Here is a 60,948-nt window from a genome sequence, read left to right on the forward strand (position 1 = left end):
CACACACACACACACACACACACACACACACACACACACACACACACACACACACACACACACACACACACACGACTGTCTCAGAAAATTAGAATATTGTGATAAAGTCCTTTATCACAATCTTTCTGTATTCATTACAAATCAACCAAAATATTGCAAGCCTTTTATTATTTTTATATTGCTGATCATGGCTTACAACTTACGAAAAACTCAAATATCCTATCTAAAAAAAATTGAATATCCTGGGAATCTTAATCTTAAACTGTAAACCATAATCAGCAATATTAAAATAATAAAAGGCTTGCAATATTTCAGTTGATTTGTAATTAATCCAGAATGTATGACATTTTTGTTTTTTTAAATTGCATTACAGAAAATAAAGAACTTTATCACAATATTCTAATTTTCTGAGACAGTCCTGTAGCTTGTATCTGTCAGTTGGCTGGAGTCTCGGGTCGCTGTTAAGCCTGATTTATGGTTCCGCGTTAAATCGACGGCGTAAGGTGCGCGTGGCCGCGTACCCTACGCCGTAGGCTCTACGTTGATATAACGCGGAACCATAAATCAGCCTTTACCCGCAGTCCGGTGGAGGACGGATGATGTCAATGTGCGGCATCCCACGGAAACAGCAGCAGCAACCCCCACTTACCTGCTGTACAAGTAACTCAGACAATGGAAATTATTTATTCATGTTATCTGGTTATGTGATAGCAAACCGCAGGCTTTTCTCTGTGTGATTGACGTGAAAAGCAATGAAAAGCATCAGACATGTCTAGGAAAGCCCAGCTCCAGCTGCTGTAACCGCGGTCCAGGAGGAAAGACAGCAACATCTCACTTACCAGCAGATGACTAAAGAGGACGGAAAAGCAGCCTTCGTGGGTCAACAATGCCGGCTTTTCTGTCTCGTCGTCATTAGCAGATACGGTACATGCTGGCGGGCGTGAATAAAGCGGTCATTAGAGCTAGTTTGGTGCTGAACTCCGCTACAGGACGGTGAGAGGAGCGGAACTGCGTCGAGCTTGTTCTGCAGCGAGCAGGCGCAGCATCTTCTGGTTTCCTGCCTGTCGGCGGATCGTTACCGGCTAAAGCCGGTATTTCAATGAGGGGAGGCGCCTGCGCCTGCGCAGACAGGCAGTGTGTGTGTGTGTGTGTGTGTGTGTGTGTGTGTGTGTGTGTGTGTGTGTGTGTGTGTGTGTGTGTGTGTGTGTGTGTGTGTGTGTGTGTGTGTGTGTGTGTGTGTGTGTGTGTGTGTGTGTGTGTGTGTGTGTGTGTGTGTGTTGGTGACACGAACTGGGCGTTGCAGCCTTTTTGCAGCGCGCCTGATGGAGATGCGTTCACTGACATCCGGAAATAAAATCTGGACTTTTTGTTTTCAAGGTTGTTTTTTTTTTACGCCCCGGTCTGACCTCACCCCTGATTGCAATATATAAATTACCAATTCTAATTTTAATAATTATTCTTGGCATTATCATGATATATTGTTTCATAGTGTATTATTATATTAAGTTATGAAATAATCTCATGGGATGTTAAACTATAGTATTATTTTATTGATATATATTATGTATGTGGTGATATCATTTTGTTTTATGTTAATATAATATAATATTATATATAATATATATAATATTATAAAAATGATTATGTTACATTAGGATATTATTATATTATTATGCTATTATAGTATTACATATATTTATATTATATCGTGCGTGCTATATTACATCACTCTATATGATAATTATTTATCTGTTTATTTATTTTCAAATGAATATTCTTAATCTATCTACTTTCATTATATTATTTACACACACACACACCTAGATACATATCATTGTAACTGATGTCTTTTGTCGCTGTTTGTACTGTATGTTAATAAAATATAATGTCGCTGACAAAAAAAAAGGGGGGGGTTTATTGAAACATAAGCTGCGTCCGAAATTCAACAAAAATGCAACCAAGCAACTAACAAAAATGGAGGATAACGTTACTGGTACCAAGCAAAGCTGCAGCAGTACCATCACGCTACAATAAAATGTGAGTAATTAGGTGTGATTTCGCTTTGGTTTCCATAAGATATTAACCAGATGAGTTCATCATTTATCACATTATTGTGTGGGTAGATTTCTCGTTAGAAGTTGAAAAGGTAAGAATAAAACCACACAGCGCAGGAGAAATGTCATCTTGTTTGGGCTCTTGTTTAAAAAGAGCGGAGCGGTGCTGCTACTGTTGCTGTGACAGGAGTCGTTACCATGGTAACAACTCCCCCTCCCAATGGCAGGAAGTGCCATGTGGGTCTGACTAGTACGTCCCAATTAATGCACACTACTGATATTTACTCAAAAGTGTGCCGAACTTAAATATACTTTTTGAGTATATACTGTTTACTATGGCATTTCGGACGCACCGATAGATACAAACAATCAAGGCACATAATAGGGCTTGGTCGTCTTGACGTCATCACTTGGCGGAGCCGCCATGTTGGGAGCTACCTTAGCTGCTCTTTGGACCACTGTGTACAGGCGTGCTCCCTCTTCATTGATCTTCGGTCCCTGGCTTCCTTGTTTAAGGTATCCCGGTAAATTCCAGTTCCTTTCCAGCATTTTTAATTTTTTTTTGCGTTCCATCTGTTCACTTGGTGCTACCACACTGCTACTAGACTGCTGTTTGTTTACACTCACGAGGCTGCCAACATGGCCGCCGCGTCCCAGAATGCAACTTGGCGACCAAGCCCTATAGTCGTATCAGAATTACAAACTTTTGCCTTGGGTTGAGCAACATAAAAATAAAATTAAAAAAAATAATAACTCACAAGGGCCATCTCATATTAAATTATGTCTTTTAAGTAAAGAAAACAGTTTAAGGGCTTTCTTTTCTTTAACAAGACTCAAGGACTTACTCAAGAGCTTTAGCTCATTTCTCCAATGGGTCAAACACGGTTTGGTCTTAAAATATCTACATTTGTGAATCAAGAACTTTCCCAATAACACCAAATTATTAAGGACAAAGTCCAAATTCTTGTCTTCAACAAAAACACCAAATATAACTGTCTTCACTGTTAAATGTAGCTCAATGTCCTTGGACTGTAGCAGCTCTGCATCTCACTCCAGAAATATTGCACTGAATCACAATGAAAGAAAAGAAAATTTGTTGCAAAGTTTCAATTTCCCTTTCACAAAAAACACAATTATTCAATTCAAAAGTTAATGAAAGGTTTGTGTGGTCCCTGGACGAGCACAGAGCCTTTTAAAATACACAAACAATACAGGATTATTTATGTAAACTGGCATGACTTAACGTGTGTAATATCATTTAAAAAGGTCATGTGATGTTGTCACTCATAAATCCTTTTGTGTTTGTAAAGGTTTGTAGCCTTCTGTTTATGTTTCTTTCTTTTCCTTTCATTATTTTAAATGGTAATTGATTTCATATAGCCCACACAACGTTTCACAAATGTAATTTTGTTTACATTTTATTATCAAATGTTTCTTTTTTTCATGCTTTTTCGTTTTTTTAATGATGGACGCGAACTCCGCAGCCACCGTGTCCTTGCACGCGCAGCAGCAACAGGCCGTGCGTCTCGAACTGGTCCCGATCCGGTCCCGGTCCTGCGTGTGTGCATGTCTGTTATTTCAAACAGAATGGCAAGTGGATGTTACTGGATGTTAGAAAAATAATAGAAAAAAACATAAACAAAAAAACAGTGTAACAAGGCATCTGTACCCAGACACAAGGGGCATGATTTACTAAAGGTTTGCGTGTGTTAAAACGTGTGCAAACTTGACAGCACCCGCAAACCAAAGTGCCAGCTGATCTACTAACAGCGTGCAAAGAGGACTGCGCCTCTTAAATGCGCAAAATAGCACACGCTGTTCATTTAGTACTTTTGCCCTGATGAATAATCAATATGGGGCGTACCCGCCAGAAAGCGCTAAATACTGGGAGGGGAAAATGCAAATTGGTCCATTTACTACACACAATGAGATTTACCAAGCCTGAAAGTTTTTGCGGGGATTGTGATTGCGTCTGTATTTAATACGTTCGAAAGGAAGGTGCTAATCTGCCCAGCATTACGCAGGGATGCTTGTTGGTGCCTCTCCACATGCAAAAGGAGAAATATTTTATTTGAATGTTAAATCGAGTATTATTCAGCAAAAGGAGGCACATTCATTTTTTTTATTTGTGATAATAAATAAATCACGTGTTTTCATGGAGAAAAAAGTGTTTCTTATTGTGCGCCTATACTTGTTCTGCAGTCTTCATACCCCGGTGTTGTGCAGTATTCAGCACCCCTGCCGTGAAAAGCACCCCCCCGTCTGACAAAAATGATATTCTCATTCCGTGTCACGTTCTGTTTAGCGTCCAGTTTTGTGTTAATGATTCATGTTTAAATGCGCTCATGGATTCCACAATAGTCATACTTTCCCACAGTCACAGATAACAAAAATCGGGTAAATGGTTATTGATGTCATTAATTAATAGCCTGCTTACTGTGTTGTCTTCAATAATATTTGTAAATATATATAATATAAACTCCTAAGTATGTGTTTGTGTGAGTGTGTATACATAAATATATTGAAGTGTCAGTGTGTTGTTTTTTTTCTTGGTCTACTTATCATTGAATATACGAGGGGGTGCTTTTCACGGCAGGGGTGCTGAATACGGCACAACTTGCCTCGTCCACTAATATCTCTAACTCCAACTCGTCAAATTTCATTTTGCGCTTGCGACTATATCCTGCTTTCCATCCACTCTCCATGGCGCAAAGTTTGCGCCGCAAACCGTAAGACACGCAACACCTCATTTAAATACTGAGGTTTGCACCTGTTATCAATTGCGCACGCAATCTTAGTTGATCACCCGCAAAACACACAACAACAGCACGTGCAAACTTTTTCAGTGCACACGCAATTTAGTACTCTTTATTTAGGATCTTAGTAAATTGGGCCCAAGGTTGGCAAATTGAAATACTTTCTTAACTTCTTAAGATTAGATTATTGCAATGCACTTTTTGCAGGACTAACAAAGCAAGTGTTACATAAACTCCAGCTTATTCAAAATGCTGCAGACAGAATTCTAACCAAAACCAGGAGGTGTGAACACATCACTCCTGTTTTATCCTCTCTTCACTGGCTCCCTGTTAAACAAAGAGTAGATTTTAAAGTACTTCTTATTGTTTTTAAAACTATGAATGGCTTAGCTCCCTCCTCGCTCTCCTTGTTTGTCGTTTCCAGCCATCTCTTCTCCTCAGCTCTCTCCGCTGAGATCACCTGGTGGTTACAATCAAAAACTTCCACATTCATTTGAGATTCCAAAGGGAACCAATGAGGGGCTCCAAAGTGGAAGTGTATGTTCACTTTTGATCCCCAGTATGGAGAAGCAATAACTCAACAAAACCGGAACAACATGATTCGAGTTGCTCAAGTGTCTCAGATGATGTAACTTTACAGAACCAGAAAGCTGATGTGAGAACGTGTACGCCATAAATCTGTTGGGCTGGTGGACTTTAGAGCGGTAGAAACCCTGATGAAAGGATAAGAGGGAAAAGGGTGCTGTAAAAATCTGGAAAGTGTTCATAATCAAGGACGAGCAGGCGTGGGACAAGGTCCACCTCATAAAACCCCAGGTCTACATCCATACGAGCAGCAGGACACATCTGAGATGCTGAATAAGAGTTGACCTTTGACCCTGCGACACAGCAACGGCGGCCGTCTGCGCCGCTTTCAAGGACTCGGTTCATCAGAGGATAAAAGACTAGGCCTCATGTGGGTCCAGACGTGAACCCTGCAGGTGCTGCCCAAGCAGAAACTTTTCAGTTCGTTGTGGATACGTAATTCTTGTCAGTTGTGTGAAATAAGACCTGGAAACAGGCATTGTGGCATAGAATTGTCAAATTGGTTTAATTCACCGTACGAATAATACTGTATTTGACCTGGGTCCTCATTTATAAAAGAGTGTGTAGGATTCATATTAAAAGTGCACGTAAAGCCAAAAGCTGAAAATGGCGGGCCCAAAAAAAATCCGGATTTATAAAACCCTCTGCACCACACTTGCACGCACACTTGCACGCACATCTGCACGCAATGTTCGCTTTATAAATCAGTCCAGCTGGAAGGTTGGGCACGTGAATTCGCCTCATACCCCGCCCTCTACACACCCACATAAATGGACAATGCAAAGTAGTATTTGCATATGAATGAGCCTGCTGAGCATGCGCAGCGGCTTCCTGCAGCCTGTTTGGGCGTCAGGATGAATGAGACGTGTCGAGGCACCGTGGCACTAAATTTCACGGAGACTGAGATGGAGATGTTGTGGATGAGATGGAGGACAGGAAAACCACATTATTTGGTGGTCACAGTAAAAGTAGAAAAAGTATATAAATAGTATAAAATAAAGCGAGTGAGTGGCAGCACACCGTTGCTGCCCGTGAGTGCCACGACGCAATTTCCACTGGGGACAGGGGGGACATGTCCCCCCCACTTTTCAAAATCATGTTTTTGTCCCCTCCACTTTTTACAGTTTAAAAACTAACGGTAGGCTCAGCCTGTAATTGCAAATCATCAAGACACTCTGTGCGAAGACGTTGCGAAGACGGCCCGGCAGCCCCGCTCCCCCTCCTCCCTCCCCCTCCTCCCTCCCCTCTCACCTCAGAGCTGCTCAAGGCTGATTTATGGTTCCGCGTCACACCAATGCAGAGCCTACGGCGTAGGTGTGCGTCGGCGTGTAACCTACGGCGTAGGGTCTGCTTTGTTTTAACGCGTAACCATAATTTAGGCTTACGCCAGCGCGTAAAGGTTTCTCGCGCGCGTAAAACTCATTATTTATATTTATATTTATATTATATATATATATATATATATATATATATATATATATATATATATATATATATATTTATATATATATATATATATATATATATATATAAATCAGTGTCCCTTTAGGGGCTCCGTAGAGCCCCTAAAGGCTCTACGGAGCCCCTCATTTGTTCTGTCCTCAGTCACTCTACGGTTGTCGCGGTGGGTCCTACGGTGAGCTTCACACACAGAGGGACACGATCAGCACTATTATATTATAAGTCTGATATGTGATGACATTATTAAGAGTATGACATGAATATGGCTTCATTTCACCACCTCACCGCCTGCGTGGCCAGTTCCCCAGATCTTAAGTAAGTTCCTACGGGAGGGTCAGGGTTGCCGTAGGGATACGCACATTTTTCGGTTAGTTTTTTCTTTTTAAATCCCAACCTTTGCGTAGAAGGTGCTTGCACATCTTTCAAGCCCTGTTTTGTGCGCAAGCAAGCTTTATAAATGAGGCCCTTGGTCTTTGTACGTTTTGACCGTATAGAAACGTAATTCTTGCCATTGTAAGAGAGATATGTGTACTAGTGCCAGAGGTGTCAAGTAACAAAGTACAAATACTTTGTTACCTTACTTAAGTAGAAATTTTGGTTATCTATACTTCACTGGAGTAATTATTTTTCAGACAACTTTTTACTTTTTCTCCTTACATTTTCACACAATTATCTGTACTTTTTACTCCTTACATTTTAAAAACAGTCTCGTTACTCTATTTCATTTCGGCTTTTAAATAAAAACTATCCAGTTAAATTGCTCCATCCGGATAGAGTGAATTTGGTTGTGGTTGTTTCAGATGTTCTTGTCCAGTTTTGTTCTTACATCCGTTCCCTCAGATTCCTGCAACTAAACTTGGATGTACATTCCAATAAAGGTTAGGATAAATGATAACATGAACATGAAGTTTGACTTTTTGCACCATTACAATACTTTCATTTTCAATGGCTTTTGTCCTTAATGGCTTTTTTCCCCCTTACATTACTTTGACTTTAATACTTTAAGTAGTTTTGAAACCAGTACTTTTATACTTTTACTTGAGTAAAAAACTTGAGTTGATACTTCAACTTCTACAGGAGTATTTTTAAACTCTAGTATCTATACTTCTACCTGAGTAATGAATGTGAATACTGAAGACACCTCTGACTAGGGCTGGGACGATACGGTAACTCACGATTCAATACTGTGGCGATATGTGGCCCACGATAACGATAATATCACGATATCTATCTACGATATCACTCAGTCTTTCTGACACTCAGTGGGCGTAACCCGCTGTGAAGTCTCATCTGTGACGTCATGTAGATTCCCTCTATAGTCCCCCCCCCGGCTCCTCAGGCCGGCATAAAGCTTTCATGGATGTGAAATCTGGCCAAAACTATGTTTTGTACCAGTATCAAATCAAATCAATCTTTATTTACATAGCACTTTTCATGCATATATAAAAATGCAACACAAAGTGCTTTACATAAAACGTTAAACAAACATAAAACTTAGTAGATCTAGAAAGCAAGACCTGCTAAAACAAACATAAGAAAAACTTAATCCATAAAACAATAAAACCTGGGTTAAAACAACAAGAACAGCTAGTTAAAACAAGGGGATACAAGAAAGACTCAAATGAATCAGCTAAAAGCCAAATTAAAAAGGTGAGTCTTGAGCTTTTAAAAGCATCAACAGTCTCTGAACCCTGAGGTTCTCCGGCAGGCTGTTCCTCAGACGAGGGCCGTGGTAATGAAATGATTCCTCTCCGTGGGTTATGGTTCTGACTCTGGGAATGAACGACCTCAGGGTCCGCCAGGGTTTATAGGGTAAAAGCAGATCAGACAGATAAGAAGGCCCGAGACCGTTAAGAGATTTAAAAACTAATAACAGAACCTTAAAATCGATCCTGAAGCGCATGGGGAGCCAGTGTTTTTGATATGAGGAATAAAATTCAGCTCAGAGTCAAAAATAAGACCCAGATTCTTTACACAATGTGATGGTTGATGTTGTGCATCTTGTCGTTTTGGTAAAAGTTTCTCTCTCTTGGCTTCAGGACCAATAATTAAAACTTCTGTTTTGTCCTGGTTGAGCTGTAGAAAGTTCTGTGCCATCCATGACTTTATATCTAAAATACAGTTAAGAAGGGTATCAATTGGTTTTGTGTCTTCAGGAGACACGGCGATATACAGTTGTGTATCGTCAGCATAACTATGAAAATTGATGCCGTGCCTCCTGATGACGTCCCCAAGCGGAAGCATATAGAAATTAAAAAGTATTGGGCCTAAAGTCGAACCTTGGGGTACCCCGCGCTTGATTTCATAGGTTCTTGAGGAACATGTATCCATACTTACTAAATGCATATATGCAGTACGCATATTTCTGCTTAAACGTGGGCGTCAACGATGTCTGAGGCACTTTAGATCCTTCCTGGAACATTCTTGGAACTGCATGCTTCCATACTTCCAGTTTAGCAAAAACTGGATGATGGCAGCTAAACGTTGGCGGACCAGTCCCGGAAACTCCGCACATTTGGACTTTGAAAGTCAACAACGCTGTTTATCAAATCAGAGAATAAAATACAGAAAACAGGACAAATTCTTTTGCTTTGCATAGGTTCAGTCTTACTCTGTTTTACGGGTTTATTCTTTTAGTTTCTTTCATTTGTTTTGGTCTTGTGCATTTAGTAAAATACATTGTCAAAGTTACACATAATATCAAGCGCAAACATACAGTACGTAACCACCTCTGCAATGCCTCCAGGACGCATACACAGACTCTGAATACACGTCAATGCAGTCAAATACCATACACAATAAAAACAAACAATATGTTAATTAAAATCTTATTATTATTATTATCAAGAAAAATAAAGATGTTGCTACAATAATGCAACTCATAGAATATCTTTCAAGTAATGATGCTTTAAAACTTGTGGTTATATTTCTTCTTTCAGCATGCATCTCATATGTCCAGAAAAGCCTTTTATAAAGACGAACGTCCTGATTTACAGCATCCGATCCATCCAACTGCATCACTCGCTTCCTCAAAATGTCCCAGTTGACGTTTGGAAACTTCGGAGAAGTTCCCGACGTTGGTGCGAAGACAAAAACAGAAATGTACCTTGAACTCGGCCGTTCTCTCTGAAACCATCACACTTGAATGGTCGTCGTTTTCTCTCTACTGTAAATGAACAAAATGACTTGGCACCAATGCAACACGTTTATTCTGTTCATCTCCGATCCTGCCTGTCCATCTGTGCTTCTACCCTCTCAGGAGTGCCTCTCCCGGCCACCTCCAGTCCCGTCACGGCACGCATTAATCTACCAAAACACATGAACACAGCCATTAGTTTGTCTACAGGATCCGGGAGATGCAGCTCGCTCATCTCCTACAACCCTGTATTTGTTTGAAATGGAAACATTTTATGATCGTGAAACATAAAAGAGCAGGTTTTGTCACTTTTTGCCGACGGGAGAAGCCGCAGTAGCGCTAAAGCAGCTGCAGGAAGCAGGAACACAAAGCCTCGTCGGGTCAGTCTGGCTGAGAAGCTGCAGCCGTTTCTCCAACTGAAGTTGCCTGTTGTGCAAATCTTAGTTGCAACTTCACTCAAACAGAAAATTTTGGGTCAATAACGGCTGCAATGAAGCATGAAAACAACGCTTTTTTGGCAGAAGATGACAAAAGCTGCGACAGTATGGAGAAAAAAATCATGTTTGGGAGCATTTGTTTCTGTAATAATTGCTCGGGGGGTCATGTTGTGGTCTCTGGAAAACATCTGGAGACAACTTGTATTGTAATAAACGCTATAGAAATCAAACTGAATTGAACTTAACAGAAATACTGATTCTTCTGGAGTGGGTTTTTAAGTACTTGGGTCTGCTATCTAGAGACAGTAGAGGCTCGTAACAGCTAAGAGCCTTAGTGGAGCTAATCTTTACCACACAATTTAGTAGCAGAGGCCTGTTTGGTCTTAGGTTTATTAATATGATAGCTGTATTTGACTGAATGAGTATAACAACAGCTCTGCAGCAACTCTAACAGCTGCAGATGTGTTACTAACAACTGAGCTGCTGAGGGCCATAGACAAACCGGTTTTCATCATCTAGTAAGTCAGTAAGTAAATAAGTACCGTATTTTCTGCACTATAAGCCGCACCTAAAAGCCTTTAATTTTCTCAAAAACCGGCAGTGCGCCTTATATATGATCATTACGGTAATTTCTGTTACTGTAGTCAGGGGGATTGTGGGTAATGTAGTTGGTGTCGCTGAAGTAATGGCGCTAAAAACGTCAGGAATCGTCACAGATGTTCAAGACAACAGCAGCAACGCTGACTCACATAATGGAGACTTTGACGAGACGGAGCAAAGCTGGTTTTTATTTTGTTAATAAAGTTTGACATACGGTACTTTTCTTCTTCTTGTTTTTTTTTTTTTTTTTTTGCATTTGCTGTAGGATTTTGTAGCATTTCCTGTAGCGCAGCTCCATCAGGTAGATACGTAACTCAACCCCAGCCACTATAATACGGTATTTTACCATATGTTTAGTGCGCCTTATAATGCGGAAAGGCGCAGTTTATTTTTTTAAGTTTATTTCTTTATATCTAAAGCAGCTCAAACCGTAGAAACTGAAAGGCAGTCCTTTTCTGGATGGATTTATAGAACTATGTCAGCCACAGACAGCTGATCACTTTGTCACTATATCATCTTTATCCCAGAACGTGACTGGAGCGAGTCTGTAGCCGCGTGGCTGTTGCTTAAGTACTGCTCATCAGTACTTAAGACCACTTCCCTTCAAACAAACTCAGATGTCCCTTTAAACCCTGAAAACCATTTCAGAAGAAGGAGAAAGTAAAATGAGGAACCTGTAAAGCAGCAGGATCTGGGCACTTTAAACTGTAAATAAGGCTGCCTGTGAATGCTGCGCGAGATCTGTGCTCTTCTAACGAGGGCGTGGCGAGGCTTACGGCTGCAGGGATCACAGTATTCCTGGTCTGACGCGTTTTAACGCGTTTAATGTTTCTTCTGTGCAGGTTGCAGTTTGTGCTGCAGGTTCACTTTGTAGAAAAAGGAGAGAAATCTGATGGATCCGATGTTAAGTTTGCTCTTGTGAGTGTCGTTTCTGGCAGTATTTATGTGGCGACGCATGAACGTGAAGTGTTGCATGTCAGGAATGGTACGAGGAGGGAGGGGGGTTGAACAAGATGAGATAAGAAAAAGCACTTTTTGTTTCTTCCTTTCTTTAACAGTTTGTTCCACACTTATCATATCTGTTGTTTCAGTCAACAACTTTGAACATTAAGCACGTAGACTTCATATCAGTATGACCCTTTTAGAGTAAAATCAATCAGTAACATAATCCAACAATCCAAATTATAAAGATTATTCAACACTTCTTTCAAAGAGTACTATTAAAATTTGTCATGATAATAAAGATTACTGATCTTGGTGAATGTAACACCATGAATTGGGAATAAATCCTATTGCTAAGGTGAATTTTATTGTAAATGCAAATGTTGTGATTTAAAGTCATGTGTAGAACATCCAGACCAGTACGGATGCTGGAGGTAAGGATGACCGTTATCAGGAACAGTTAAACTGTGTGAATGGGTTGACATGACGATGAGTTACAGCTGCTGCAGCTGTCTATGGGTGACATTTAGCACTCTGGATGCTCACAGGAGGAAACTCGTTCTCGTCGTCCAGACACACGGGCCCAGTGGCGAACTCGTGCTCAGGTATGACTTCGCCTTTTTTAGCTCCGCCGTCTTCAGAGTAGCCTGGAAAGAAGAACATGAAATCAGCTCTGGATCACCGGGTCACACTTAGGGCTGAACGATTAATTGCATTTGCGATAATATCGCGATGTGATAAAACAAGATTTTCTAACCGCAAAGGCTGGAGCTGCGTGCGCCGGCGGACAGTGAAGCCTGATTTATGGTTCTGCGTTAAATCGACGCAGAGCCTACGCCGTAGGGTAAGGCGTAGGGCGGGCGTGCTTCGCCGCGTTCCTTACGCCGTAGGCTCTGCGTTGGTGTAACATGGAACCATAAATCAGCCTTGAGCCACACCAGCTCGTCAGCTCATCAGGAGGTTAAAGAGCGGGGCTGCCAGTTGTTCATTCCTGGTTGGTTTTGTTAACTCTGTGAGCTTTGTTAGTTTGTTTGTTAGTTTGCTGGTGGTTTTTTTTTCTCCCTTTGATTTTTGAGTTATTTGTGAAGAAGTTCTGAGTTCCCTGTGGGAGTTTTTCTGTGTTTTTCTATTAAACTACGCCTCGTTTTGGCTAAAGTTTAACCCGGTTTGGTGTCGTGTGATTGGGTTCAGAGAACGACCCATAACACTCGTGTGTACAGACGTGTGTAGACGTGTTAAAGAGGTAAAGCCACAGATTTGTTTTCTTTATTGTTGTAATCTGTGCTTTAAATAAATATGACATTGTTTATTATAAAACAGACTGATTTATTGCTTGTGTATTTGAAAAATACATGAGAACAGGACCTTGAAAAAATTATTGCATATTAAATCGCAATCGCAATATTGAGGAAAAAAAATCGCAATTAGATTATTTTCAAAAATCGTTCAGCCCTAGTCACACTCACTGTTAGCATGTGGCTGTAGAGGATTTCAGATGTGGGAATGTCCGGTTGTGACGGTGTCGCCTTAAAACAACTCTTATCTACGTGAAACTGTCTGGTTTCAGTGATGAGCAAAAAACTCAGAGAAGAGGAAAGAACCGCTGCTGATTGATCTTCAATCAGTGAAGAAAAGCTTCCAGCCAAAACCCCCACAGCCCCCAACGAGCAGCTACCAGAAGATCCAGGCTAAATCGGCATGGCAACAGGCGCATTATATACGGCAAATGTCACAGGAATCTAGCCAGACAGATAAACATCCTGAATGAGGTGAACCCTTAGTGGGTCAAGCCTCTCAAAAATGGGACATTTTAAATGGAAAAGAAGAACAATGATTTAATTGTTGACCCATTTCATTGTACACCCAACAAAGTGCCTGATGTGATTATGACTGTCCGATTACTGTGACTACCAACCAGTGAGAGTGGCAGTGACCGGACCGGAGGCGGGTAAAGCAGCAGTTTCAGCATAAGATGGCAGAGTTATGGCTGTCTCGGTGACCTGTGAGCCCACTGGTACTGATCCAACCTCGTCACTTTCATCAGCTCCAAACAGCCTAACAAAGATGGAGAAAGAAGGAAGCAGTGACACAGGAGAAGAAGCAGGAAGACCAAGTTACACTTGACTTGCTAAGTGCTCTGATTCACTGTGAGCAGGAAAAATAATGCTTTTACAGAAGAACAAAGGATGCTGAATAACAAAAAACTTCTCAGGCAGAATGTATACGTATGATTAATACCTTAATTTAGGCTACTCTATGTAGCAATACCTCATCTGACCACACAGAGGCGTATAGACCTGCTGCGTTGGCAAAAGAGCCATGGATAATGTGCTCATGAGTGGCGACAGTCCACCCCGATTTCTAAAACCACCGTTTTCCTTCACTTTGTTGTGTCTGATGCTACAGGTGGACACGTGAACCTTCTTGTAATATTCTGCCCCCATGTGGTCACAAGTAGTTCTGCCACACTTTAAAAATGTGTGCGTAGCTTTACTCTTCTTAGTGAGGGCGTTCAGCTACGTTTGGAGCTCCTCCCGTCTCACCTGTGTTTGTACGCCAACTCGCACTCGCCCCCCTCCTGGGGATCCACATTATAGATGAAGAGCTGCCCGTTGGCAGTCGCCACCAGCAGCCGTGGAAGTTTCTGGATCCTGAAACAACACAGTCAGTTTCCCCTTCAGCTGCGTGGGAGCGAACGCCGAAATTTAGACTTTTTTCGCGACATTTCGACTTTTTTCTTGACATTTAGACTTTTTTCTCAACATTTTGACTCCTTTCTCGAGATTGTACTTCATTATTAATCTCGACATTTCGACTTTGTTCTCGAAAATTTGACCTTTTTCTTTAACATTTTTCATGAAATTTTGACTATTTCCTCGACATTTCGACTTCTTTCTCAACATTTCGACTTCTTTCTCGAGATTGTACTTCATTATCAATCCCGACATTTCGTCTTTGTTCTCAAAATTTTGACTTTTTTCTCGACATTTCGACTTTTTTCTCAAGATTGTTCTTCAACATTAATCTTGACATTTCGACTTTTTTCTCGAAATTTTGACTTTTTTCTTGACATTTCGACTTTTTTCTCAAAGTGCATAATGAAAAAAAAATCTTCCCCCAGTTATAACTAATATAGAAACATGCAGCATGTGTTGTCTTCATTCTAAGGCTGATACAAGACTTTTCATGTTTTGCGGCTCCAGACATATTCGTTTTTTGTGTTTTTGGTCCAATATGGATCTTTCAACATTTTGGGTTGCCGATTCCTGAGTTAGCCATTTTGTCTGCGTCTCTCCTTTCTCTGTTCTTCATTCTCTCCGTCTGTTCTCTCTTTTCCTGCTCTGCCCAGCTGGTCCCCTCTTATGATCCTGGTCCTGCTCAAGGTTTCTTCCTCCTAAAGGGGAGTTTTTCTTGCCACTGTTTGGCTTAAGGTTTTTCTCCCACTAGGGGAGTTTTTACCTGCCATTGTTTATGTAATAATTGCTCGGTTGTAATAGACGCTATATAAATAAAATTGAATTGAAGTGAATAATGTTACCTGCACTTTTTGTAGGTTTAAATCTTCTGCAACGTCTGAAGATACAGTATTTATATATAAACTAACAGCATGATATTTTTAAAAGTGAGATGCTCACGTGACTAAAGTGGAGACGCTCCTCTGGCCGTATGAGAGGAGGTGAACGGTGGCGAAAGCCCGGTCCTGGCTCATCATGCCCGACACCTGAGCAGGGAGGTAGCTGCTGGCCGCCGACAGCATCTTCCCCATGTAGGCCGTCCAGGTGGCAGCCTCGTCCTCCCCACTGCACAAGAGAGAAGCAGCTCCGTTCAGCATCCAACCCCACTCTTCCAGATTTGACATCATCATTTGACATTATTCAAAAATAAAATCCAGAACGAAATAAAAAGGGAAGAAAAGTGTATTCTGGTATCAGGCAAACGTAAAAATATACTGTATTTTTGTGACCATTAGGGGCATGTAAATGTCTTATTAAAAAAAAAAATTTATTGCACGCCCGATGATGCAATGCGCCCATTGTATTGTTGTAAGGCGGACGTAATTGAGGCCACCATGAGAAGTTAAAGGGGGAAGGGGGGCGGGTGAATTGCCCGTGATTGCCCGGCGGCGGCTACGTGGCGGGGCTCCTGGGGCGGACGGGGAGACTCGGACTCACTACCGAGAAGGAGATGCGGCTCCCATAATACAGTAATACAGCAATACAGCATTCTTCAACTACAAACCATCATCAGTCACTTAATTTGGTAGAACTCACAGGTGCTTTTACTTCAGTGTGTGTGTGTGTGTGTGTGTGTGTGTGTGTGTGTGTGTGTGTGTGTGTGTGTGTATATATATATATATATATATATATATATATATATATATATATATATATATATATATATATATGTGTGTGTGTGTGTGTGTGTGTGTGTGTGTGTGTGTGTGTGTGTGTGTGTGTGTGTGTGTGTGTGTGTGTGTGTGTACCTTGGTCCCAGTAGTTCCAGTTTGAAGACATGGACCGTCTCCGTGTTGCTGGACACACAGAGGAACTGGCCGTCGGGGCTGAAGGATAATGAGCTTATACTGACATACCTGCAGACAAAAGCACACACACACACCGGCTTCAGGAATTTAAAGTGGACCATTGACTTCTCAGTTACTGAGTTAGTCTGTTGGCTGAGGACTCAAAACATCCAGAGTTCTTTGTGAAACGACAGTAGGATCTAAACTTTGTATGTCCACAACTCTCACAGGACTCCCTGCATCTCATCTAACTGTTGCAAATGTATTAACCAAATCTATTAATCCAAGGATGTACTCTGACTGATAAAAAGTGTGGTAACAAGCCTAAAGTTAAAGAAGTACATTTTAAAATAATGAATAAGGTCTATCCTGTGGCAGAACTTCTAAAAAAAAGATTTAAATTTGAGGTAAATCAATGTTCCTTCTGCAAAAAGGATGAAGAAACACTGGATCTTTTGTTTTATCAATGTCCTTTGTCTCATTGTTTCTGGACAGATATACACAATTGGATATTTCTTAAAATTAATAATGTTCCCCCTTTTGAATGAAGCCATATTATTTTCTTCATGGATGATTTGGAATTTTCTGTTTCTGATATATAATATAATTTTGTTACTGGGTAAGTACCATATTAATTGCGCCAAATGGAGAAATTGTAAACCCTCCTTCCTTCCGGGGTTTTATTAACGATTTTAAGATTTTTTTCACATGTCTCAAAAGAGTAGAAAACAAAAATGCAAGTAAAATAAGTCTAAACATTGCTCGTTATTGATTATTTTAATCTAATAATTCCTCTCCTTTTCTATGCTCCATTATATTATTATTATGTGAAATTAAATGCTTAATTAGGGCCTTCGCAAGCCAGGTCTGGTGATAAATGTGATATTTAATGGTTTTCATTAATGGTCTAATGGCTCAACAGCGCCCCCTAGAAAACTTTGTGCCTCAAGCCCCACAATACGGTTTGACGTACATGCACGAAAATCGGTACACACCTGTATCATGTCACAACTTAAAGAAAAGTCTCTTGGCGTCATGGCCGAAACCCAACAGGAAGTCGGCCATTTTGAATTAATCGTGTAATTTTGGCGCAATTTATGCCATTTCTTCGGCCGCTTCTTTGCCTGAACCGTAACGTGCACGCAGATGTGTTATACATCAAAATATGCACCTTTTAGTTCTTAGAACGCCTTGTTTTTTGTATTCCTTACAAGAATCCACTTTTTTTTCCCTTTCTTTTCATATTGCATTTAAATTGATATTTGTCCATTATCCTCTTTGAGAGTGTATTTTCAATAAAGTTTTGTTTAAAAAAAAAAATAATTAAACTGTTGCATTTCCTCGTGCTGATCAGCAGACAGACCGTCCTCCAACTCAGATCTTTGATCATTTCTACTCACTGGCTTTTAATTTGAGCTCAACTTTGACATTTCTGCACCTTATTTGTACGATATTGTTTCCTTTTTGCCAGTAAAGCATTTTGGTGAACCCTGATAGTTTTAAATGTGCTTTATAAATAAATCTGACCTTGACTATATCAGATTACAGGACTGTCTCAGAAAATTTGAATATTGTGATAAAGTTCTTTATTTTCTGTAATGCAATTCAAAAAACAAAAATGTCATACATTCTGGATTAATTACAAATCAACTGAAATATTGCAAGCCTTTTATTATTTTAATATTGCTGATTATGGCTTACAGTTTAAGATTAAGATTCCCAGAATATTCAAATTTTTTGAGATAGGATATTTGAGTTTTCCTTAAGATAAGATTAAAATAATAAAAGGCTTGCAATATTTCAGTTGATTTGTAATGAATCCAGAATGTATGACATTTTTGTTTTTGTAATTGCATTACAGAAAATCACAATATTCTAATTTTCTGAGACAGTACTGTATAAATCTTTGTAACTTACTCGACTTTTGCATGTGAACAAAGAGCACAAACTGTCCAAATATTCCCCCCAAAGGGAAGGCTGGTTATTGATATTTCTATGGTGTTTTTGCTGAGTTTGCTCCTCTACAGACTGACCTCTTCATGCCTCTGCGAAACTCGAACAGGCGCAGGCCTTCAGGAACAGAGAAGACTCGGATGACGGTGCCCTGCAGAGACAAACAGCAGGGCGTTCAGCTTCACTGTGGTTGGAAGGAGCACCATCATCTGTATTTACTCCTTTCACCTCCACGGTGACAGCCTTCCTTTCTAGTCAAAGACCTGATGTGATACGTAACAACTGATGGTGGCAAAAGGATCCTGGGGGACCCTGGAAAACCCCAACGTTTGTAATCCCACACATAGAAGGGTGACAGGACACAGGTGGAGGTTGATTTGGTGTGAGAGTAAGATCAGGTGGTTAACATTAATAAACACATTCTCCCTTAATATCCTCATCGCCTTCCTGGAGAGGACCTCATTCACCTTTGACTATGTTTACATGCAGTCAAAATTCAGGTTAAGGTCAATATTCCGGTTACTGAAACATTGGGAATAATCTGTTTCTATGCGTGAGCAAACAGGGTTATCCCTGTTTACATGGTAATTAATCATTTGGGATATCTGGATCAAACCAGCGACACACGGAGAACATCATGACGCAATTACCGTCATTTCTGCTTCTTCTTCCTGTATCCAAATCCAAAACAACAACAATAACAGCAGCACGGTGGATAATCAACAGCCCAGTAGAAGTCTCCTCCTTCCAGCGGAGCTTGATCATGTCTGGCGTTCATACAAATGCTGCTTTGCCCAACTTTTCTCTCACCTTCTTGTAAATCTTCTATCCCGGTACTTTCTACCGTCTACAAATGCAGAAATGTTCATATCCTTCATTACATTTATGAAGTGATTAGTCTCCTCCTGGTCTTGGTTTCTCCGTGTTTATAAGAACTTCCTGGACTCAAAAGACCAGGATTCCTTGTGAACAGAGCATGTGCAGAAAACTAATTCCTGTTCCGTTTGATGGGGATATTCCGTTTGGCGTTTACATGACTGAATATTCAGGTTTTAAAAGGAGTAACCCAGGGCTCATATTCGGGTTTTTAAAAAACTGAATATGAGCAAATTCCGATTATTCAAAGGGGTTATTGGTGTTTACATGGCCATGCAAAACTGGGTTATTGCTAATATTCCGGTTAGTGTTATTGATGCATGTAAACGTAATATTTGTTTCACAGGTCTTTATATTGAAGGCTGCTGGTGTTTCTTACCCTCTCGGAGGCGCTAGCCAGTTTGGTGGCCGAGGCGTTGAAGGCCAGAGCTGCCAGAGGAGTGTCGTGGGCCGGGATCACCGTCACCGTGCTCTGGAAACACACAACCATATCATTCATCTCCCCACTAGTACAGTCAGGGTGCTTAACTAACACAGTTGAGATGAGTTAAAACAACAATGTCGCTAACGAACAAGTAGAGAAAGGACAGGTGGTAAGAAGAATCAAAGAAAAACATCAGATACACCGAAAACAGGAGTAACCAAAGTCAGTGAGCAGTTTGAGAGTGTTCATCCGACGTTACTTGCACTGCCACAGGACGGGGGACAGTAATAATGCACCACATACTTTGGAGACTTTTAAAAATAAAACATTAAGTTTATTGAAGGAGCTGCTCTTTAACAACACCTGAACAACATCAGCCAACGGACACTAGAGAATAAAACGATGCGTGGCAGGACAGACCTGACGGTCTGGACTCCATTTAATCCACAAACAGAACCACACCATTAACCTGGTCTAAATCCCTGAGCGTGACAGACGGGACCAAACCCCCCCCAAAGGTTCAAGGTTCAAAGATGTCTCTTACCAGATTGTTGGCATCGTACACCACGATCTCGCCGATGGTGGCGCTGCCGGGGTACGCCAGGTACGAGTTGGAATGGTTGATGGAGAGAGTGCAGAGACCTGCAGAACACATCATTCAAGTGTAAACGGGATGGAAGAACTTTTACTCTGAAAATATCATCCCAGTTTGTTTTATCCTGAAAAACCGGAAGAAGTTTCACCAGAACTATGCAGATAAAACGAGCCTGGGTGGAAATGTTGACTGAGATTTGATCGATGACGATCAAAGGTGACACACCTTAGAGATAGCGTAATTGTTTTGGCCTTTCTCCTTCCTACTAGCCCTGAGCAGCTACATGCAGCTCTGAGATGCAAACATGGATGCACTGCAAAAACTCAAAATCTTACCAGGAATATTTGTCTTATTTCTAGTTAAAATGTCTCATTTTTAGTAAAAAAAAAAAAATCTCATTACACTTAAAACAAGAGTAATTACCAGAAAGATAACTTATTTGACAATTTTCACCTGTTTCAAGTAAATTTTCACTTGAAATAAGTAGAAAAATCTGCCAGTGGGACAAGATTTATCTTCTCAATATGTTTTTCCCCGTGATGAGTCTTGTTTTAAGTGTAATGAGATTTTTTTTTTTACTAAAAATGAGACATTTTAACTAGAAATAAGACAAATATTCTTGTTGAGATTTTGAGTTTTTGCAGTGTGAACAATAACAGATCACAAGATAAACATGAAACATCTTGGCTTCATGTGCCTGCAAAGAAATAAAAGTCTACGCTAATGTAGGCATCGATGCGCTTTCTTCTAAGCCAGGGGTGGGCAACCCGCGGCTCCAGAGCCGCATGCGCCTCTTTAGCACCTGGAGCACCTCCTAGCACCTCCTGGAGCTTTTTCAAAAATGTTTGACCGTTTTTTTCCTTTTTTTTTTCCTTCTTCTTTTTTTCCCTTTTTCTTCTTTTCTCTTTTTTTCCATTTCTTTTTTTTTCTTCTTTTTTTCCTTTTTTTCTCTTTTTTTCTTCCTTTTTCCTTTCCTTTTTAATCTCGACATTTCGACTTTTTTCTTGAAATTTTGACTTTTTTCTCAACATTTCAAATTTTTTCTCGAAGTGCATAATGAAAAAAAAAAAATCTTCCCCCAGTTATAACTAATATAGATACATGAAGCATGTGTTGCCTTCATTCTAAGGCTTATACAAGACTTTTCATTTTGTTTTTTGTGTTTTTGGTCCAACATGTCTTTCAACATTTTGGGTTGCCGACCCCTGTTCTAAGCAAACAAACAAAAAACATCAATTGTGAAAACGTTGTGAGGAAATCATAAGAAACATTCAGACAGATGAAATCAGAAGGGAAGAAATTGTAAATATGAAATAGACAACATATCCTGCAGGTGATATTTGTAGCATGCAGGTTTGACGGCTTTCTTTTGGTAATCTGAATAATGTGAAGCAGCTTCAGCGAACCGGTATGAGCCGGTCAGAACGTCAGAGCTTCATGTACATGTACCTGAGGGGTTGGACGGCGTGTTGAGCAGAGTCTTGATCAGTTTCATGTCTTTGATGTTGTGGATGTAAATGGACTCTTCCAGACACACCACCAGCCTCTGCAAGACACGGCTCAGATCAGAGAGCAGCTCACCCCCCAGCGGGCCCCCACCGGCCCCCACCGGGCCCCCACCGGCCCCCGACGGGCGGCCGCGCTCACACAGCCAGCTCTCAGGCTGACGGGCAACTGAAAACTCACAGATCACATTTCTGTCAACACTTCAGCAGCTGTTACACCATAAAGAGCTCACAGTTTACAGATCCGTCCAGAACCCTGACCCACAGGTGACGGTAAGAGGAGATGTTTGGATGGACTTTCTCACCAGAACTCCCGTGTTTGTGTTTGCAGGCGAGCTGACAGTCATGTTGCCATGACACTACGACCGTGATGTCACGACCACCGGGGGCTGAATGATGACTGAATAAAGCTCTCACCCTCTCCTCAAGACCATTTCATTGCATTTTCTTTCCTCAATGCCCGGAGACTTATCCTCCGCAATTGGAAATCTGACAAACCCCCAACTTTCACGGAATGGGTCAAAGATGTGATATCTTTTATACCTCAGATAAGCTCAGATACAACAGATTCAAATCTCACCAAAAATGTATAAAAGCTTGGTCCCCTTTCTTAGAATTCGTCCTCACGCTGTCTTTCGATGATGTAGCTTAGCATTTATTTTGTCATGTTTACAGTGTTAGTTGGATGTGTAGTAATAATGGATTGTGTTAACGTTGCTCGGTGCAACAGGAGATGAATGGTTGCTGTTCCTCTGTGGTGAGGTACCTCTGCTTTGGTTGTTGTTGGTGGCGACTCTGCTGTGCTTTTGATAGACTACAGTACTTCCCATGAACCACGTAACGAGACTCTAGGATTTCCATTAGTACAGCTCTTGCGCGCAAATTTAGAGAGGGTCTGCATTGACGTCAGTGGCAAAAACAGCTGCAACTAGTGGAGAAGACGTAATAACAGCAGATTATGGGCTTAAATTAAAGGCAGTTGGACTTGACAGTGACCCTTACAGTTACCCCAAGAACCAGTGGTCCATGGACATTAATATTTGACAACCAATCCAGTTTCCTGATATTTATATGTACTTAATTTCTACGCCGGGGAAATACATGAAGCAAAGCTTGAAGGCTTACAAAAGTCTTGACACTTGGTCCGACGTCAAGGCAGGATTTGTTGTAGAAATTAAAGTGATGAGGTGTCTCTGGTGTCAGTTGTTTCTGTGAATTGCAGCGATCTATATGTCTCTCTTAAGCTTATTTTTCTGCAGTCTGTAAAACGATAACTCAGATTTCTTGCTAAATCTATGAGTACAGTCGATCGCACAACAGCTCTTTCCCATTTTAGATGTTTTCGAGTGCTCAAACTGAAAGTCTCAATGGGCGTAACTCGCTGTGAAGTCACATCCGTGACGTCATGCACATTCCCTCTATAGACAAAGGTTTTGCACAAAGCAGATGTGCAGAAGACGTTCATGTGGTCCACAGTTTGAGTTGAAAGCATCCGTCACCTGTCTGTTGAGCCTCACGGCGAGGATGTTGCTGGTGTAGCTGTAGTTGCAAATCTCCGTCCCTTTCTTGAAGTGGTAGATGTTCATGCGCTGCGGCGTGGCGGCGCTCACCACCACAACCAGACTGCTGGAGAAGAGACGCTCCACGATGTAAACATCTGGAACCTCTGCTGACACAGAGCACAGAGCAAGGACATGAGACGTCTACGGAGGAACAGATGTGCCGCAAAAAAGAAAAGTACATCAAAGTCAGAAAAGAAAGTTTATTTTGGCATTTTGTTGCTTATTTATTTATGCATATATTTTTGAATATTAAGTAGTTTTAGTGGTTTATAGCATGTAAATCCTTATTTTTGTCCTGGGAATGATTATTGCACCGAAACATATGGTCGACGTGAGAGGAAAAATAGTCCAATAAATAAAACTGGAATTGCTTGCTGGGGGTGTCCCCTTTTAAACTCATTTGCCCCAGGTAGGACCCCAGTATGACCCCACTATTACCCCACTATGACCCCAGTATTACCCCAGTATGACCCCAGTATGACCCCAGCATGACCCCAGCATGACCCCAGCAGGACCCCAGCATGACCCCAGCAGGACCCCAGCATGACCCCAGCATGACCCCAGCATGACCCCAGCAGGACCCCACCATTACCCCAGCATGACCCCAGCATGACCCCAGCAGGACCCCACCATTACCCCAGCATGACCCCAGTATGACCCCAGCATGACCCCAGTATGACCCCAGTATTAACCCAGCATGACCCCAGTATGACCCCAGCATTAACCCAGCATTACCCCATTATTAACCCAGCATGACCCCAGCACGACCCCAGTATTAACCCAGCAGGACCCCAGTATGACCCCAGTATTAACCCAGCATGACCCCAGTATGACCCCAGCATTAACCCAGCATTACCCCATTATTAACCCAGCATGACCCCAGCACGACCCCAGTATTAACCCAGCAGGACCCCAGTATGACCCCAGCAGGACCCCAGTATGACCCCAGCAGGACCCCAGCATTACCTCATTATTAACCCAGCATGACCCCAGTAGGACCCCAGCATGACCCCAGCATGACCCCAGCAGGACCCCAGCAGGACCCCAGCAGGACCCCATTATTACCTCAGTATGACCCCAGTATGACCCCAGCATGACCCCAGCATGACCCCAGCAGGACCCCAGTAGGACCCCAGCATGACCCCAGTATGACCCCAGCAGGACCCCAGTATTACCCAAGTATTACCCCAACATTACCCCAGTATGACCCCAACAGGACTGGGGAAGTCCTGCTGGACCAGTGTGGGAACGGCCTCTCAGGAGGTTAGATTCCGCTAACTCTGGTCTAAGTGACATGGCCCCCAACCAAGGGAAACCCCCGTCCTCCTCCCGACAAGAGGCTGCAGCGCGTCCTAACTGCAGGCCTCGTCTCAGCAGCCAGTAGAACCGTACACTGGTCCACGCGCTCCGGTGTGGAGAGCAGGTGACCCGCTGGCGGTGCTGAGATGGTTGTCGGCCGGCGCTTTGGCACTCTGTACCTCCCTAAACACATGCAGAGCAGATCTTCCACCAGCCTCCGAGCTCCTCAGATACTGATCTGGGAGGTGGTGCCTCTGGAGGAGGTCCAGTCTGCACCAGCCCTCCCCGTCTGAAAGGTGCAGCAGCGCCACCTCCTGGGCTGCAGGTGTAACACCTTGCAGTCTGATACCTGAGTAATGACTCTCAGACTCTCTCCCAGACAAACTCTCCAACATCCCGCTCAGCTTCAACCCAGATGTTCTTCCCTGCAGATGCTGCGTCCCACCAGAACACGCTTTCGTTACAGTGGGTCCACGGTCCTGCTGGACGTGTCCTCGGCCTGTGAAGGGTCTGGTTCAGCTCCGTGTGTCCTAACCTGAGACAGGAAACAGCCATCTCTTCCTTCCTACTCCTTCCCCATGCTTCCCTTCCTCAGCTGCTATTCAGGATATTAGACAGATTTTTGTGCCTCAACGGCATCCCAGTTCTTTGCTAAATGTCACCCTTCCGCTTTTACTTCAGGCCCATTTAACCATGTGTGGAAAGTTTGATCTGATAAAAAGTCCTGCTCTTCATTTCCTTCCCCTCCAACATGGGCGGGACGCAAGAGTAACGAGACAGCCGAGCTCCTCCTGCGTCTTCCGAGGAGGAAGTGGTGGATTTACAGAGGAACATCCTGTTTCCTTTCATATTTGCACTTGCTGTGATTATAGCTGTCGCAAGTGCTGACAGGAATCAGCAGGAGAGACCACGTCTCTCCAGTGTTAGTGCCGCTCCATTGGCTACCCGTAAAATTTAGAATCCAATTTAAAATTTTATTACTTGCGTATAAAGCCCAAAACGGCTTAGCTCCGCAATATTTGCAAGACCTGATAGTGCCTTATGTTCCTGGCAGAGCTCTCCGTTCTCGGAGTGAAGGTTTGCTCGTAGTTCCTAGAGTATCCAAATGTAGATTTGGAGGGCGGGCGTTCTGCTATAAGGCACCATTACTATGGAACAAACTTCCAATCTGGGTTAAGGAGGCTGGCACTAAACTAAACTTAAAACCTTTCTGTTTAGTAAAGCCATTAGTTAGTGTTTAGTAAACCTTTAGCTGGTGTTGGTAAATCTCTAGTTAGTGTAAACTCTAGTGTGTTAGAGTCAGTAGTCATAGTTGCAGCTATAGAACAAGACTATAATAGTTAGTCTCAAACAGCTTGGTGGTAGATATGCTGCTATAGGGTTATGCTGCAGGGGGGACCGACATGATCCACTGGGCGGTGCCTCTCACCCTTCTTCTCCTCTCCGCCATCATTTTTGATCCCCCCCGGCAGGAGGAGGTGGGGAGGAGCAGTGCCCCGGCAGGAGGAGGTGGGGAGGAGCAGTGCCCCGGCAGGAGAAGGTAGGGAGGAGCAGTGCCCCGGCAGGAGAAGGTAGGGAGGAGCAGTGCCCCGGCAGGAGGAGGTGGGGAGGAGCAGTGCCCCAGCAGGAGGAGGTGGGGAGGAGCAGTGCCCCGGCAGGAGGAGGTGGGGAGGAGCAGTGCCCCGGCAGGAGGAGGTGGGGAGGAGCAGTGCCCCGGCAGGAGGAGGTGGGGAGGAGCACTGCCCCGGCAGGAGAAGGCGGTTGCTGCGGATGCTGAACATCCAGGAACAAAACCTCCAGCTGTGCCACACCCCCAACATCTGCCGGGTCACCCACAGTTTTACTTCAGTGAAAGTATCCTACGCCGTAGGATACGCGGCTACGCGGGAGTCTCTCCGTAGCCTACGCCCGTAGCCTGACCTGCACCTCCCAAAAAATGTAACTATGGGTCAAGGCGACGCAGACCCAACGCAGACCGAGAGGGCTGGGATTGGTTTGCTTGGTAGCAACGCATTTCCGGTTCGTGAAGCAGTAGTGAACTTTCAGCACTCTTTTCTTCTTGTGTGTGATTTTAGTTTTTTTGGGGGTTTTTTCACAATAGTTGTCCTTATCTCTTTGATTCACTGTGACCGGAAAAGCCGGAAGCTAAACAAAGCTATCAATCAACTAGCGCTCTGGGGGGGTATTGCACCGCGGCGAAATGGAGTGACAGAGAAGTCCAAAGGTTCACAACGGCGTCACGGCAACGGCGTAAGCTCTGCGTTGGTTTAACGCGGAACCTTAAATCAGGCTTAATCAAGGGCTTAACTACTTATTATTAGCTAGTTATTAGACCGTGCACTCTCCATCACCTCCACCTGACTGTGTCCTCTCCATCACCTCCAACTAACCGTGTCCTCTCCATCACCTCCACCTAACCGTGTCCTCTCCATCACCTCCACCTGACTGTGTCCTCTCCATCACCTCCACCTGACTGTGTCCTCTCCATCACCTCCACCTGACCATGTCCTCTCCATCACCTCCACCTGACTGTGTCCTCTCCATCACCTCCACCTGACCGTGTCCTCTCCATCACCTCCACCTGACCGTGTCCTCTCCATCACCTCCACCTAACCGTGTCCTCTCCATCACCTCCAACTGACTGTGTCCTCTCCATCACCTCCACCTAACCGTGTCCTCTCCATCACCTCCACCTCACCGTGTCCTCTCCATCACCTCCACCTAACCATGTCCTCTCCATCACCTCCTACAGCGACTCACTTCGAGTGTTCTTCCACTTACGGCGGGTTTTGAATTTTCCAGATATCTTGAACGGTTTAAGACTCGTGGATATGAGAAGCACTCGGATGCTCATGAAGGGGCTTTAACTTCAACTAACTTTTCTTGTTTGTTTTTTTAATAATGAGACCTTTAACAATCAGAATGCCCAGGTATTAATTGTTTTATAACTGGCAACTGGACATGTTATATGTAACTTTCAGATAAATGTGGAGGTGGTGTGGAGGGCGGAGCCACAGCTCCATACTCACCACTCTCGTGGATGCAGTCCAGTTTTTCCACCGTTGTCAGAGAAAACAGTTTGTAGCCGGTCCTTGTTCCCAAAGCCAGAGACCTGCAAGACACACACACACACACACACACACACACACACACACACACACACACACACACACACACACACACACACACACACACACACACACACACACACACACACACACACACACACACACACACACACACACACACACACACACACACACACACACACACACACACACACACACACACGGTTACCGCCTGTGTGACTACAGAATATTACTCACTGTAAAAATGGTGCTTTTAAAAAGTCACAGATTCATTCGTCTTAACTTCAAATGAACAGATCGTCAGGACATGCAAGTATTTGGAGTGTGTTCATTTCTGTCTTCCCCAGATCCCCCAACTGTGGACAAGTTTAAGAACCTTATAACATTCATAAACTAGGGTCACGGTGGTGCAGCTGGTAGTGCAGCGTCTCACAGCAAGAAGGTCCTGGGTTCGATTCCCGCCGGGGACGCTGTGGGCGCTGAAGTGCGTGTTAGTTCCCCCATGACTTCAGCACCCACACCCTGGGTGGGGTTGGTGAAAGGATCTTTCTGTGTGGAGTTTGCATGTTCTCCCCGTGTTCCCTTGGGTAGCTAATGTGAGCTACCCTCACAAAAAACATGCAACAGTCCTGGGCTATACTGCCCCCTCTGGCCAACCGGGGGACAGATGGGGTGGAGAGGATCTGGTTGGAATAACACGTGATCCTTCCACGCGCTACGTCCGGCCGGAGAAACCCCACCCTGTCTGGTGAAAAGAAGCTGCTGCTCACTCCTCAGGTTAAGGAGGAGACCTGAGCTCAGTGCAGGAACTCCCGGGGTTGGTAGAGGGAAAGCAATGCCCAGGACTGTCACTTAGGTAGGAGCACTGGGTGGTTAAATGGGAAAAAAAAAAAATCGGGATAAAAATATATAAATAAATAAATATTCATAAACTTTACAGATGCAACGCGGCCCTGGGACCCTGCTGCCGTGGTATCTGGGGTCCTGACTACCAGCAGGCAGACAGGGGCCTCTGTAGCACATAATCAATGTGCTGTCTTACAAACACACGAGTAGAATATTGATGCAATAGAAAATTGTGCAAGAAACGTTTTGTTGGTTCCCCTAACCCAGATAATCATCTCTGACCGTTGGAGCAACACCAATTACGTAACAGCAGAGGAACTAATCATGCTGCCCTACGTCACCTGAGCCTGCCGCCAGGCCGGACCACGAGCCCGACATGCCGGACCACGAGCCCGACATGCCGGACCACGAGCCCGACATGCCGGACCACGAGCCCGCCAGTCGCGAGGCGAGGCTGCCAGTCCGCCGCCAGGCTGCCAGTCCGCCGCCAGGCCGGACAGAGAATCTCATCACACACTCATGAAAACGTGCCACTTTCTGAGGCCTGTGGGGAAGCAGGATGAGACAGGACAGGAATGTAAAGACTAAGACACGGGTCTGCAGGACGACCGGTGAAAACTTGTCTAGCACGTTAAACGCCGTCTTTAGATAATAAAAACGTTCAAAGTGTGGGGTTGAGCACAAGCAGGTGGTCCAGAAACACACGAGTGTCAACAAACCTGAGGATTTGTTCGGTTGAAGTTATTTTGTTTTGTTTTCATTCAACAGTCCACCTCTGAGTCTCTGTCTACTCTTGAGCAAGGCACTGACAAAACATCACCCACGAGTTAAAGACGAGAGCTTTTGAAGGCTCTTTTTCATCTTACCACAGAGTACCAGGTTAGGAGGAACCGAAGCCTAATCCCGGTTAATCCAGAGATGTGCAGCGCGAGCAGGTCTGGAGGCCGACCGGAACACGTCCACCTTTAGTTCAACTTCTCAAAGGACTTAACTCATGTTAACTAACGTTACCTCACATTTATTCTGATTAAATCTGCCCAAACATCCTCACTTCTAACCTCACTATCACAAACTTCTGAAACGGTGCTGGCAAAGTAGGACCCGGGGACCCTGCTGGGTCTCGCCCGGTCGCAGCTGCCCCGGGTCAGAGGAGCCGGGACAACGGGGGCCCTGCTCTGTAGATCCTGGCTTCAGCTCCGGCGGCCTGGAAGGTTGGAGTGATCAGAGGTGAACGTCGTAGGACTCAAGGACTGGTAGCCCAGCGGGCATCTTCACCTTCAGGTCCTTTTACCTGCTGAGGTACTTAAACATTCACCCGATATAGAGGGAATGCATTGACGTCACTTCCCCCCAAAAACAGCTGCAACTAGTGGAGAAGACGGGATAACAGCCGATTATAGGCTTAAATTAGCGTCAGTTGGACTTGACAGTGACCCGTACAGTTACCCCAAGAACCAGTGGTCCATGGACATTAATATTTGGTACAGTTACCCCAAGAACCAGTGGTCAATGGACATTAATATTTGGTACAGTTACCCCAAGAACCAGTGGTCCATGGACATTAATATTTGGTACAGTTACCAAGAACCAGTGGTCCATGGACATTAATATTTGGTACAGTTACCCCAAGAACCAGTGGTCCATGGACATTAATATTTGGTATAGTTACCAAGAACCAGTGGTCCATGGACATTAATATTTGGTACAGTTACCAAGAACCAGTGGTCCATGGACATTAATATTTGGTACAGTTACCAAGAACCAGTGGTCCATGGACATTAATATTTGGTACAGTTACCCCAAGAACCAGTGGTCCATGGACATTAATATTTGGTACAGTTACCAAGAACCAGTGGTCCATGGACATTAATATTTGGTACAGTTACCAAGAACCAGTGGTCCATGGACATTAATATTTGGCCACGAATCCAGTTTCCTGATATTTATATGTACTAAATTTCCACGCCGGGGAAATACACGAAGCAAAGCCTGAAGGCTTACAAAAGTCTTGACGCTTGGTCCGACTTCAAGGCAGGATATGTTGTAGAAATTAAAGTGATGAGGACACTGAACTTTATGATTTGACCGTTTAACGTTAGTTACCCAAAAATCCAACATTACTTGATACAAAATGGGAACCGCAAACCGCATTTGTCTCTCTTAAGCTTATTTTTCGGCAGTCTGTAAAACGATAACTCTGATTTCTTGCTAAATCTACTAGTCCCGTCGATCGCACAGCAGCTCTTTCCCATTTTAGATGTTTTCCAGTTGCTCAAACTGAAAGTTTACGCTGCCACTCAGTCTTTCTGCCACTCAGTCTTTCTGACACTCAGTCTTTCTGACACTCAGTCTTTCTGACACTCAGTGGGCGTAACCCGCTGTGTCTGTGTCTGTGTGCATCTGTGACGTCATGCGCATTCCCTCTATAGATGCCATGGATCCATATAGCAGTGGAGGCCTGAATCGGTTTTGAATCGTGTGTTAGATACGTCTGTTCCTGCTGTGAAGCTTAAGGAGCGGAGACAGAGACGCTCCAGTGTAAACCAGGGCCACATGGCCTCCGCTGGACTGGAGCTGGACTGGAGCTGGCCTGGAGCTGGACTGGAGCTGGTCTGGAGCTGGACTGGAGCTGGACTGGAGCTGGCCTGGAGCTGGCCTGGAGCTCCACCACCCTGCATCTGCAGACCCAACCTTCCCACGCAGCTGAACATGTCACACCCGTGTCTATAACGTGCTCATTCAGTGAGCGCATACATCCGTGCTGTGACTCAGGGCCGAGAAAGGAGAAGTAGAGTAGAACTGCAGCAGCTGCCTATCATGTTGTGAAAGAAACGGACTATGATACACAGTTGTGATATCTTCTCCAGCTGGCCTTCAGAATGGTGTTTTATGTGCAAACTGTGCTTAAAGGTTTACAGCCAAGTGTTTTCCTGTTTATTTGGTGTATATCATGTGTGTATAACAGTTATAGGTTGTCAGAACTCCCTCTGATTGAGGACAAAGATCCCACTTAAACCCTCTAATAATTGCTCGGGGGTCATGTTCTGGTCTCTGGAAAGATCCTGGAGACAACTTATATGTAATAGACGCTAAATAAATACAGTTGAATTGAATGGAATTACAGAATCATGTCTGCTTTTGTCCTGTGCAAACAGAGATTGCTCCATATTATCTAAATCTTTTGATATTATGTGCTCGAGATGACAAGAGAGTCAAAGTCTTTGGGATATTATTCTATTTCTGAATCTGTAGACATATCTTTTCTCAGATTGGTCCACTTCTTCCTCTATATCTCTGAGACTCTGTCGCTCTAAGGTGCTTTTAAAATGCTCAGTTTTTTTCCACTGATCTGATGTCAGTTGTTCTAATTAGTTGCATTTCTTTCTCCATGTGTTTATTTTTAGTACTGCTTACTTTTCCTGCCAATGTGACACGTGTCCCAACTTTTTGGGGTTGTGCTTCTACCGTCAGCGTGAGGATGAGCTCACACTTTTTTATCTGATACGTTGTTTTGTTCTATTGTGAATAAACTGTGCGTTTATATGATTTGCAAATCATTGCATTCTGTTTTTAAATTGTATTTTACACATGTGTCTCGACGTTTCCAGGTTTGGGAGTGGATTAAAAACGGTACATGATGCAACTCAGCAGAGTTTCTTGCAACTTGCCCTGAGATCATCAGCATCACAAATACTGTTCTGTTTTTGACTTCCTGCTGGCGGCGGGTCTCTAAGTTTAGGTGTAGACATCATCAGGGTTATTTTACCTCAAGAAACGGTTACCACGTGAACATTCCTAAAGTATTAACTGCTCATGGAATTGAACTTGAAATGGTCACAACAAATAAGTACTTAGCAATTGTCATTGATGAGAACTTGTCTTTTAAAGCACACATAGAAAAACTCCAAACTTAAGATGAAATTGGGTTTCTTCTTTAGAAACAAGTCTTTGTTTTTCCTTGCAAGTTAGGAGATATTTGATATCAACCACTTTCGTTCCTTTACTGGATTATGGAGACTTGTTGTTCATGAACGCACCTGTCACTTATTTGAAAAACTGGACACTGTATATCATTGTGCCTTATGTTTTATTACAGGATGTGGCGATCTGGTTCACCACTGCACTTTGTATGCAAATGCAAATTGTCCATCTTTATCCGCCCACAGACTTTCTCCATGGTTAGTTTTTATATATAAATCTCTTCTTGGGCTGGTTCATACTTATCTATGTTCATACATTGTGTAGAGACGCTAATCCTTACAACCTACGCTCACAGGAAGTTCCTCCATGTTGGTTCCTCGAGCCGACACTGAACTTGGGAAAAAAAGCCTTGAGAACTGCTGCTCCCTGGTCCTGGAATGACCTTCAGAATGACCTTAACCTGAACCTGAACTTATCACTCTGGGGGAATTTCCTTCCATTTTAAAGGATCGACAAACTAGTTCTCTTGGCGAATGTGATTGTTTTTAATGGAATAGTACTGAAACGTTTTACATTATACGGACCTGTCGTGTTCCTGAGTTTATGTTGTATGTTATTTGTGTCCCTGACTATAGTGTGTGACTGCTGTGTGTTTTTTCGCTGTTGTAACACTGTTTCTGCTGCCCTCTTGGTCAGGTCACTCTTGGAAAAGAGAGTCTTTACCTGTATATTTGCTCTGTTTAATTATGTATGGTCAGCATTTTTGTAAATTGCTTTCTCTCCAAGTAATGGCTCACGTCACTCCACAAGTACAGTTTAAAAGTGCAATAACCGTCTCTCTCTAAATGTATCACTGGTATTTTTGTCTCTTTGCACATGTATATATTATTTGTTTTTCGGGTTTAGTACTTCTTTTGTACATTGCTCTTTTTTTTATATCGCTCTTTTTAATTACTTAGCTATTTATTGGTTGTTTTTTTAGGATATACTTTTTTTTATACCTTTTTCGTACTTTTGTGTACATTTTGTAAAAATTGTCAAGCGTGTGTACGTTTGCTGCTGCACAAGTGAATTTCCCCTCTGGGGGATCAATAAAGTTTATTCTAAATAAAGGGAAACTAACTAATGCAAAGCTTCTGCTATGTAACGATTGACTTGGTTGGATGAAAACAGCAGAAGTAGAAGCAGCACCGTTAAAGTCCCCCCACTAACACAAAACAAGCCGGATTTTACGAGCGCCCGGTTCGGGCGTCCCCCGCAGAGGTTTGTCATCGCTCTGGACCGCGGTACCCAGTACTGGAGTTGAGGGAGGATGAAGGGGGATGGCATCGCCCCCTGAAATAAACACGGTCCAAATCATCCCCCCTGTAAAACTGCCATCCCTCCTTTCCATCCCTTATGTCATTTCATCAATGAATGTGGTTTTACTGCTATTTCAACATTTAGAGTCATCACCATGAATACCTATAAAACATACTTAATTATTATTAGATGGCTATTGGTTTACTAAAAATGGTCATTGGTTCAAGTTACGATAAGTGATTATAACTTAAACGCATTGTCGATGACTATACATTGTTTGATTTGGTTGATGCTATTTAAAGAAGGTATGATTTTGTATTGTAATGCATTACATCTAAATGTTTCAGAATGACTGTAACCTTAATGTGAGTGTCAAAAGGAGCACTGGCCTTATTTGACAGAAATCTAAAGTATATTTTGTAGTAGAATTTCCTTTTTTTTTTCCTTTTCTATGTTTCTTTACCACCTCTTTAAGTTTGGTTTTCATTTTTGTCATGTACTGTATATTATGTGTCGGACCCCAGGAAGAATAGCTGCAGTTTTGCTGCAGCTAATGGGGATCCAAATAAAACTATAAACTATAAACCAGAAAAATAACACCAGAAAAATAACTTATTTGACCATTTTCACCTGTTTCAAGTAAATTTTCACTTGAAATAAGTAGGAAAATCTGCCAGTGGGACAAGATTTATTTTCTCATTACAAGCAAAAAAATCTTGTTCCACTGGCAGATTTTTCTACTTATTTCAAGTGAAAATCTACTTGAAACAGGTGAAAAGTGTTGTTTTTTCCAGTGATGAGTCTTGTTTTAAGTGTAATGAGATTTTTTTACTAAAATGAGACATTTAAACAAGAAATAAGAGAAATATTCTTGTTAAGATTTTTAGTTTTTGCAGTGATCCATTTTACTTATCCTGTGAAGGACAGAGTCATATTGATAAGTTCAGAAAAGTGTTTTTTATTGTTGTGTTTTGATGTATTTGATGTAAGCCCAGTGGATATATAAAGCTTACAGAAGGCTGCATTTAACTGCTGCTATGTCATTCCTGCAGTATTTCTGCAGGTGTTTTGGTCACTGCTATTATTTGTAATATATTATATTATTTGTAATCAGCACAAATTATCTGTCCCCATATGATAAAATCCACCATCCCCCCTGATTTGCTTTTACAACTGGAGTGCTGGTACCCGGACAGAAAGGATCTCGTCATGCAGCAGCTTCTCCTGCTTACGTGGAGTCTTGGTTGAAGGAGACGCAGCCGAGCCGGAGCTCCGGCCCCGGGGACCCCGGGGGCCCCGGCCCCGGCTCCTCCGCGCCCTCCGCGGGCTCCATCCCCACTCTCTCCCCCCGGACCGGACCGGAGGCCTGGGATCGGCGGCGCCTCTTCGCTCGATGTCGGCGGGAAACGGCTCCAATGTGGCAGAAAAAAGGTGTTGTGCAGGAGATGTCCGGGAGTCGACGCTGGGGACGCAGGGCTGGCGGTTTCCCACCGCTCAGAACACAAAGCGGCAGCTTTTCAGAGCTGCTTTTTTCCGAAAGCTGGAGGAAAAAACGGGAGCAAAACAAGAACAGCTGACCGGGCCACGTCACAGCACCGCCGCTTCCTATTGGCTGGCGGTCAAACCACGTTGTCACTTCCTCTATTCTGATTGGCCAGATTCCTGTTAGTGTGTTCTCATTGGCTAAGACGCGGGTTTGGTGTGCGCCTCCATTCATGTTATATAGTAACGATTTGTTGAGAAACACGATTATGGGGGAAAAAAAGCACTATATCCTGTCGCGTACGGAAGGCCTTTTCCGACACTGCCAACATCACAAGTATGAGATTGTAAATTGAGTTAATTAATTTTATTTCGAACATGAAACAGTAGTGAAAATAAAACAAAACAATAATAATCACTAGTAAATAAATGTAAATAAGAAAACAAAACACAAATATAAATAAAAACATGCAGCCACCATAATTAACATGCTCGAAAAGGAGTAGTAACTTATTAAATCCTACCCCCTATACTATGTTTCATTATGATCAAAATTAATTTAATTTTATATATATATATATATATATATATATATATATATATATGCACACATATATACATACATATACATGTACATATACACACATACACACACATATATATATACATACATACATATATACATACATACATACAAACATACATACTTACATACATACAAACATACATACTTACATACATACATACACATACACAAATGTTATATGAATATCAATGATAAATACAAATTAGGATATAAGTTAATAAAAATGATAGTAAGCCATCGTTTTGAGGTGGTAGATTGGCACAGCGCTAATTTGACTTGTTTCAGGATTGCAGCCACAACAATAAGTGCAGCTGAGAAAAACAGTTCAGAAACAGATGGTTTTAGAAATGATGACGAGAAAAAAAGAACATTTAACCAAAAAAAAAAACCATTGCACCAGTCACTTCCTTCCACCGCTGTCAAGATTCCTCCTGATTCTCTGAATCTTTTAAGGACATTAAACTCTAGATGATGGAAAAAACACTCAGAGTTAACGACCTGTGAGAATATACTGAGCAATCACAGACAAAACAAGGTTTTCCAGCAGTTTATAACTGCACAGGGGGCAGGTTGTCACAACACATTGTTGACGAGAGAAACTCCATAAAAGCAGATTTCAGTTTTCGTCAGCCCACAGATACTCTCAGACGTACGCAGATATTTTCAGCTTTATCAGGAGCTGACTCCAACAGTCTGCACCACTGTGGGAGTCACAGAAAGAAATATCGAGACAATGGAGGACTGAAGGCCACGAAACTAGACAGAAGGTTAAAATAGGTCCCAATTACTGCCAACACTCTCAGAATTGTTGAGAAATTGTGGAGAAAATTGTGGAGAAAATTGTTGAGTAAAAAAGTGTTTGTTATTTTACATTGAGGAACAGTTTCTTGAAATAGTTCCACAATTTAGTTAGTTTAGTTATTAGACTCCTGCAGTTGTTTTTGACTTGGGGAGGGGGTGAGGGGTGGCATCATCTGCAAGATGAAGAGAAATTCAGGAAAACACACAACGGGCACGCAGGCCTTTGGAATCTGTAAGAGAGAAAACAAACAGACACAAGAACAGACAGAGAGACAAACAGCAACCATTCCAGGTCCCTGAGGCCCCGTTTACACATAGCTGGGTATTTACAAAAACGGATATTTCCTCCTCTACGTTTTGAAAATTCCATCGTTTACACGAGATCGTTTTCAAAATCTCTTCGTTTACACGAATCCGCAAAACAACGCTGTTAACGTCATGTCAGCCAATCAGAATCCTGGAAAAAACATCAACAAATGACACGTGTAACTTCCAGTTAAGGCTGATTTATGGTTCTGCGTTACACCAACGCAGAGCATACGGCGTAGGGTACGCGGTGACGCTCACCGTACAGCGCGCATCGCTGCGTACCCTACGCCGTAGGCTCTGCGTCGATTTAACGCGGGACCATAATTCAGGCTTTACTTCCAAGATGGAACGAGAGTCTTTCGTTTGGAGTGACAGAGAAGTGGAGTTACTTTTAAGTGTGACTTTAGAATATAAAACAGGTAAAATACAAGAAAATATTGACGGTGCCCAAACTAATTGTAAACACAGGTCGCACTCATGACGCTGGTGACTTTTCTGTTGCATAATGTGACGTTCTGAAGCCTAAATCTCCGTTTTCCGTTGTTTAGACGCAAACGTGAAAACGGAGTTTTTGAAAATCTCCACTTTGGCCGGAGTTTTCAGAAATGATCGTTTTTGGTGACTTTGAGCTCCGTTTTCGTGTAAACGAACGGCCAAAACGCATGAAAACGCCTCCGTTTTTGCTACGTGTTAATGGGACCTGAGACTGAATCAAGGCTACTGCGATTATCTGTAGCCTATCTGAGTATGTAGGTGAGTGAGCAGGTGTGTGTGTCTGTGTAACTGTGTGTGTGCAAAGTGAAAACAAGGTTTTACCTAAACTGCAACTAGCCCCAGATAAACTTGCTGTTGGTGCTTGCGTTCACGTGCACCACCAACCACAATGTTGCTTGCGTAGTACACAAGGAGAGCGCGTCGTACCGGCGGTGACCGGTAGGGGGCAGTAAGCAGAGCAACAGTTGGAAAAGTGATTAAATATTTAGTAGTAGCGGTAGTAGCATAGCAGATTAGAACAACAAAGAAGTTAACATTACACCATTGGAGTATATAGGAGATTATAACATTGCTTTGGTTGCGATCTCGGCAAAGGAAACGGTGCCAGCGACCTCCACGTCGTCACTTGTGCGTCGAAATGTCTCCTTAAAAACAGTTAAATCTATGCCTGGTTCTGTACAATGCATGGTTTTATTATTTGTGTGTATTTGTTGGGGCTGACTTAGGGGTTTTCTGTGATGAAGATTATAAAAAAATGGATAAGACGTGATGAATCAGTGTAACTGAGTGATGAGTGTAATTACAGTGAAAATACTGAGAAAATACACATGTCCACTAGGGGGCAGTGAGTCAGTTACATGTTGTTAAAGACTCAGAAATGTGTAGGAGAAGATTGTTACAGCAAAAAAGTTACAGCAAGAAGTCTCCTTGATTTACTACAACGGAAAATTAAACATTTCACTTGAACTTCGAGCCAACACCAGGGGTCGCCAGACTTTTGCAGAGGAACCAGCACGGCATGTTTGTAGGAGCTACAGATTGTGGAGTCGTAAGGTTCTGCTGATTTACAGGTTGAAATTGCAGCTACTGTACAGGGTGTAATGATAAGTTATCATTGATAACATCCATGTACTTAAAACAAAGGACAGAAACAGTGTGAAAACGTTCAGGGAGCAGCAAAAAGTAAAGCAAAAGTTCTATTATGACAGAGGAACAAATAACTTACCTGAACTGCATACTGGGGACAAAGTGAGGTTTAAAGACAAAACAAACAAATGGACACAGAAAGCTAAATTTCAGAGCGAAGTTCAACCAAGGTCATACACCATCCAGACGGGATTTCCCCATCAAAAGGAACAGGAATTTGTTTGCTGTGCATGATCTTTTCGCAAGGAATCATGGTCTTTGGAGTCCAGGAAGTTCTTATAAACACGGAGAAACGCAAGACCAGGAGGAGACTAATCACTTCATAAATGTAATGAAAGATATTAACATTTCTGCATTTGTAGACGGTAGAAAGTACCGGGATAAAAGATTTACAAAAAGGTGAGCGAAAAGTTGCGCGAAGCAGCATTTGTAAGAACGCCAGACCAGATCAAGCTCCGCTGGAAGACGCTGAGAAAGGAGAACTACAGGGCCAAGAAACAAAACGACTTCTACTGGGCTGTTGGTTATCCGCCGTGCTGCTGTTATTGTTTTGGATTTGGATACAGGAAGAAGAAGCAGAAATGACGGGAATTGTGTCATGACGTTCTCCGTGCGTCGCTGGTTTGATCCAGATATCCAGATATGATTCCAGCTGATCCAGAATGCAGCAGCGCGAGTACTGACAGGAATCAGCAGGAGAGACCACGTCTCTCCAGTGTTAGCGTCGCTCCATTGGCTACCTGTAAAATTCAGAATCCAATTTAAAATGTTATTACTTGTGTATAAAGCCCAAAACGGCTTAGCTCCGCATTATTTGCAAGACCTGATAGTGCCTTATGTTCCTGGCAGAGCTCTCCGTTCTCAGAGTGCAGGTTTACTCGTAGTTCCTAGAGTATCCAAATGTAGATTTGGAGGGCGGGCGTTCTGCTATCAGGCACCACTACTATGGAACCAACTTCCAATCTGGGTTAAGGAGGCTGACACCACCTCCACCTTTAAAACTAAACTTAAAACATTTTCTGTTTAGTAAAGCCTATAGTTAGTGTTTAGTAAACCTCTAGCTGGTGTTGGTAAATCTCTAGGTAGTGTAAAATCTAGTGTGTTAGAGTCGCTCCTGTAGTTTCTTGTGCTGGCCCCCACTTTTTCACCTCTTTTTTCTCTTTTGTCCATGGTGCAGCATCTTCTGCCGGTGGTGAAGAGCATCTCTGAATGCACAACACCGGAACCTGCAGCGTGGGAGTGAGAGGGGCAGGGTAACGGCCCGGGCAGGCGGGGGAGAGATTTGTCCGTCAAGACTCCTCTCCCTGGCCCTGCCCCTTCTCAACCTTTCCCCGACCCTGCACCCCAACCTGGGGTTGCTGATTGGGCTGGAGTTTCGAGAGCTGCATGCTGGCCTGCGGTCCCCACCCCTGGTCATCCCGTTGCTGCTTCCACCTGCCTGCGGTCCCCACCCCCCTCTGGTCATCCCGTTGCTGCTTCCACCTGCCTGCGGTCCCCACCCCCGGTCATCCCGTTGCTGCTTCCACCTGCCTGCTGTGCTGTTGACATCCCCGAACCCCAGTCTGGCCTTCGGCAGGAGGGTCCCCCCCTTATGATCCAGGTCCTGGTCCAGGTTTCTACCTCCTAAAGGGGAGTTTTTCTTGCCACTGTTTGGCTTAAGGCTTTTCTCCCACTAGGGGAGTTTTTACCTGCCTTTGTTTATGTAATAACTGCTCAGGGGTTTATGTTCTGGGTCTCTGGAAAGCGTCTAGAGACAACTTTTGTTGTAATAGACGCTATATTAATAAAAATTGAATATCCCAAATGATTAATCACCATGTATACAGGGATAACCCTGTTTGCTCACGCATGGAAACAGATTATTCCCAATGTTTTAGTAACCAGAATATTGACCTTAACCCGAATTTTGACTGCGTGTAAACGTAGTCAGTCAGGACTCACCTGGAACACCTGCTCATATGCAAGAACAAACACTCAGAAAGTCTTCAAGAAATGTGAAGCCACCTGAGAGACTCATTGAACAGTTTTAAATGAGTTTATATGTTGATCATGATGTCGTGAGTTTTTTTTTTTTTTTTTCTTGTCTGCACACATATTAATGGTTAATACCATGCTGGTAAGAACCTAAGGCATATATGTGTGTATATATATATATATATATATATATATATATATATATATATATATATATATATATATATATATATATACAAACAAGCAAAAAGAGAGATGTTATGTTTATAAAAGTAGAAGGGGTTTATTTTTGAAAGAAAAAAAAAGGAAGATGTAATGATAAGAGCAAATGAGATTTGCTTGGTATGTGTTGGTTATGGAATACTGTTTATACATCCGGACAGTAGGGGGCGCTCACGCGTCTGGGCACATTAACTGAAGAAGAAGAGCCGTTGAATAGAATTGAATTAAAATCTTTATTTCGAGCATAAAATAATTATAAACACAAAAAAACAATTACCCAAAACATCAGAAAAAGAATAAAAATAAACGGTCATTAAACAAAATCAGAAAAAAATAAACCATCATGCCCGAAAGGGAGTAGGAGGAAGTAAAAACTTATGAGGTCCTAGCCCTTGTTTCTATTTCAACTTTGCTCGAATACAAAAAAAAAATAAAATATATATATATATATATATATATCACTTACTACTACAATATTATACCTGAGCATTCTAAATAATATGTATACAACATATATATATATATATATATATATATATATATATATATATATATATACATACATACATACATACATACATACATACATACATACATACATACATATATATATATATATACACATATCTTATCATAAACAATATACCTGAGCAATAATCATTATTATATATACCATTTTATATACGTACATTATGATGAATCCACACACAATCTCTACCTCAAAACTTAATTATTAAATGGTTATTGGTTTACTAAAAATGGTCATTGGTTCAAGTTATAAGTGATTATAACTTAAACGCATTGTCGATGACTATACATTGTTTGATTTGGTTGATGCTATTTAAAGGAGGTATGATTTTGTATTGTAATGCATTACATCTAAATGTTTAACGGAATAACGGTAACCTTAATGTGAGTGTCAAAAGGAGCACTGGTCTTATTTGACAGAAATCTAAAGTATATTTTGTAGTAGAATTTCCTTTTTTTTCCATTTTTCTTTACTACCTCTTTAGGTTTGCTTTTAATTTTTTGTCATGTATTGTATATTATGTGTCGGACCTCAGGAAGAATAGCTGCAGTTTTGCTGCAGCTAATGGGGATCCAAATAAAACTATTACTTTGTCTCCTCTTCTCTGTATTTGGCAAAAATCATTTCTTTGTACGGTTTTTGCTTTTGAACCTTTAGATGGTTTCATTGTTTCAGCTCTTTACTCAGACTGTTCCGTAGCCTCAATCCACTGTTTGAAATGCAACACTCTTTGCTTGTAGTTCTACATGTCTGTATTTTATGTAATTAATTGGTTCCCTTAATTCATATCTCCCGTCTTTCTTGAAACATTTGCTTTATTTGTCCGGGTTATTTCTGACTTTGTATATTATTTGTGCAGTCATTAACTCTGCAATATCGAACAATTTTATTATTTTATATTTAATGAATAATGGATTGGTGTTCAAGATAACCGGCATTGTGCATAATTCTGATAGCTCTTTTTTGGAGAATGAATACTGGTTCCAAAGTACTTTTATATGTATTTCCCCAGACCTCTATGACCTCCGTTAGAGTCATCCTGCCGGTAACTGCTTTTCAGAACAACTGCATCTTCAAGTAAAGGTGTTATTGAAACCCACACCACACAAAAACAATACACAGGAGCTGCGTCCGAAACTCCACACTTCCACCCTAATGAGTAGCAAAAATATGAGATTTTTTAGTGCGTCCAAAACATTAGTACGTACTCAATAGTATGTACTATCCATAATCATTCTGGAGAAATTTATTAGTATGGATTGACACTGGCTAAGCAGAAACTTCCCATAATGCAATGCAGCGGTGTTTGGTTGCTAAGTGATACGTATATGTCATAAGTATAATATTAAGTAGAATATTATATAATGTCATCTTGTTTGGGCCAGGATAAAGGGGAAAGAGTGGAGCGGTGCTGCTACTGCTGCTGTGACAGGAGTTGTTACCATGGTAACAACTCCCCCTCCCAACGGCAGGAAGTGCCGTGTGGCTCTGAGTAGTACGTCCCAATTAATGCAGACTACTGATATTTACTCAGAAGTGTGCCCAACTTAAATATACTTTTTGAGTATATACCGTTTAGTATGGCATTTCGGACGTACAGGTATTCTTAAATCTTTAAGTGGGAAAACAAAGAAATGTGCAGTATTTTGACTGGACCGTACATCCATGTTCTACTCTTGGTCCTGTTGGGGGTCACGGCGGTTCCTCTGGAGCCGGTCAGACAGACGCTAAGAAGATCAAAGTCCCGTTGTGAAGTGAACACAATGAAATGACCAAAACACAGTAGCTCTGCTGTCAAGTCACATCTTTATTAAAATGATCCTGAAAATCTATCAACAGCAGAAATAATTAAAATAAAAAACACCCCAAAGTATTCCAGAGTGAAGTGGCAGCCGGAGCCGCTGCAGTACTACATTTCCTTTCATTTCACATACACAAATGAGCACACAGCAACTGCCGTGTCAATCTGGAAATCATTCAAAATTAACCGAGCTCAGTTTCTCCCACCCCCCCCAGCCTCCCCCCCAAAGGAAACAAAACCAAAAACTAGAACACGAAGAATCCAGAGTTTAGCGGCAGGTACACGGGAAACGGCCTCTGAAGTGAGATCAAATCGTGCGATGATATGAAATGGAATATTACGACAGAGTGACGGGACGCTAACTAGACGGTTGACACTCGGGGGTCCCGGGGGCCGGGCCGAGGACACTATAAAACAAGGAATCTAGCGCTGGCGTCTCAGTACTCGTCTCCCGGTGCGTCCATCTTGTAGCCGTTCTCGCTGGAGCCGTAGCCGTCGGCCGACGGGACCAGCTGCTGGTCCATCAGCCCGTCCTGGCTGTACTCCTCCATGTGTGGCGCCGCGCCGCCGTCCTCCTCGTTGCCGGCCTCGTCCTGGGGGCCCGTGTCCTCCCGCGACGAGCCGTGGCGCTCCTCCCGCCGCTCGCCCCGCTCTCTATCCCCCCGGTCCCGCTTGTGCTCTCTATCCCCCCGGTCCCGGTCCCTGCGCCTGTCCCTGTCCCTGTGGCTGCGCCTCCTGTCCCTGTCTCTGTCGCGGTCTCTGTCCCTGTCCCGGTCCCTGCGCTCGTCCCCGCCCTCGCCCGCTTCGGCCTCGTGCTCCTCGGGGCCCCGCTCGGCCCGCTCTGCTCCCCGCTCTGCTCCCCGCTCGGCCCCCCGATCATTTCCCCGCTCAGCCCTTGACTCGTTTCCCCGCTCGGCTCCGTCTGCGGGGCCGTCCGGCTGGCCGGCCTCCTCCCCCTCCGGGCCCTTGCCCCGCTCCCTCTCCCTCTTGCGGTCGCGGCTCCTGCTCCTCCTCTTGCGGTCTCTGCTCCTCTCCCTGCTCCGGCTGTCTCCCCCCGCCCCGGCCGCCGCTGCCGCCCCTCCTCCCACGCGCTCCCGCTCACGTTCGCGACGCCGGCTGCTACCGGTGTTGTCTTCCACAGCGGGCACCGGGCGCTCTCGCTCCGCTCTGCCTTCGGCTCTGCCTTCGGCTCTGCCTTCCCTTTCCCGGGAATGTCGTCGTCTGTCGCGAGAGCGGGACCGGCGGCGCTCCCTCTCCTTGTCCCGGTCGCGGCTGCGCTCCCTCCTCTCTCCTCGGTCTCGGTCGCTGAGGAGAACAAGAGTCACCGGTCAGCAGAAGTGGGGAGTAACGAGTTACATTTACTCAGTTACATTTACTTGAGTAAGTTTTGGGAAATGTTGTACTTTTAGGAGTAGTTTTGAATCACTATACTTTGTAGTTTTACTTGAGTAGATTTGTGAAGAAGAAACTGTTCCTCTTACTCCGCTACATTAGGCTACGTTGAGCTGTTACTTTTCTTTTATCCCTTTTATCCACGTACACGTCAATCTCATGACATCACTGGGTGATTCTTTGGGAAAAATGTTTGTTTTTGCATGTTTTGTCACATTTACACAGACTCAAACACACACAGAGTTTCTATGAGTTCATGTTTGTTCTAGTTCTGCTAGTTAAAAAAGAAAAGTACAAAGGCTTGAAATTTTGTGCTACTTGTGCTTAATTAATTTTTTTATTTTATTAAAGTACTTTAATTTACTTTAAGATTTTAATTTAAGCATTTTTTTTATTTTTTATTAATGTTAATTTATTTTATTGATTTAATTTACCTGAAGATGATTATTTTGTACTTTTGTCTGTTTGAATGGTTGTGTTAAAAAAATAAATCAGACATTACTCAACAGTTACTCAGTACTTGAGTAGTTTTTTCACCAAGTACTTTTTTACTTTTACTCAAGTCATTATTTGGATGATTACTTTTTACTTCTACTTGAGTAATATTATTCTGAAGTAATAGTACTTTTACTTGAGTACAATTTTTGGCTCTTCTACCAGCTCTGCCGGTCATGAATGGTTTCACCCCTGATTTCACCCTTGACCGTTAGAAGGGAAAAGGCCGACTCACCCGCCGATAGGACGGTCGTCGTATCGCGACGCGTCGTCTCGACCAGAGTGCTTGATGTTGACGTCAGCGCCGCCTCTCCTGGTACCACCCAGTCCCCCACCTGCAGAGAGAAACCATGCAACAGTTCAATTGGGAGAAAAAAAGACAAGAAGAAATAAGCTCAGGGTCTTTTCTGAAGTCCCACGTCTCTGTCAGTCTGTCACAACTGTTGACAGCAAGTCTGTCCTCCGCTGGGCCTCAGACAGAGACCAGCTGACACCGTGGATGTGCTGGACCTCGCCGTTTTCAGATAACTCAGTCACAGAAACGTTAAATGTTGAAGCCAACTCCGTCTCCATCTCTAAAGCGGGAGAGCTCTGCTTCTCCTGACGGAGCTGCAGCGTCATTACGAAGATCATCATCATCTCAAACGCGGCCGGTGGCTCAGAGGAACCAACTTACCATTTCATGTTGGCGAGTTTCCTTCTGCAGTTCTTTTCTAACACTGGCTCTCTGACACCATTTGGGGCGGAGTTTCCTTGTATAGTCTTACCCTGCGTTCACTCTGAAAGCGTCAAAAATCTCCCGACGCCAGCATCTCGCTGATTGGTGCGTTCACACTGAAAGCTGCATGTACTGTCGACGCCTGCAGTGGGCGGGGCTAAAGCTGCAGTGGGCGGGGCTAGAGCTACAGTGGGCGGGGCTAACGCTGCGCTGCAGAACTGGGAACAGCCTACTCATACAGCGTACACATCTTCAGTTTCCTATTTCACCATTGATCACACTTTGGGACGCCTTCTTTATATTTTAGCGTTATTTCCGCGTAGATAAGAGTGAGTTTGATGCTCCTTAACAAGTTTGGTCCGCAGATCAACATCAACCGCCAGCGAGCCCTTGCTCCCGGTGAACCATAAATCCGCCTTGAAGGCTGATTTATGGTTCCGCGCAGAGTGCGAAATACGGAGGGGGGGGTTGGTTCCGACCCCCCCGATTAACCCTTGAGCCCCCATGAAGGAATCAAAAGCCAAATGTAGGTCTCAATGTTGTCAAAAAAAATAAAATAAATTAGGCTATATAATATAATATGATAATTTGATTGTCACTAATGGTCAATTGAATATGTTTAAGAGATCGCCATATCAAGTATTCACAATTCAAAACTTTTATTGGTTTAACACAAGTCCTGCACCTTTATGTATGCAAATTAGCCATGTGCGCCAGCACAGCGCAACAAGGCTTTTCCGCAGTTATTAACAAGGACAGCCAGCCTCGCTTCTTCCTGGAATGGAAACCAGGACAGAAAGCACAAGAAGTCGAGAAATGTCCCACCCCTCCTCCTCCCCGGCAAAAAAAAAAAAAAAAACTGGGTATGTATTTATGCATGTCTATGCGTGCGTATATTGTATATATATATATATATATATATATATATATATATATAAAAAATATAGTAACCATTAATATGAGTGCAGACAAGGTTTAAAAAAAAAAAAGCACATATGGTCTATTTTAACTTAAGGTAAGAGGCCAGCCTGCTTAATATGGCCTGAACCCACCTGAGAGCTAATGTTTTTTTTTTAATTTTTGTTATTATTTTGCGTTATGGCCCGTTATGAGTGTGATTTATGTGTAAGCTGCGTGAACCCACCTGTTGAGATCCATCATATTTTTTTTTTAATTTTGCGTGATGACCTGTTATGAGTCACACAGCTGTGTTAAACATACCGTAATTTCGCGACCATTCGGCGCACCGTGTGGAAAGGCGCACCCTCATTTTTGTGTGTCATTTTTAGATTTAAAACATACATATGGCGCACCGACCCAAAAGGCGCAGTCTACAGAGCAGAGCTGCACACACGCGTGCCGCAAAACACGCCGGCCGGAAAACACACACACCCGCTGCAGAACGCACACACATGCAGAACGCACACACAAGCGCTTATTTAAAAAATAGAGCGGGAGCAAAACCTCTGTTTCTGCATTAAAGAGCTCCACTAATTCAGCTGCGCCAGTCCGAATTTCCTCGGTGTCAGACACTTTCTGCACAACAGTAAATAAACTTTTCATACCCCGTTGTGCGGATCCTCCACCGCGCAGAGCCCGTCTCTCCCCAGCGGGGTGGAGCAGCGCGCGTCACAGCGGCTTTAACCGGGAATGTGACCTGTTCGGACCGGCTGGGACCGAAGCCACCCACCTGTATGGGAGTAAGGGCTCCCGGGGAAAGACCAGCGGCATTTCGGCCGGATCTGCCCCGGGGATGGTGCGCCCTGGCCCGGCAAACCCGCGGCGGGAGCCTGGCGGCTCCTGAGCGCATCCTCTGCATCTTGGTTACCGGAGATCAAACCGACAGATTTGCCTGAAAATCTCGCAGGGTGAAGTTGGTCCGACTTGGGACAGACCCCTGAAATCCCTGCTCCTAAAGCGGGTGGGAACCAGGAGAATTTGATCTGATCCAGCTTCGGGAACCTGGAAGTCGGGTTGCAGCAGCGCGCGTCACAGCGGCTTTAACCGGGAATGTGACCTGTTCGGACCGGCTGGGACCGAAGCCACCCACCTGTATGGGAGCAGGGGCTCCCGGGGAAAGACCAGCGGCATTTCGGCCGGATCTGCCCCGGGGATGGTGCGCCCTGGCCCGGCAAACCCGCGGCGGGAGCCTGGCGGCTCCTGAGCGCATCCTCTGCATCTTGGTTACCGGAGATCAAACCGACAGATTTGCCTGAAAATCTCGCAGGGTGAAGTTGGTCCGACCTGGGACAGACCCCTGAAATCCCTGCTCCTAAAGCGGGTGGGAACCAGGAGAATTTGATCTGATCCCGCTTTGGGAACCTGGAAGTCGGGTTGCAGCAGTGCGCGTCACACGCGCTGCAGAACACAGAACACACGTCTCCTTCACGTCCGCAACTCCCCCGGGGCTTCACCCAAAGCATAGATATGGCGCACCGTTTCATAAGGCGACCGGCACATTTAAAAAAAAAAAAAAAAAAAAAAAAAAAGGGGGCGCCTTATGGTCGCGAAATTACGGTAATTTCCTGGATGGTTACATAACGTTAAATAATCAGTCATCATTGTGCAGGCTGAGGATCTGTTTAAGTGCACTGATTGCACGTCTCCGATAGTGGCATTTGTTGTTATTACTGTTATTTGAATGCACAATTCATTTTCATTGTATTTTTTTTATTTATCTAAAAAAAATACATTAGCCTATTTTATTTGTTTATTCGTTTTCTGCAATGCACTGGCCGTGCACCAGTGTCTTGTCTGGTATTTATTCATTAAGTGCACCAGTGTGGTGCCAATTAATGTCTTTTATTTATTTTAATTATCGGATTTAATTTGTAAATAACATTCTGCATCGTAATGCACAATTTTGCCTCCTGTTAGTAAAACAACGTGCATCTAAAATGGTTAAAAGTGTGCGTGTATTTGTCATAGGCTATAGTAGGCTGATTGTATTGGTTTATTGTATAGGGCCACACTGTTTAAAAAACAGTTAGGGACCCCCCCGAATATGGATGGGTATTTCGCACACTGGTTCCGCGTCACACCAACGCAGAACCGACGGCATAGGGTACGTGGCGATGCAAACCGTACCGCGACCCTACGCCGTCGATTTAACGCTGAACCATAATTCAGGTGAAGCTGCAGTCTGTCTGCGCTGATCACTGACACACCGGGTCGGAGCGGATTTGGTCATGATGTTTAACCTGTGTTTTGTGATTAATAAGCACGGGTTTTAATTACTTTTCGTTGGATCAATGTAGCCCCCGCCGCTCCTCGACGCGTGTTTTCATAGACAATGATTGACAGCCGGCTGCCTATGACGCTCGTGACGCTTTCAGTGTGAACGCAGGGTTAAACTCCGCCCACAAGAGGCGGAGCTTCAGTGGTCTGCACAACAAGACTAATGGCGCTTTTCCACTAGTACTTACTCGACTCCACTCAGTTTTGCTCTTTCCCACTAGGGGTCTAACGTGCCGAGTAGATACCATATTTTTGCGACCATTAGGAGCATATAAATGTCTTTTTTTTTTTATGTACCAATGTGCCAAAAGACGCAATGCGCTCATTGTATTATTGTAAAGGCTGATGTATGGTTCCGCGTAACACCAACACAGAGCCTACGGCGTAGGGTAGAGAGTGACGCGCACCGTACGGCGTAACCTATGGCGTACGGTGGGTCAAATTAAAGCAGATCCATAAGGCGGACGTAATTGAGGCCACCATGAGAAGTTAAAGGGGGAAGGGGGCCGTGCGAATTGCCCGGTGGCGGCTCCGTGGCGGGCGGACGGGGAGACTCTGCCTCGCTACCGAGGAGACACGGCTCCCGGGGGAGCTCGGCCGCAGCCAGTAGGTACTAGTGTGAAAGCCCCAGTGGAGGGAAACAGACCTAGCCTGCGAGGAAGCCATCCTTTGACGGTGCGCCCTCGCTCCACGTCCACCAGCACCCTCCTGCCGTCGATCTTCTTCCCGTCGGCGTGCTTGTAGGCAGCTGCAGGAGACGAGGGGAGAGAGGGAAGACGGGGATGAGATGAGTACAGACAGACATTACTTTGGCCAAGGGAAAAGAAAAAAGAAAAACGGTGCATCATACTGACCAGGAGCAGGTGAAGCCGAGACGGCTGCTCTCTGGGCAAAAGCCGAAGGATAATGGGAGTAGACTTCCTTCCACCCGTTGAGTGATTGTTACCGTTTCACTTTTAGTTTCAATAAAAACCCCAGGGGATGTCTTATCTTCCCGAGAATGTCTCGACTATACAACGCGACTGTTAGGACTCCAGATTGTACCAGAAGTTGTTCTTACAATCCCAGTCTCCTGAGACCGTGGTCTCTAAAATATATTGCTGCAGTCGACCTGAGAAGTTAAAAATCAACTACTTGCTCTAAATTTACACTTACAACTCCTCCACCCAGCTGGAACGAGTTTCAGTACCACCTAAGAATTGAAAGCTTTAAACAAATATGACAGTTGGGCACATTGCAGGTAAGAAGGGTTGATTTTATTTGGAAATTTGACCATTTTTACCATCCCCCCCCGCTGTATACATGGCAGCAGCATGTCTTTGTCCACTGACAAAGAGTTTCAAAGCTCAACAAGACAAGAACAAGGTGGAAATCAACAGTGAGGGATCGTCTGGTATCTGCACAGCGTTATCCTCGTCTCCAGACGTGGTCCCACCTCTCAGCATAAATACACAACCGTCCCCATCATACAAACCATCGCGTATGATGGAAGTACACTCACTCCAGGGGGCCCGTCCTCGCCGCTACACCCGCTGGATGCAGCGATGAACGCCTCTTCGGCTAAGGAATAGTCTCACCGTTCAGTCAAGAGGGCCTTACCAAGCTCCCTCACTCACACTGCACACGCTGGACAGTCTTACCACGTCTGTCAGTGCCGGGCTCATGAAAGCCTCAGGCCCAGTCTCACAGCCTTACCAACCACCTGCACCAGCACAGCAGCTAACAGGGGCCTTACCACCACCCCTCCACCTAACAGGGGCCTTACCATCACCCCTCCACAACAACCACCCATCCAACCACAGGGCCTTACCAAACCCCCACCAGTCCTGCCAAAACTGACCAACTGAGGGAAAAAAAAAAAAAAAATGGAAATGAAAAGAAAGAAAAAGGTAAACAAGACTAGGTAACTTTTATTGCAGGACTTGGAATATTACAACTCTTAAAAACTTTAAGCTATGAACTCGTGTTAGTTTGTGTTCCTAACAATGAGAAGTGTCCCAGAGATAATGCTGGTTCAGTCAGTCACTGATCGCTGTGTGAGCTGGATCTGTGAGAAACAGTGAGGTCTAAGCCTGGCTACGTGTGTTCGGCTACGTTCATCAGTGTCTACTTGGTTGTGTAGTGGAAGTATGAAGAGCCAATTCAGTTGTATTACCAAGACATTCCCCTCATCAGCCCCTTTCCTTAAAGCCAGCTTAGAGTTGGTTGTATTGTAACTTGCATTAAACTAACGGAGCTAAAGCCCACCGGTCAAACGGCTCGAGGAGCATAAATAGATGCAGAGAAGTGTGCACAATTGGCTTATCCACAACTGGAATGGGAATCTTGCAGCTTTACTTTATTGTTCTGCACTGATTTTTAGCAGAAGCGTCAACGTCCCACGGAGAAGCAGCCCTAACCTACCAGGACCTGCCTTCAAAATCTCAGTAAAGCTAATGAAATTATCATTTCAGGTTTGTTACATCACTGAGAAAGAAATAAAAATTAAATAATAATAAATAAATTATAAATATAATACATATAAAAATAAATAATCTATAAAATATATATATATAGTATATAAAATAAATTTATAAAATATATATATAAAATAAATTAAATAATGTATAAAATTAAAAAATTAGTGTACTCTGCTAGGAAATGCTGGGATGCGACTGCTAATTAATGATTTCAAGCCATCTGAAAAAAAAACTTTTTTAAGTATATTTTAGAACGGGTCCAAAAATCAGGGCCACTGACAATAAAGCAACTCTTTCATGGAGAAAAACGACTAGATCATGCCACGACTGTCCTGCCTTCATCACACAAACGCGGGCTTGTTGCGAGAAAAGATGAGCTTGCTGCCAGAGAAACGCACAACCATCAACTCATTTGGTGGGGAGCTGCACTGGAGAGGCTCCGGGGCTACGCACCAGCCGGGGGAACCCAGATGTGAGGGGAATCTAAAGCTGTCGGCGTCTGTGGTGAATTAAGAGAACATGGATGTGCGTGCAGGACGAGGTCTGATCCATTAATTCAGAAATCTGCGGAGTGAGTTTGCACGACCTCCGGCTGAGAAATGGGCAGGTGTTGGCGTTGCTCCTCAACTGTATAACCAACGCCTCCGAACAAAGATCAACCCAATCCATCAGCTGCTCCTGAACGTTGGTTGTGTTGGTAGGAATGAAGACGCAGATCTGTGCAGCAGCTGCCCCTGCAGCTCCAACAACAGCTGTGATCCTGAGCTGGTGTGTAGCTCTAGCCCACCGGGGCAGCTTCTCCTCAGCTAGTAAAGCAAGCAACAGCAATTTATCTAACTCTGGCTTCCAGGGAAGATGCGTTTCTGTGATGAAGGCGGAACCGTTGGCCGGCTAAGCGCCGGACACAGGAAGACGACTCAGCAGTGCTAATCTGGTGTGTAATCACAGAGTTGGGCCGGTGTCAGCCTGTACTCGTCTTAGTACTCACTACACTCGTCAAATCCCTTAATACTCTTTTAATTCGACACTGAATACCAATTATAAAGGTTTTCCAAATAAGACGCTTGACGATCACAACTCACCGAACTAAAACACCAAGTCTTTTGGCACCTTGTTACCGTTTTCTCCTACAATTTACAGATGTGCGTCAGCACCAAAATTCAGATCTCTTAGCAAACGTGAATGCTTAGTAACCCAAGGTGGCTTTAACGTAAAGGGCCGAATCACTGGGCAATGTTCGCTAGACTAGTGGACAGGGGTGCGTTCAATGGCCAAAGCCTAGACCGTGCAGTAACTGCCCCTCAAACCTCCTCGGGCCAGTTAAAAAAAATAAAATAAAAAATGCTTTACCCATTGAACGTAGCTCCTCTTCCCTATGTAGGAGATGGAGGGTGGAAAGAAATCTTACCCATCATACAAACCCATTATACCAACCATATACTGAGCTGTGGTAGTAGGGTGTAGATGTATCATAACCATCATCATCTGCCAGCCAGCTTTGGCCAATAGCCATCACAGATTGGCGGCTGCAGTGGCAATGAGAACAACACACAGTTAATATACCGTTTCAGCTCCACATCCCCCCCCTCAATCACCCCTTGCTGTCACTACACAGTTATGATTCAGCAACTCTGGTCCTGAAGAGCCGATTACGTCAATGTCAAGGAATGGAGTGGTGTTAAAAAGCTGAATTCATGCCTCTACATCGGACCGCTGCAGAGCCTTCAGGGAACCCCTCGGTGCAGTGTTGCATACGCGAGTGACGCGGTCAGAGCTCCATTACGCAAACACCAGCCAATTAGAAAGCTTTACACTAAAATGTGTGAGGCTGCAACGGTATCAGACCTGCTCATAATCTGTAGCAGTGTAATAAATAATCATCTTAATTACAGGATGATAGCTCCATTAAATAAAAGAGCTCTCTCTGACCCCATAGAAGATCATCATATGTTCACTTTTCCGGTCCGTGTGCACCAGCAAGAGCCTCAGCGGTCATTTAGAAAGTGCAGTTTTCATCTCGCATCCTTTAAGCTCTTTAAGCTCAAGTATATGACATAACGACTTTAGTTTTGTTCATATCTCACTCGCCAGGTTTTTCTTGCTTAACCATTACAACTTTCTAGCAAAGAGCACCTTTTTAAGTGACATTAATGCACACAGATTGACCATTTAAGCTCATTTATTGAACATGTCGTACAAATTAAACTTAAACACAATGTGCTTGAAATTAAACCAGCTTGTGAAAGGTTTACATGTAAGCTTAATGTTAAAGATTGTCAGCGGGCAGAAGATGACGACCGGGTTCATAAGCTGTTTTTGGGGCTCATATTTGGTAACGTGACTGATGGAGACGCTGAAATGCCTGGTGGTGTGAAACACCACCACGGTCAATTTTTTCTGCCATATTTACATCTAACTTCTTTGGTCTGCGTTGTTTTAAAAAGCCAGGTGAGTCCAAATGACAGTACGAGCTGCTGGAGTTCTGTTGTCTCCACGTTCAGGTTGCGGTCTAGACGAACCGTACATAAACATGCACAGATGGGAACGCAACACCTGAGTTCAGGATAAAGAAGAACATTGACGTGGATAAGACGATACTAGTAATAATCTCTGGTGGTTCTGATTGTTAGCACCACCAGTTCTGGGCAGAAAGACGTTCGGACGTAAATCGTTCACCGTTTACTTTAACCGTTATGAATGCGACTGCCTCATATGTTTGGAAGGATTTGGGAACATTTACAGGGTTTGAGACGTCCTTAAATACACGTGACTGGTTAGCCCCGCCCACTGGCAACCCTCCAGAGATTTAGCCAATTAGAAAACACGTGAGCCCCGATACGCTCATTTTCAGGAAGAATCTCAGATTTTTAGGCTTTGTTATTCATAATGACAAGCTGTTGGAGTCACCAAAGATAAATATCAGATGACTGCAAATCAGCAGATTGAGCACTTTTGGTCTGCCAACGTGCAGACTGATGTTGCATAAATAACTCTTCCTCCAGATTCTTCCCTCTCCACTCTTGCAAAGGTTCATTTTGTCAACTGACTGATATTTATTAGCTCCGCAAATACTTCATTACAGCCATCTCATTTTGTTTTTGATTCAAACCACCACGGAAACCCTCCAACCAGCGAGTATTGTGTTGGTTTTACCACAACAGACGTAGCGTAAAACAAGCAAATGTTCATGAAGTCAGTATCACTGGAGGCTCTGCTTCGATCGGATGGCGAAGGATAAATTAACCATTAAATTAGGACTTTCAATTGTTCGAGGAGGCCCGTTAAGTGCGGCCTTAAGCCAAGTTGAAAACATAAATACTGTGTCACTAATGTATTGAAGTACGAGTTCACCATGACCAGGGTTGAAGACCACAAATAAAACTGATAGACAAGCTCAAAGCCCAATCATCAGGAGATTAGAGTCAAATCATCTGGTGGAAAGCCCTGGGAATGTCTGGTGTCCAGTCTAACCTTGTGCTTACCATTAAAGTCCAACCAGGAGAGCGGCTCTTCCACAGAACTACAACTCTTCACAGTTAAAAGACAATGTGCCCTTTGACAAGCAAACATGTTCAGGTTCACAGATGAAAACACACATTTCTACCCGCCCACTTTCCCCCGAAAGCCTGATAAAGATGAATCTATCCCCTTCAACCGATGACACGCATCTCTCTCACACACACACACAGACAGCTCACACACCAGACTGGGGTTTCATGCAGGTGTACGACACACACGCGTCTATAAACGCCTCACAGTATTAACCCGTCAGTTTTCTCAGTCACTTGTTCAGTTTCTCCCCAGTACGTCAGATATGTTTCAGACAGCGTTCACACGTACACAGAGTCTGAGTCGGTGGTGTGTGACGGTACTCACAGTGCATGTCTCGTTCATGTTCATACTCTATGAAGGCGTAGCCGCGGGGCTTCCCCGTCCTCTTGTTGTAGACGATGTAAATCTGGAGGGAGGAATCACAGAGACGTTGGTTCCATGCAGGAGTTACAACAAAACCAACTGCCGTCAAAGCCGGGTCCACACAAATACCTTTATGTCACGCAGTACACAACAGATTTAATGACGTTTACAGATAAAAATGTTTCCTATTGATACAAGTCGAGATTTAAAAAAAACTGGGGAGACTTTAAAATCTAATTAACAAACGCCAAAGCTAGGGGTGGGCAAAAATATCGATACGGCAATATATCGCGATACATAGTCTCCCGATACGATATCGATATTCAATGTATGTATCACGATATATTGCCGTATCAATATTTTTGCCCACCCCTAGCTGCACTTTATTTTGTGATTTCAGTGTGGGTGAGACACTGCATTTTATTTTGAGTATTTTGTATCTAAGAATAATGCACACACTGCACTTTTCATTGTGTTTTTTCATGCAAATATGTTGCATAATTAAAATGGAAAGTTTCAATTACATTGTTTTGACTCAGTCTGTCCAATGCATTATCACTATCATCTGATGTACATATATACAACTTGGATTTTAAGATGTGTAATGCATTTTTAAATTTTTCGGTGAACTATGTAGAATATCGCGATATATTGCATAATCGGGATATCGCAATTTGTATCGTATCGTGGCTCAAGTATCGTGATGCGTATCGTATCGTGAGGTCCTTCCCAATACCCACCCCTAGTCAAAGCGGTATTTTACAAACACAGGCATGCCAAATGTTAACCCTTTTACTGTCTTTGGGTCAAAATGACCTAATTCTCCTTCCTTCTTCCCTTCCTGGTTTTCCCCCTTCCTTCCTTCCTTCTGTTTTTCCCTCCCTTCCTTCCTTCCTTCCTTCCTTCCTCCTGCTCTCTCCTTCCTTCTTCCCTTCCTGGTTTTCTCCCTGCCTTCCTCTTTTCTCACTTCCTTCCTTCTTTCCTCCCTTCCTTCCTCCTGCTCTCTCCTTCCTTCTTTTCTCCCTTCCTCTTTACTCCTTTCCTTCCTTGTTTTCTCCCTTCCATTTCTCCCATCCTCCCTTCCTCCCTTCATTTCATTCTTCCTTCCTTCCTTCTTTCTTTCCTCCCTTGACCCGAAGACAGCACATGGGTTAAAGAGGAGAAACTGTACTTATTTTGACTGTGATGACAGCAACACACGTAGAAAGTAAATGGTACTAAAGAGACATTTACAACTATACATGTTAAACGTCAGCAGGCTGTGACATGATCATCTAAGAGAGACAGAGTCTCCAAGACGGAGAGATGAACAAAGGTTCACCAGTGGGAGTCAAAAAGCTGACTAAATCCACCTTAAAGTGTCTAAACATTTCCAGATGAAAACAGGTGGACGTACCCGTTTGATGGGCCCGTAGACTTCAAACTCACGGCGAAGTTTGGACTCTGTAGTGTCATAGTTCTGAAAATGAGAGAGCGTTAATGATCAGAAACATCTGGTTTACAAACAGTGGAGAAATCTGTAATCTAAAATAAACTAACCACTCGGGCGACAAACAAGGTCTTGAAGGCATCTCCTTGTGCATTTGTGTCATTATGGGGGTCCCCTGACGTCATGGAAACAGGAAGAAATTAGTCCAATGCACCACGTGAAATGATGAGAGATGACTTTTAACAACACCACAAACTTACAGAGTTTGAGTTCTGTCTCTACTTCTGTCTGTCGCCTCTCAATTTTCTCTCGTCTCTGAAAAAGTGAGAAAAAAAAAACAATTAATTTCACCCAGGGCACTGACAAACAACCCTCTTGAATGAAACTGAAGTATGAGGTGAAGCGAGCAGCTGCAGGGAAACAAGTCGTTTGTGTCACCTTTCTCTCCAGACGCTCCTCGCGGGTTTCTGCTCGTGTTGGTGGAGGAGCATCTCTCGGGTCCTGGCCACAAAGAGACGGTGTTAGAGAGACCAAGAACGTACAATCGTTTTAGATTAAAAAGAGAGAAAAGAGCTTAAAATGTCACCTCGAAGTGTCTGATGAAGGGGGCGATGCCGCAGTAGGGCTGGTTGTGGTGCTTCTCATGGGGTAACTTCTCTAACTGGGGCAGAAACGGTATTGGGTCCCGAGGAGCAAAGAGCGCCAGCAGGTTCGGCGGTAAAAACTGCGTCATCTTTCTCTGAAAAAACATTGTGTGATGATTAGAAGAAGTCATTTTTTTTGGTTTGTTTTTAAATTGAACTTAATAAAACTTAATAAAACCAGGCACATTTTACATCCCAGAAAAATATTACAACAAAGGACACTGAGCAACCAAAACAAAAAGGAGTTACAGAACAAGAAAGCACAAGTGATCAATCAGAAATTAGGGCACAAAGAAACTTTTTGAATCACAAAACATTAAACTTATTTTTTGTATTGTATTATCTTGTTAAGATACGTTATAAAATTTTGAATAATTCGATCATTGTAGGTAATCCAATATTGAAAAGCATCCCAAAAGTTCCCAGTAAAGCTTCAAGAAAAAAAAAAGATGCTCCAAGGTTTCAATACCTCCTCAAGAAAAAGTACAAGTTCAGAGAAACCCCTCTAGTACCAGACAGATGCGTCCCGGACCCGGACCAGCCTCTCCTGGTAACGGAGGGCGTCCTCTTGATTCATGTGCCGTTTCTATTAGTCCAGGGGCCAGAACCCAAAATTTCACTTGTCAGCACCACTCAAGGTGACCAAACTTACTTGTGATTTTTTTTAAAGATCCATGTCTGTAGATTATATTCTGGTATGATAACCTTCCTGAGTGGCAGCTGTATCATAGTTATCAGCTCATGAAGTTACCACCCCCTTCAGAAAATTACATTTTAGATGCTGCTGCATATCCTGGTTTAGACTCATGTACAGGAAATCTGTCAATGTTTCACTATATTGTCCTTGGTATCATTTTAAAGGGGACCTTTTAAACATTCATTCAAGCTAAGATGTGAATCTTTCTGACCAAAATAGAGGTCGCTGCAGCTCCTTAAACTCTAAACAATGCAAATTTTCGCCTAAAAGATATACTATATTTTAGCCCTGTGTCATCTAGGAACAACAGAGACACAAAATACAAAAACTGGGAATACTAACAGGACCATAAGGATTCAGGAAATGTATAATATTCCCCTACTATATCATTGTTGCAGGTCATTGCGAGCCTTAAACTAGAAGAGCATCATTAGGCTCCTATGAAACTATAACAGCCACTAATGTCACAAACTGGTCTTTATCATGCAAATACAGGATGATACAGCTGCAACTCAGGAAGGGTTACCATACCAAAATATTTAGTTTATTTGCACATGAAAAAATATACAACCGCCAAAAGTTCAGACGAACAGTATGTAGAGAAAAAGGAAACAAAAAGAAATACAATGTAACAGAAAAAATGTGCAGGAGGAACCAAAGAAAACCATAAGGGCTTGTCGAGTGGTCCTCCTATAATGAAACAAACAATATCTACAGAAATATGTAAAACATAGGACAACTAAGGAGAATAAGCTAAATTACTAGAAAAACAGTAATCTGATGAGGATGTGCAGAGAAATTCTGGAAATTAGTTGTTAAGCTTTGCTAAGCTGGGTTAGCAAAAAAGTTGTGATTTGTTTTTTGAAATTTGTGCTCGAGCATTCTCTAATATTGAGTGTTAAGGTGTTCCAATAAAGAGGAACCTCTGAAACTACCGGTAACTGAAAATTGAGGAAAAAGTAGTCCTGAAAAAGGTGGGATGGAGATAGTTTGGAGACCTAGTATTAAAGTGATGAATTTGGGAATTGAAATAAAGAATGAAAACAGGTTGGAAGTAGCTTGTGGATGGATTGATAGACAAAAAGACAAATCTGAAAAACATTTACTGCAGAAATAGGGAGAATACCTAGGGGTTGGAATATCATCTATAGACATGGATATTTTCAAAAATGTGAGTGGTGCTGATATCTGGTCTGGAACATGGACTATATACTCGAATCTATATTCCATACTGCGACTGCGTGTGGGGGAAATGTATGCTTCTAAACCAGTTTCTAAGATCGGAAGACTCGATGATAAGCAGACAACTAAATAGGCAGAAAGCTGAACTCAAGATGTTCGACGACAATCAAGCACTGCCCCCCCTCTTAAGTAGTGATGCCTATTTCTCCTAACAAAGTTGTGATTATATTATCTTCTTGATCGAATGCACGACCAGGAAGGACAGATGGACTCTGGGGTTCTGAGAGGACCAGGATGGATCTCAGGTCCTCCGTCTCGGTTCTGTGTTGAGCCCGGCAGCTGCAGGCCTCCCCGGAAACCACTGCACTTTTATTGTTGTCCTTTTAACCCGCCTTTACGTCCAATGAGCCAGTGTTCAGTCCCCAAACAGCACACATGCTTCCTAACCAAAGTAACCAGCGGACCTGCCTCGGAATACCGCCCGGCTTCACGTCTGGTCGGTTAAAAGGTTGAACAAGAACGCAGCTCCCCGCGGTAGCTGCGAGCTAACTGTGCTAACTGTGCTAACAGGAGCCTCGTGTTTAAGTCTCACCTTCTCTCCTCCAGCGAGCAGCAAACCTCACACCATGGACCTGATGGGGAACCTGTGATGGCGGCGGAGCCCGCGGACCAGCCTGCGTGCGGTACGAGTGGACGGAGAGCAGTCTACAGGAAGATCTGGCTCCGGACAAACATGTGGCGAACACAAGCGACTAGCAGGGCTAGCAAATGGCGGGCTGCCGGAAACCGGCCGCGACTGACGTAAAGCACCGACGGCAGAAAACAAGCCGTAAACCCTTCTTCTTCTCTGTTTTATTGGCGGATCGCAAACAACTTTAAGGTGCATACCGCCACCTACTGTACAAGAGTGTGTAACATCATTTCATTTAGCCTGTTTTAAATTCTATCTATCTTTTAAGCAGAGGTGGGTAGAGGAGCCAAAAATTGTACTCAAGTAAAAGTACTGTTACTTCAGAATAATATGACTCAAGTAGAAGTAAAAAGTAGTCAAATAATTACTTGAGTAAAAGTTTTAAAAAAAGTACTTGGTGAAAAGACTACTCAAGTACTGAGTAACTGTTGAGTAACGTCTGATTTATTTTTTTAACATAACCATTGAAACAGAAAAAAGTACAAAATAATCATCTTCAGGCAAATTAAATCAATAAATTAAAATTAATAAAAAATAGCTTAAGTTAAAATAATCTTAAAGTAAATTCAAGGACTTTAATAAATAATGAAATAAAAACAGAATAAAAAACTAAATTAAGCACAAGTAGCACAAAATTTCCAGCCTTTGTACTTTTCTTTTTTAACCAGGCAGAACTAGAACAAACATGAACTCATAGAAACTCTGTGTGTGTTTGAGTCTGTGTAAATGTGACAAAACATGCAAAAACAAACATTTTTCCCAAAGAATCACCCAGTGATGTCATGAGATTGACGCGTATGTGGATAAAAGGGATAAAAGAAAAGTAACAGCTCAACGTAGCCTAATGTAGCGGAGTAAGAGGAACAGTTTCTTCTTCAC

The 60,948-nt window shown here is 43.2% G+C and overlaps 3 protein-coding genes across 4 annotated transcripts in view; all 3 read right to left on the reverse strand.

The window, feature by feature from the left end:
• The window catches only part of slc16a6b (solute carrier family 16 member 6b), a 12,515-nt gene extending 11,441 nt beyond the window's left edge, over positions 1-1,074 (reverse strand). The window contains exon 1 of the mRNA XM_061712043.1: positions 840-1,074. The gene's annotated coding sequence lies outside the window, so the exon portion shown is untranslated. The remainder of the gene's footprint in view (positions 1-839) is intronic.
• Positions 1,075-8,774: 7,700 nt separating this feature from the next.
• Positions 8,775-35,452, reverse strand: wipi1 (WD repeat domain, phosphoinositide interacting 1). 2 transcript variants are annotated; one of them, XM_061711570.1, is made up of 13 exons: positions 35,098-35,452; positions 27,737-27,819; positions 23,346-23,515; positions 21,791-21,887; positions 20,291-20,388; positions 19,702-19,794; positions 18,527-18,597; positions 16,455-16,562; positions 15,607-15,771; positions 14,515-14,622; positions 13,887-14,026; positions 12,518-12,618; positions 8,775-10,162 (listed from the first exon to the last, which is right to left on the reverse strand). In XM_061711570.1, the coding sequence occupies exons 1-13, from the start codon at positions 35,196-35,198 to the stop codon at positions 10,112-10,114; spliced, it is 1,386 nt and encodes a 461-aa protein (XP_061567554.1). In that variant the 5' UTR covers positions 35,199-35,452; the 3' UTR covers positions 8,775-10,111. The 2 variants fall into 2 exon arrangements, with proteins under 2 accessions (XP_061567554.1, XP_061567555.1); XM_061711571.1 differs by having other exon boundaries at positions 8,776-10,162; positions 23,346-23,512.
• A 7,744-nt stretch (positions 35,453-43,196) lies between these two features.
• On the reverse strand, positions 43,197-60,171 carry snrnp70 (small nuclear ribonucleoprotein 70 (U1)). The gene is made up of 10 exons (XM_061712492.1): positions 59,971-60,171; positions 57,442-57,594; positions 57,294-57,356; positions 57,116-57,170; positions 56,966-57,030; positions 56,823-56,885; positions 55,388-55,469; positions 49,699-49,800; positions 45,333-45,432; positions 43,197-44,515 (listed from the first exon to the last, which is right to left on the reverse strand). Exons 2-10 carry the CDS (start codon positions 57,586-57,588, stop codon positions 43,648-43,650), a joined length of 1,545 nt encoding a protein of 514 aa, XP_061568476.1. The 5' UTR covers positions 57,589-57,594; positions 59,971-60,171; the 3' UTR covers positions 43,197-43,647.
• Positions 60,172-60,948: the final 777 nt, after the last annotated feature.

This window comes from Cololabis saira, chromosome 21, assembly GCF_033807715.1.
Source record: "Cololabis saira isolate AMF1-May2022 chromosome 21, fColSai1.1, whole genome shotgun sequence".
In the NCBI taxonomy this organism is placed as follows: domain Eukaryota; kingdom Metazoa; phylum Chordata; class Actinopteri; order Beloniformes; family Belonidae; genus Cololabis; species Cololabis saira.

What these genes read in the sequence shown, in the direction of transcription:
- wipi1 (XM_061711570.1), bottom strand. Translation starts at nt 35,198, where the DNA reads ATGGAGCCCGCGGAGGGCGCGGAGGAGCCGGGGCCGGGGCCCCCGGGG. An exon ending in TCCTTCAACCAAGACTCCAC is followed by an intron (nt 27,820 to 35,097) that starts GTAAGCAGGAGA and finishes TGTGTCTTGCAG; the next exon opens with GTCTCTGGCTTTGGGAACAA. An exon ending in AGCGTCTCCACTTTAGTCAC is followed by an intron (nt 14,623 to 15,606) that starts GTGAGCATCTCA and finishes GTGTTGTTTCAG; the next exon opens with GATCCAGAAACTTCCACGGC.
- snrnp70 (XM_061712492.1), bottom strand. Translation starts at nt 57,588, where the DNA reads ATGACGCAGTTTTTACCGCCGAACCTGCTGGCGCTCTTTGCTCCTCGG. An exon ending in AGGAGCGTCTGGAGAGAAAG is followed by an intron (nt 57,171 to 57,293) that starts GTGACACAAACG and finishes TCACTTTTTCAG; the next exon opens with AGACGAGAGAAAATTGAGAG. An exon ending in CCTTGTTTGTCGCCCGAGTG is followed by an intron (nt 56,886 to 56,965) that starts GTTAGTTTATTT and finishes TCTCATTTTCAG; the next exon opens with AACTATGACACTACAGAGTC.